This window comes from Pteronotus mesoamericanus, unplaced genomic scaffold, assembly GCF_021234165.1.
Source record: "Pteronotus mesoamericanus isolate MK-2021 breed Mesoamerican mustached bat unplaced genomic scaffold, CSHL_Meso_final contig_32, whole genome shotgun sequence".
NCBI classification, from domain to species: Eukaryota; Metazoa; Chordata; class Mammalia; order Chiroptera; family Mormoopidae; genus Pteronotus; species Pteronotus mesoamericanus.
In genome coordinates, this window is record NW_026555134.1 from 11,080,353 (window position 1) to 11,152,441 (window position 72,089).

The 72,089-nt window shown below is 36.1% G+C and overlaps 2 protein-coding genes across 2 annotated transcripts; both read left to right on the top strand.

Moving 5' to 3' along the window:
* Nucleotides 1-2,597: 2,597 nt before the first annotated feature.
* Nucleotides 2,598-30,504, top strand: TMEM144 (transmembrane protein 144). The gene is made up of 11 exons (XM_054575952.1): nt 2,598-2,706; nt 4,937-5,059; nt 6,989-7,088; nt 8,910-8,990; nt 12,625-12,706; nt 14,514-14,590; nt 16,476-16,594; nt 19,498-19,617; nt 20,891-20,988; nt 25,176-25,229; nt 30,421-30,504. The coding sequence occupies exons 1-11, from the start codon at nt 2,598-2,600 to the stop codon at nt 30,502-30,504; spliced, it is 1,047 nt and encodes a 348-aa protein (XP_054431927.1).
* A 5,538-nt stretch (nt 30,505-36,042) lies between these two features.
* Nucleotides 36,043-45,463, top strand: LOC129072509 (ADP-ribosylation factor-like protein 3). The gene is given in 3 exon segments (XM_054575979.1): nt 36,043-36,149; nt 44,853-45,308; nt 45,310-45,463. Coding segments are annotated over 3 exon segments (717 nt in total).
* Nucleotides 45,464-72,089: the final 26,626 nt, after the last annotated feature.

Genomic DNA, 72,089 nt, shown 5'->3' on the forward strand with positions numbered 1-72,089 from the left:
TGATCAGAACACAGTAAATTTAAAAAAACAAAACAAAACATTGCATAGAAGTTTAAATGCCTAGGAGAAATTTAGAGGAAAAATATTACTAATAAAAATGTTTTCAGTATTAGAAAAAAATAATATAGTTTAATAAAATACCAGTGGGCGCTTAAAAGTAAACTTTAAAAACTACTTTAATCTAAAGTATATTAAATTAAAGTTTATTTACAAAATGATACTGCTTTTCTTTCCCACAAAAATTTCATTCATTTAGAAAGAGGTAGACTCCTCTTTAAAGACAGTATTACCAACCCACGCTGAGATTACATCACATGCTTTCTGAAACATACCAGAGCTGTATCTACAAACTTCATTTATCTGCAGGAAGTAACTTTAAGTGAAGTAACACTGATTAATGTTCATTCAGCAGTCAAAATGCAGTTCATGACATCTGATGAGCACTCAAATTACTCTTTCAATGGGGTGAAATCTGGGAGGTTCAGGGCAGGCAATATTCCTTAGAGACATCTTTTCACTAAAATGACTTGCTACTTTTGAAGATTTGACATTCTCCTATCAGTGTGCTTATGAAGGTGTTGTTTCATTTTGCTTATTCTTATTAAAATTTAAAAAATTGGTTTCTTAGCTATCACCTATTTATGTGTCTTTAGTCCCATGACATTCTTCCCAGGCACCTCCTATCCCTGTGACCTAGTGCTACTGCTATATCTTAGCAAAATTTCACCTACCTGCTTAGGTAAGCCATTGCAGGACTAAAACTTTCTTTTTGCCTAACTTGTTTTTATTGAAAGAGTGTTACCGTGTCAGTGTTGGAATACGCTTTAGGGTCTGTTCCTCAACTCCATTCCCATGGTGGATGCTGTCTTACCAGCAGTGTTTTGTTGCTGTTGTTTTGTGTGTGTGTGTGTGTGTGTGTGTGTGTGTGTGTGTGTGTGTGTGTGTTTAAGAAAGTACACACAATTTCAAGTAGATTTTTTCTTACTAAAATTAATTCAGCACTTTTGAAGTTATCCTTGTTTTCAGTCAGATTATCTATAATAATGCCAGAGAACATGTATTGTAAGTAGTTTTATAGTTAACATTCTCTGTAAGAATACATTAGGAAAAATACCTGGAAAAATGAAACACCTTTAAAATAAATGTTTATCTCTGTAAAATAACGAGGAAATGTGATTTCAGATGTACTTTATTCAATACATACCCCCAAGAACTTATAACTATGGCATTAAATTTGAATGGCAAATTTAAAAAAGACTGGATTATCCTCAATTCCATTTCAAACAGTTTACATGGTGAAGCGAACCAAAAAGTCAATGTGCAAAATATAAATTCAAGATGGTATTGTGGGAAGACACTGGTTTCCTCCTGTGATTAAATGACTCTTTTGTGTTATTTTTTTCTCATGTAACCTACACAACTAAAGAAGTGAATTATGTTTAGTAGCCTTTTCCAAATGTTATCTTATGAAAAATGTCTGATTCCTGGCTATTTGTAGTTTTAGGTCTTTACTTCACAGGGGAACCAGAGCTTTTTAGTAAATTTAGCAATGTTGTCCAATAGAACTTTCTGCAGTGAGGAGAATGTTCTATATCTGCACAGTCCGTTATAGTAGCTGCTGGCTATATGTGGCTGTTAAACACCTGATTGAGGAACTGAATTTTTTTCTTTTACTTAATTTTAATTAATTTAAATGAAATTTAGTTACCCATATGTGGCTAGTGGCTACCAGATTACATAGAGAGCTGACTAGCTAGCTGCTTCTCACTGTTCTGCTGGCTGGCTGACAATATTTAGCAATACACCACCGCTAAACTTCCACTTGAGGATATTTCTGAAGAGATTTTTCAAGAATCTAAATTTTGAAGAGATTTAGGAGATTCTTGAAGAGATCTTAGGAGATTCTTCTATTTGTTCAGTTTTTTTTAAAGTCATAAAGATAGAGGGTTTTGTGAACTATTTAAAATAATAAACACTGTGGTACTACTAATGAAGAAAAATACATTTACTTCTAGGAGATCCTGAGCATGTAGCACCAATTCAGCCTAAATGTTCCTAGAAGCTCATGTCAGAAATACAATAAAAGGTTTTGCTTGTTAAGGCACTGATAGTTCTGAAAGTTTTCACACATGATCTCTCATTTGATTATGACAAGCAACTGAGGTAAACAGAGGTCTAATCCACAAATCTTTTCATTATAGCTATCTACATACACAGAATTTTTTTTATACTATAAGATAACTGCATCTAGGCCTTAGAAGAAGTGAGGCTTTCCTGCTCTAAAGACAAAGTTTTTTTTGTAATTATAGACTAGAGATCACAAAGTTTTTTTGGTTAAAAAAAAAAGAAAGAAAGAAAAAGAATAAAATGAACATGGAATATGAACATAATACCATTCTGTAATGGACTAACACTTTATCCAGAAGACAGACTCTTAGCATACTTCTGAAAAACTCACTAAATATGTCATGATCACAGTATATTCAGAGATTCACAACTGCTTCATTTTTTCATTTTTATTTCTTTTATTTCAGAAACTCTTGAAAATTACATCAAGTCTAAAGTGAACCAGCCCACTCTCAGGCATAGCTGGAACCATGAGCAGCAATGGGACAGACCTCACCATTGGCTTCATCTCCTCTTCCGTAGCCATCCTTTTGTTTGGCTCAAACTATGTACCACTTAAAAAATATAATACTGGTGATGGTGATTATCTTTTCTTCATTGTCTACCTTAAATTATTTTTAAATAGGAAGTTCTTTTTTGGGTCTTTTAAAAATGATGACCACAAAAGTAAATTTTGTTGAACCCAGTGCCAAATGGATAGGGCTTAAGAAAAATTATTGGATAATGCCAAGGCAGTTTATCTGAAAGTTAGTCATTATAGGACAACCTTAAGTCTCTGTTTCATGGTAAAGCTAGGATAGATAGTCAGGAGAGATTTTTAGCAATATCTGTTATGTTTACAAAAGAAGGAAGTTAGCCCATTCTACTAATAACATTTGTTTTGAAAACACAAATTTCTAAGACAATTGATAGATTGGAGAACAATTTGAATATAACATGAATTTTGTGTTTGCTATGTGCAATTTTAACTCTGACAAAACACTGAGTGAACACATAAGACTGCATCCAGATGGATAGAGATGCATAGTAATACATAAAATGCGCTCACACACCCTCCCTTAAACATCCCCAGCTCCCACAGCCCCGCAGCCATCCTCCATCCTCGTCTGGTGTTAGAACCCTCCTTCCACCCACTGCACATGAGCTTACAAGCTGCAACGCTTCCAACACCCAATTCCATGAGCAAACTTCGGGTTGTTTTCAAGTTAAAGAGCCATATTTATTGTAGCATTTGTGAATTTCTTAACCACTTAGCCAGAGTAATAAAACTGTACAATCATTTTTACTAGGTTCTTATCTTTTTTCTAATACGTCGTGGATGAAGTTTTTGTGTTGTACCTTAGTCCCAATTTCCCCATAAGCTCTGTGGTTTTTATTGCATGATTCTGCATAGTGTAGGGATTTTTAGGACTCTAATGTCACATTATAGTAGAACTGACTATAATGTGAATTTGAGGGAAGAAGCAACAGTTGTTTTTATCTAACTGCTTTTTATATTAAAGCCAGAAGGAGGAATTGGACATGTTACGGTGAACACCTGTTAGAAACAGATGCGTTACCTCCCCAATTCCTTAAGTCTTGATACAACTTAGACTGTTGAATTACAAATCTTTTTCCTCTAGGGCCTTTCTTTTCCTTTGGAGTTAGAACATGAATGGAAAATACTAAAATAGGAACATAAAGCATACTAAGGGAGAGAGAACCTGGCTTTTACGTGTTTTCCTCAACTGTGTGATCCTGGGCGAGACTCATCAGCTCTTTTGTTCTCAATTCCCATTTATAAAATGAAGAACTTGTAAAATGATGTTCCCTTTCATCTTTATGATCCTACACTATTTTTGTCTTAGAGGCTAACAGCCATTTTTTCTTTGCTCCACAGAAATAGGCAAACATCTTCCAAAGTTAGAGTCAGAAGTGCTACATTGAGTTATCACTGCCTTAGTATTTCTTTGAATGCTGACTTTTTCTTTATCCTTTTATTTTTGTGATTGTATTTTTTCCATTACCATTTAATCCCCTTATACCTCTCTCCCCCCCTGCAATCACCACACTGTTACCCACGTCCCCGAGTCCTTTTACCTTTTAACTAGATCCCTCCACCCCCAACCCTTGATGGTTCAAAAGCCTGAGAAAGATAACAGATATATCTCACATCACCATGTAATGTTCAGATAACTGGCAAATGGCAACCCAGAGCACAGGAAGGAGAGTAGCCCTGACTTAGAAGGCTAATTCTCAGGGTTGTAACGTCTGGCTCATCACAGGCATTCAACTCTTGACTGTATGAGGTCTCTGTGTGACCCTAAATGACTTCATTTTTATTCCAGAGGTGGCACAAATGATCCCCAAAGGTTTAAATCACTGTTGTGCTGCTCTGAAGTTCTTAATGCCATCCATGTTTTTTATGATAGACAGCACTAGGTGTAGCATATTAATAAAAATATAGAGACGTGGTTTTGCCAGTACGCTTTAGCAGAAAATCTTTGATTTGTCTACTATGCGAAAAGGTGGTAGGCAGGAATGCACTGCTTAGTAAGCTTTAGAGTCAAACAACCTAAGTTTAAATTCCAGTTCTATAAACTACTAGCTGTTTGGAGAAGTTGCTTCATCTCATTCATTTTCTGTATTTGAACTAGGGTTAATTATGATAGACAGTAATTGTCAGAATTATATTAAATGTGCAAAGTTCCTGGCATACAGGCATTCAATAAATTGTGGCCATTCCCATAATAATATCTCATTGATATTCTTAAGCATTAATCCACTCAAATCAGTTTGAACCACTGACACCAATTTCTTTCATTTCCAGGAATGTTTCTCCAGTGGGTACTTTGTGCTGCCATATGGTTGGTTGCCTTGGTGGCCAACTTGATATTACATTGCCCTAAGTTTTGGCCTTTTGCAATGGTTGGGGGCTGTATTTGGGCAACAGGTAAAGTGTGATATAATTTATCATTTAATATTTTAATCCATTTATATTATGATTAAAAAATAACTGGTTCGTAATAAAAGGAAATGACATGAATAACTATTAATTCTGAATAATCCTTAGTCATAGATACTAGAAATTGACAATTTAGCTTCTTTCATTTCAGTGTTCCATAATTATTTTTTTTGGTGTACTTTCTGACTCCTCTTAATGATACTTTCTTAGTCCCTGATAGAAAGTTATAACAAAAATATTACAATTGCTCTGTATTTCTTCAAGCATAACTCATATATAAGTTTAAGTGCTCTGGCCTTTCTCTAGCACTTACAGGGAATATTTATTAAATAGTACTCTTCACTAATATCATTTTTAAGGTGTGTCTTTTAAAGTGGGCAAGCACAGATACATTATTATTTCAAAAGCACTGGCAGACAAAATAAGAACTAACAGAAAACTTCCAACTTCCTCCCTCTGTTACATTTTCAATACCTGAAATTATATAACTAGAATTTATGCCTTTGCTTAGCCAGTTAAGAATTCATAAGCACATCTCTTGTTTCTCTTTAGCAAAGAGAAGTATCAAGGATCTTTAAAGGAAATGTGATTAAAAGCAAATAAATTTTAAAATGCCAAAAATTTATTGGGCACTCAATTTGAATAAATGATTTAGTGAAATTCATGAGTTGGAGAACAAAAAAGTTAACTTTTAAATTTCCACTGGAATTTAAATTATCCCTTGCTTATACCTTCGTGTGATTATACCACATCTAATCGGGATAGGGGAACAGAGAAAGCATTCATTCATCTTGCAGATCTTGATAACCACTCCAATAGTATTTATATTCACCCAGCAGGTTCCACTGGAAGTCAGTTGAGGAAGGGTCTAATTTTAAATATGTTGCAGATGTGGATGTTATAGGTCATAGTAACTGATTGGATGTGGGTAGTACACACAAAAGGAACCTATGATGATGTAGAGATTTCATTGTAGGTGATTAGGAGGTTGGTGGTAGCAATGATACGGATGAGGAAAATAGGGAAAAGAACCTGTGTGAAAGAGATAATGATGAGCTCGGCTTGGGACCACCTGAGCTTGAAATCCCTGATGCTTCCACAATGGGGAACATCTGGTTGGAGACCTCTTATTGACAATTTGAAGCATAAAACTGTGGAGAAGTTTCAGACCAGACCTATGTACCTAGGAGTGTGTCTCTCTAGTTGATAGCTGAAATCATAAAATAACCCAAGTATCCAATGTAGAATGTAGCAAGATGGGGAAATTGTTTTAGGGAAAATGTTTAGGAGGTACCTGAATCTGGAGAGAAAGAGCTAAAGAGAGGAACAGGAGGGAATCAGAAGATGAGGGCATCTTGGAAGTCAAGAGAGGAAAGCTTTCCAGAAAAGATTTCCTGTACTGAAGCCAGACTGCTAAAGGGCTAAAAATTATTTAAAAAGATCATGGTTTTGGCTCTGAGTCACCCCCAAGAGGACAATGCAATAAATGCAGAAATACAGAATACACGTCAGTGAGAATGGAAGAGCAGAGTCTGGGGTCATAGTGGGCTGAAGACTTCTACCAGTGTTTGGCCTTGGTTCAAGTCTAAGAGGATGATCACTATTAATTTAATCATTGATGGCTACTGCAAAAAGTCAGAGAACAGAGACATATGTTAAGGCTGAAGAATATTAGTTAGGCAAGGAGCCACTCAATGTTTTTTTGGTATGATTTTGCTCTGAGCCTAGTTCTTTTAGCAATCATAATTATGAGTTTAATGCAAAAGTGTGGTTATTATATCTAAAAAATGATGAATTGTGTTTACTAAATCAGGTCAAATCCCATTAGTTTCAGTTGAAGTTAAAATAAAAATTCACTTTACAAATTATTTTCTGCACTGAAAATAATATCTTTCTTCTGTTATGTTACATCTGCAGGGAACATTGCTGTTGTCCCAATTATCAAAACCATTGGTTTAGGCCTTGGACTCTTAATCTGGGGATCATTTAATTCCTTAACTGGTTGGTCAAGCTCAAGGTAACACAAAGCTAAATATTTCAGCTAAGATTCTCTGAGTTCATTCTGTATGTAAAGCTACCACTATTCATTGGTCTTGCTGAGAGGAATAACATATGGTTCTTATACTTTCAGAGATTGCAGCTAAGATATATGCATAAAATATGGTACCTTTAATTAGTATTTACCCTAAGTTCTAAAGAAGCAATCGAGACATTTGATCAAGATATAGTAAAGAATTATCTCTATTGAAAAAAAGCAGGGAGAGAGAAAGGGAACCGATGTTTATCTTTTCTTTCTATCGTGTGACAATTTCTTGGACATGTTGTATGCATCAATTTTATCTCATTTTCATGAATATATGAGGTAAGCACCATCTTAAAAGAGAACTGATACTCAAAGAGGTTGGCGTAACTTGCTGAAGGACACAGGGCTAAAAAGCCAGAATTCAAGCCCAGGTCTTCTAGTTCTGAAACATATCTTCTTTCCTCTAGAGTCTGGGCCAGGGAGAGCAGACCTGGACCCAGCTTCCCAAACAGTTTTGTAAATAAAGAGTTATTGGAAACAGCCATACTGATCCATATAAGTATTGTCTATGGCTGATGCTAGACTACAAAGGCAGGGCTGAGATGTTGCAAGACACCATCTGGCTCACAAAGCCTAAAATATTTACTCTCTGGTCCTTTGAGGAAGAGTTTGCCAACCCTAGTTCTAGAGCTTTGCTGTCTAATAGTCACCACAAGCCACATGTGGCCATATATATTTAATTTATAGCAGCAGGGCAGCTACCAGTGGGAAGGTGTTGGGAAGGTGTTGAGTCAAATCTATGTTGACAGAAGAAGATTTGACTTTGGGTGGTAAACACAGTGCAATATACAGATGGTGTATCATAGAACTGCACACTTCAAACCAGTATCATTTATGAACAGGTGTCACCCCAATCATTTAAATTTAAAAATAAATTAAAAAATTAAAAACCAAAAATAAATTTAAATTAATTACAGTGGGATAAAATTAAACATTCAGCTCCTCGGTTGTACTAACGACACTGCAAGTGCTCAGCAGCCACATCTGCCCTAAGGCTGGCTGCTGCCCAGTCCAGCTGTAGAACAGCCACTAGTCACGGGGAGTTCTGTTGGGCTGCTCTGCACGGGTCTTGGTCAGCATTAAGGTTAACATTCAAACAGAGTGTGGGAAAATGAGTGAAAGGGAGGGTATTACTCTTACCTTACGTTTTGATCTCGGCTTCCCACTTAAACACTACAACAACTTCAATGATAACCAAACAAACTAACCTCCAATGCATTCCGTCCTGCCATTTCCCCATTCCCCTCTCTGCTTTTTATGTTTACTATTTTCTTTTTTTTTCTTCTTGCCTCCTTTTCTCTCACTCCTGGGTGTTTCCCAGTGATTGTTGGTAATGATCACTACAATGTCAAGGTATGAAAAGAAAAGGAACTTCAGATGATGCCGAAGAATGGGAGTGTTTAACAAGCAGTTATTTACAAGTCTATTTCAAATACTATACAAAATTGCAACCAACAAGTTAGCATTCAATTACCCACTTAATCTATTTTTTTCTTCCTTCTTCTTCAGTCTTAATAAGAAAGGGACACTCACAGGTACTTCTACATGTACTAACTCATTTAATCTTCATAAGAAACCTATAAGGCAGGTATAAATATCCCCATTTAAAGATGGGAAATTGAGGCACAGTGAAGATAACTTACCCAAGTCCCAGTAAATGAGGAACCTAGGATTTGAGCTTGAATTCATGCCCTTAAATGCTATGATGAACACATTTCCAGCAATATCAACTGATGGGACTTTCTTAATTTCCAGGTTTGGCTGGTTTGGAATGGATGCAGAAGAAGTAGCAAAACCACTGCTAAATTACTTTGGAGCTGGGCTCTCAGTAGTAAGGTACACAGCCATTTCTAATGATTTAGCTATTCCTCTAAACATTTAGAGTATTTTTTAAGGCATCCTAATGTCTTTACATTGTTGTAAGTCTGTATTTCATAAATTGACATGATTTTCCTCAGATTCTTCACTTACACCGACAGACTTGGCCTGAGAGGACAAAAAGTGCTACCTCTGGGGTCAGGAGTCCAGGCTTTGGCTCTCACAAGCTCTGAGACCCTGGGACAATGCTCTTTTGAAACTCACTTTCATTATCTGTAATATTTAGGGAATCATAATACATGGATCAAAAACAATAGAATTAAATGGTACATTAAAGTATTTTGCACACATGTAAGTAGATGTTGTGCTGGCTTCCTGAGGCCCCCAGAACTGCCATGGGTTCTCTCTTGTTACTCTCACTCACTCTGTTCCAGCCAGTGTCCACTTCCCTGTCACCTGACTCAACTTCTTAACCAGTTAGGTAACCAGATCTGTTCCCTATGCAAACACACACCCATTTAAATATTTTAGGTGTATCTGTGTCTAGTTGTTGACTCTTTATGAATGAGGATGAAAATGACTCTGAATCTCCATAGGGCAGTGTTTAGTCACTAAAACTCTTAACAGAAATTAGGTCACCTTAAATTCAGTCCCCTTTCCTCTCTAGACTCCATTTATACTCCCTGTCAGTCCTTCACATCGTGAATAGCACTGCCTGGAAAGATTTTAGTACTTTTTTATTCTTCGGGGAAAGAGCGCTGTATTTCCCTTCCCCTGCAATGATAACGTTTCCCCAGCCGCATTCAGAAACAATATCTTTGTCATTGAAATGTTGCCTTAGAGAGTGTTTTCAGGCCAATTGGAGAAGAAATAACATAGATTATACTAAAAGAGTAGATTTCTGACATTTTTGGTTAGAGGCAATATTATGTATTTTGTATGATTCACAGCACTCTAGCTTTGAGTAACCCTCTCAAAAACAATTTATTTACACTTAAAAATTGTAATGCTAGCATGCTGTAGTTTTGACTTAATGGTAATTTAAGGCCAGTTTATCCACTCAGGCAAAGTTTTTCTCCGTATTCTTTTTCTTTAGAAAATGTACATTCTCTGAAATTACAAATTATTCATGTTCTACCTACCACCTCTCTACCTGTGTGACCTTGGGAACATCACTCAATTTCTCCAAGCTTTGCTTTCTTTATCAGAGGATAAATTTGGAATAATCATTGCATCAGCCTCATAAGATATTTTGCGGATGAAATGAAATAAAATGTTAAGTGCTTTGTATAGTGCTAGACACATTACTGTTGCTCTATATACTGGGTGATTTTTATCATGATAGTCATTATTTTTATTAATAACTATTTCATGTTCAATTACTGTTTCCCCTTTGGATGTGCACCGTCCAACTCTATGGTAAACTAACTGATGCACTCAGAACTCATGCAGCTTGGTTTAGAGCTTTGTCTATAGCAGGAAAATGCAAAGATCTCTTTATCTAGTGCGTCCTGGCTCCCTTCTATGCTTTTTTACTCCAAGAAGTTTCTGGCACCTTTCATTTCATTATTTTAATGCAGTTAAATCAGCATGTTCTGAAGAGCATTCATTGAATGAGCTTAGAGCTTCATGATCAGTATAGGGAAACTTGGAATATGATTATATTAGTTAGGATGCTGCTTTTCTTTTTAAAATTGAAATTATTGCTTCTATCCTCTGTACAATCCGGTTTTTAAAGGATTGGGTAGATCATTTTCAGCCTTACATTTTCCCTGTATGATATCGAAGAGTCAGTCTCTACAACCAAAACTGCTCTAGGTAGTTTCAACAATGGAGGCTTTAACACAGGGGATTGTTTACAGAAGAGTTATAAGGCCCCATGGAGCAGGGGAAGGAGGTACCACCATTCACCCTGGAACGCACACTCTGGCCAACACTGCTGAAAAAATTGCCTCTGCCCTAAGCGATGGCTACTGCAGAAATTTCTGGAGTCATTGCCAAAAAAAAAAAAAATGGTGTCTTCCACCTTTTAATCCCACACATATTCCCCCTGTTGGCAAAACCTAGCTGCCAATACAGCCAGAGAAAATGTAGTGCTCAGTCCCTCAGTCCTCTAGATCCCTTATTCAGGACAGAATATCCAAGGGTGAAGTGGAGCTGACACCAAGAAACAACGTCCAGGACACTCTGGACATGTTTTAATGAAGGCCCAGAAGTCGGAGTTCCTTAAAAGACAGATTTTTCAATTAAAAAAGAAATGCTCTGGATTATCCTTCAGTTTACTCTCCATTCTTTTCTCACTTAACTGGCTTTCCCAGGGGACTTGCATTGTGAGGAAATCCAGATCTTTGTGTCTAGCCATTACCTTTCTTCAGAGCCACAGTCCTTACATTTAACTACAGACCAAGCTAGCCATCTCTACATAGATGCCTCCCAGGCACCTCCTACTCAGTCTATGGAGAGATAACCTGTGGAAGGGGGCCCTGCTTGTTCAGGGATGGTCAGAAATAGAAGTCCATGTAGGGACTTATGTTGAAAAGAGTTGTATGAAATTCTGACAGCAATGAAAATCAAAAGGGAAAGTTAAATTTCCAATGGAAAGGATTATGGAGCCATTCAAGTTTGTAAAGCAAGTAAGAGACTGAACTAAGGAAGCAAACTAGAAAACCCTTAATTTTTATATGAAAAACAGCATATCACATGTGCTTTTTCACACTTAGCTACCTACGCCATTTCAGCCACATATGTACTTTTAAAACTTATTATATATTTTTGTAACTTTTGAACCATACAGAAGTACTAAAAATGAATGTCGAAGTATATCAAAGTTGTAAGTTTTCTTATATTGATTTAATATTTTAATACATTTGCATGTTTCAAAAGTCAGGCGTAAGTGAGGCATTTGTTGCAAAGATTTTGGACATGAATAGTGCGTTATGAGAAATGTTAAAGAGGAAAAAGTCATTAGGCTATGCATGTGCTTTTATCTTTTAAAATATACTCTGGAGATCTTTGCCTATCAAAGCATAGAAGGCGCCCTTTCTATATAGCTGAATAGTATTCCATTATGTGACCATGAAGGTCACCTTGCCTGAGTGTGGATGTACCTGCATTGTAGGTCCTGGAACAGTATTGGTAAGGTCAGGAGTGGACACACTGCAGCTTTGGTACATGACCCCAGAGTCTCCTCTATGGAAGTTGCTCAGTTCTACACGTCCATCACGGTTACTTGTGTCCTGTAGTTGTCCAACTGAAGATGGTATTAAACTTTGGGGGTTTTTCCAATGTAGTAAGTAAAAACTATTATTTCAAGGTACTTTTTATTTATATTATTTTACTATCTAATTCCAGGGTTAGGCAGGAATAAAAAGAAAGATGGAGCCATTGGCTGAAACAAGAAAACCAGGAGAAAGATCTGATTGAGGGGGAAAGCTTAAGAGCTTAGCTTTTAACCTGTTGCAGTTAAGGACAGTGAGAGACGCCAAAGAGAATGGCAGTTCTGGAGAGAGGGCAGAACCACTAGAGAGGCTGCTGGGAAGTCATCACCATGTCAGCAGCACTTGACTTAAGCTGCGTTTTTTCTTAAGATTCAAGCACCTTGACATGAACCAGGGTTCATGATAAATATAACTAACATTCATTTTCCTTACAGTGCTTTCGTATTTTTTTTCATCAAAAGTGAAATACCAAATAACACGTGTTCTGTGGATACCACACCATTAATGATAGAGCATGTGAGTATATGATGGGAGACGATTTGTTTTGAAACATAACATTAAAATAAAAGGAAAATGCATATATTTGAAACAGAAATGAGGTGGTTTTTTTGTGTTTTTTATTTTTTCCAGTCAGGGCTATCTAAAATATTTGTTGCAACTAGGTCTAGGCAATCAATATTTCCCCAGGAAAGCTTCTCAGCCAACACAGAAGTCTATTTATTTTTACTAACAGTAGAGTCCTACTAGAAGGTGTATATACAAGCCCATATTTTGGAATGATTTAATGATTTCTACAAGAAAACCCTGAATATTATAGAGAAGTATGAAAGTTACTTTAGATAGGAGGAGGAAGGAAGTTTTAAAGTAGGCCCAGGGAGGGCAGGGGAAAATAGATCAGAGGAAGCAAATGAAAATGGAAGTCAAGGTATAGAAAAGTAGGAATTGCATTTTATTTTCTTCCTATTTTTCTTTTCTGTCACATCCTGTTCCACTCAAAGGTAAAGATAGGAAATAGGTAACAAGTGACTGTATTGACTTTGATGAACCTAAATTAATCTCAAATAGCAAATCTAGATTAAGTAGGAATAACATTTAAAAGAGAGCTGAAGTGCCATGGTTTCTTATGCAAAAGTGATTTTAAGGCAGACCCCCATTGCCATGAGCCCAGGCTCTAGTCCTTCCTATTTCAAGTATCTTTTCCACCTGCAGAGGTGTGGTCCCTGGCTGCACTCTGAATCTGGCATTTCACACCTGCCCAGAAGTATTGCCTTCCTGGAAGATGTTGCCTCTACTCCTTGCTTCAGAATTAACCCTTTCTCCTAGCAAAACTAATATCAGCTAAGACGACTGAAACCTCAGTTAAGCTGACATTAAAGTTAAATAAAATGAGTTAAGTGTTAAAGAACAGAGATTTATGAATCCAGAAACATCTCTAACCAAGGGAGTGTTTTTGTTAGAATGGAGGAATTGGGGTTAAGAGAAGATATCTGGTGTTCCTTGCCTATTTTGGGCATTCAGATGTATCTCCTAACCAAACACCCTTCAAACAAAGGAACAAAAAAATAAAAACATAAATGCAACTTGGTAATAGGTACATAGTAGGCTAGATTGTTCTAGAAATGGAAGTACACAAGTAAACCAAGTTTAAAGATGCATAAACAGCATGATCAGTTAGTGTGCAACCATTCAGATTGACCTCCTCAGTTATTGCCAAAGAAAAACTTGACTTACCATGTCACAAAAAATTCAAATCAAATTTCTTATCTCTTACAAAAATAGGGGTATAAACTTCAGCTAAGAGAGTTGATTGCATACAATAGTAGAAATACTATAGATTTTCTCATAATTCTTCACAATTTAGAATATTAACCTAATCTTGAAACATGGCTAAAAATGTCTAATTAACTAATTTCAGTTAAAAAAAATTTCTGAATAAAAATATGCCTATTGCTCTAAGGCAGTCCATAATATAAGAGTCTGAGTTTTCCTTGGTTCTCATTTCAAGTTATCAAAAAATGCAAATGAAACAAGCATTAATAACTTTTGTTAATTTTGATAGGTGTATCAAAATAACCATATGTTAAAACTGTAAAAAACTTTACATAGACAACTTACCAACTACCAAACTGTTCTGAATTAGAGTATCGGAATTAGAAACATTTGGGTAGGAGATTCCATAGAATCAGAACACTTAGTATAAAACATTCATACTTTAAAGTATATTTGAGAGAGTAGAGAAGGACACTGAAAATATTTTTGTCACCAATGTGATCATCAACTGAATGCTGTTTTTTGTTTTAGTTTGTGCCAATTTTTTCAACAGGTGACCAACAAAACCCAAGATTCCTGTCCTGGCTATTCCTGGGTGGATAAACTTTCCACAGTGCAATCCCGCATAGTGTAAGAAGAGGTTCTAGTATCCTGTTTTATATCTGGCTAAAGCAAGGGTTACCAGAGTGAAGTGATAGTCATCTGAGTTCAAGAAGAAATTGGTAACACAAGCTCTGACTTTTTTAACTCTGTGGTGAAGAGACTTTCTTGTGCCCTGCTGAATTTTTAGATACAGAGGTCCTTTGTCTCAGAGCATCAAGGAATTCCTAAGCCACTGCAGTATCCCTAACCAATATGAAGCTGACAAAAACAATCTCATTTTGCAAGATTTTTGTACCTAAAGTAACAGAGGTAGTATAGGCCACAAAATATAATAACCAGTAAGCTCTCAGCAATCCTAGTTGAATTAGGCAACGCACTTCCCTAGTATTGCACTGCCCTGGGTGTCCGCCTTCCAGGAGAAACCTCTCCACTCAAATGGAGACAGTTTGTAATTCCAAGACATTCATTGTCCAATATAGTAGAATATTTTGATTCTGTGTAGGTTATACCCCCTCGTCCCCCAATGACATCATAAAGACTGAAAGACTAAGGATGCACACCAGCCCCTATATTTTAGGGTTTGGGGGGCTGGCAAAGAATTATGAAATTATGGAATAGTATATACCTTGCACTTTACAACCAATGGTTGTTTTGGACTTTATGTGGGGACTCTTTTGCTCAAGAATATAAAGCGTTTCTTCTGTGAGCATATATAATATCCTCACAGTGGGAAAGAGGTAGTGCCTGGTGCATGATAAATGCTCAATAAGCATTTGAATTAACAGAACAAATGGAAGACTAGTAAAACAAGCTTTGGAAGACATAAATATGTTGCTGTTTTTGTTTCAGAATAAAACAAATCTCTTGAACAAAATGTCTTTTTCACAAAACATCTCCTTTGTTAAGGAAATATTTGTTCAGAAAAATATTTTATGCTGTCTCACAGTTAGTCATTCCGGGCCTGTTAGCCAGGTCTGTGTTGGGGGTGCTGCTCCAGGACTGTGCAGTCCTGCCTTCCCTATGACGTAGGGTTTCCACTGTGAGTAGAGCTCATTGCCGAGTTGGCCCTGTGGGTTTCTACAACTTCATGTTCCTTAAAGCTCTATTAAAATAGACTTTAAGAATTTGTTTTTAAGTTTGGGAAGGAATGTTTTTTGCCTCAAACTCTTTCCTGTTTCACGCTATTGCCGCTTTGTATTCAGTTAAAGGGACTTTTCCAAAACACTAATCATCTTCCCTCAAAACCTTGGAAACGCTTGCTTCATTGCAGATAACAAGTCTGAGGAGTCCACATGACCCCAGTGCTTACAAAGAAACATTTCCTTCTTATAAAAAATAATGTTTTACCTTAAATATGTAGATTATTTTATTAAATCAGGACTTCTTGACCATGACATAGTCAAACAAGACACAGGCAAATCAGTGGATCTCCATAGTTCTTTTGAACAAACTTGTGTTTAGTACTTACTCTGCCCTATTCCTGTGCTAAATATTATTCAGGGTTTTTTTAAAAAGCACAGAGCATAGTGTCAGTCCACAAATACTTTGTAATTTAATTAGAGAGCCAAGTTTATTTATGGAGGTTGTATACTATGATAGCAATATTCGCACCTGCATAATGACAATTTATAATAATGATCTGCATATAACTTCCGTAAATCATGTGTTTCCAAAATTAGACAGGGGAAGACCTAAGCTGCACTCAGTCCCGATGCCTCTTTGACACTGTGGAGTGTTTCTTTGACTTCTGCCAGTCATAGAGCTCAAGATAGATGGGTGATTTCAACATCGTTGCTTGTGATTTACATTTTGAAGCAGGCTTTAGTTATGATTCCATTTGTGTGTTTGTCAGAAATTGTTTTTCACCAAGGTTAACAGTGATTTGTTAATAATGATTTATTTGTATTTGAAGGGGCTGCAGTCTTGCAGTAATATCTGGAATCCTCTATGGATCCTCATTTGTGCCAATCATTTATATCAAGGACCACAGCAAAAGGAATGAGAGTGTATATTCAGGGGCGAGCCAGTACGGTGAGAGTAAAAAGTTTATTTTACTTTATCAATAAACTCAATACCTGTTTTTCTACTTAAGGTGAAAGGATTAAGCAAAAAAGACATAAATAAAAGCTTAGACACAGACAACAGTATGGCGATTACCAGAGGGAAAGGGAGTGAAGAGAAGTAGAAGAGGACAAAGCGGGGTAAATGGTGACAGAAGGAGACTGGACTTGGGGTGGTGAGCACACCACATAGTATAGAGATGATGTATGATCGAATTCTATACCTGAAACCTATATAATTTTATTAACCAATGTCGCCTCAATAAAATCATCAAAAAAGACTGCGAGCATAGTAAATATTGGTACCCAGATTAGATCTTCCTTTCTCGTTATTAAGTGGTGAATAAGAAAGGCAGTGAAGACTAAAAGTAATAAAGGACTGAGTATTTTCATGTGATCTTTAACATACAAATATAATCAACTTTAGTCAGCATTCATTTCCTACTGGGTATAAACACATGGTTTTCAGGTTTACATTAAGATCTGGAGATTATTTTCTGGTTAGATTATCTCTGAGAAAATATGTATTCTTCTCCTCTTTAAAAAAAAAGCTAAACTTTGGTACATAGTACTTTAAAATCAAGTAAAAGTCAAAGTATAGGCATCTTAAAGGTCAAAATATAGCCTATGTAGTCAGAAGATACTATGTTTTAAGCACAGAGTGGTACTTTGAAAGGCCCACATAGTGTTCCTTAATAATCTGTTTCTAGTGATAGAATTAATTTCTTAGGCATAAATTCAGCTCTATGTGCAATAGCCTTGTGGAGGCTCAAAAGGAGGTGAAAAAGTATCTACTTCAGAGGTCCTGTACTTATGTGGAAACATGGTTTACATTCATGAAATGATAAAAGGATGAAATCATGGATAATAAAGTTCTAAATTGGATGGTACATAAAATTCATGTGATCTATGTTCAGAAAAGGGAAAAATTTGAAGGGTCAAAGTATAGGGGAAGGATTGATGAAAAGACTGGGATTTTAACTCAACTTTAAGTGCATAGATAGACTTTAAATAGATACCATTGTTGCTTTCTTCCTCTTTATATTCAGCTCCTTAAAAATATTCAAATCCTTTTATTAACTTCTCTCTTTTTTTAGATTTTATAAAAATTACTTTTGCATTTTTATTTATTTTTATTTTTAAAGGATAAAAACTAATAAAAATAGAATAACATAGAATAAATTAAAAGAGAAATAAAAATGGGTGAAAAAAATAAAACGGAACCAGAAATGAGTTTAAAAACTATACCACATTTGTACACTTGATAGAAATGAGCCATAAATTTGGCTCTAGAAGATTTCTAAGAAATCTTCTAGAAGATTTGGATCTATAAGATTTCTTATAGCCACAAGAGAAGTCAGACCAGTACCACAATTTAGTGAGCATAAGATAACAACTAACTGTGCAGGAGTACAGTTGTTCTTAATACTGGGACATAATAAACAAGGTCCTTAACAATTTCTTTACATAAATAGTACAGTCAGTTCTTGGGGATCTTTCTTATGACAACTCAAATATAGCATGAAAGGAACACACTTTATTAAAGAAATAATTCTAAAGGGGCATAATGTTTTTATTTCATTTATTTAACAAACACGTAAGTAGTGTGTGCTCTGATAGGCACTGTTCTAAGCACATTACAATAATAACTCATTTGTAGCAGTGTTAGTGGTTGAATTTCATTATTATTGTTATTTTATAATTGAAGGAATTTTAGACAGAAAGAGATAGATAATTTAACCATGTCTCAAAAATAACAAGTAGTGGATTGAGGATTGCTACCCAGGTGGTTTGTGCTTTTTAAAAATTTTTTTAATCTTCACCCCAGGGTATGTTCATTGATTTTAGAGAGAGGAAGGGAGAAAGAGAGAGAAACATCAATATGACAGAAACGTGGATCAGTTGCCTCCTGTAGGCACGCCAACCAAGGATCAACCCCTCAACCCAGGTACATGACCTGACTGGGAATCAAACCTGCAACCTTTTGGTGTACAGGGAGATGCCCCAACTAATTGAGCCACCCAGCCAGAGCTTTTAACTGTTTGTTATGCAGCCTTTTATGCTACAGTATAGAGGAGTGTGTTGTTCTTATATGATCCAGAAGTAGGACTTTATATTTTTGAAGAATAGACAAACTCTTTGATCTTTAAACTTTCCTCCCTAAATATGGCCATTTATCTTGGTCAAAATTTTAGTTGAGAGAAATATTGAGTTCAAAGTAGCCTTACCAACTGGAACCTACCCATCTTTATGACAAAGTACTATCTGCTTAAACACTGAGTGGAGTTGGAGTTTCTCAGGCATTGGCCACCATCATGTGTTATTAAATTCCACATGTAATTAGGTTTATAGTTAACAATTGAATAAAACTCACTTTGGTGCAACTTCCTAAATATTCTTCTATATAGATATCATCTGCAACAGAGATGCTGGTCACCAGCTTCATCAACAGACCATATAAAACTAGCAGTCCCCCCAATTTTTCACACCCCTCCCACTATACTCTACTAGAAATGTGCTACAATTGCTGTAGCCATTAGTGAAATTAGGTCTGGATACCTATTCTTAAAAAGAAGATATTAAGGTTATATTCACATGGCGCTTCTTGTTTGTTGATTAGCTTTCCAAGACAATCACAAAGATGAGTCTTTTAGATTTGATTACAGTAATTAATTTACTGCTTAATATTTCCAGGTTTTAAATGCGTTAATTAGAATTCTATATGAAGAGCATGTAGAAAACTAGAATGATAAAATATAATTAACAGTTTATGTTTAAGGTTAATTTTGGTGAGTTTGTTTTGTTTTAGAACTCTAATTATATTTGAAATGACTAAAATGATACACTTAAGAGTTTTATTATCTGTATTTTCAGATTTAGACTATGTTTTTGCACATGCTAGTGGCATCTTTCTTACAAGTACAGTCTACTTTCTGGCTTACTGTATAATCATGAAAAATAATCCTAAACTATATCCTGAAGCAGTCTTGCCAGGTAAGAATATTTACTACAGAAAATTTTACTCTGTAAAAGTATCATTCTTTATTTATTTAACTTAAATAATCATCTTCTGGGAACCAAGCCATCCTGTGTGTGTGTATATGTGTGTGGTGTGTGTATATTTTTATTCCCTTAATTGCTTTGGCCCAGTTCACCAACAAATATGAAGAATTTAAAAACCAGGAAACTAAATATAAATTGCTAGTCATTATTATAAAATAAAACTTGAACAATGAATCTAAGATCATTTCCTATGCCAAAACATACTGTATATTGACCATCACGCTTTATTATTTCTTCTTTACTATCTGAGGGTTTCTATTAAAAGTCAGAGTCCTGTGACTTTATTTTTTTTTAAGTAACAACAAGAACCCATAGACATAAGAGCCCAACACTAAAGCAATTAATTCCTGGATGTGTATGTCAGCCCTGTTACCATAATGAACCTGAAACAAACTCTAAATTGTACGCTATACTGATGGCAAAAGGAGCACTGTGCCCTGGAAACTCTGCACTTGGAATCTGCAGTCACTTGGGAAAGCAAACATTTTTTCCAAAAATTAAGGAGAAATTGTTTTAGAGCTCAAAAAGTATATGTTAAAAGCATATGCTTTTGGACTTAATCCATTAGCCATTGATGGTAAAATATATATAATTTCTCATTTATTATTTTGCTACAATTCAACTGACAGTGGAGGTCTGTAAGTAAAACCTTTTGTAGAACAAAATAAAGCATATGTCAGAGACTCATTTTTGAGTGCCTGATTGATTTAAGCCAAAATCTGCCACTATACCATTATAGAAAGTGGTAGAATATTTGTTGAAGTCTTAGTTAAATTATCATGAAATTTTAGTTGGCGTTTTCATTCAAATTGTAGGGCCATTTTTCCATAGCTCTAAAGCATCATTCTGAGTTTTGCATGTTTTTATGTTCATGGTTTAGAGTAAATGGTGTTTGCAGGGCATGTTCAGATCCAGTATCTTCACTAGTTCCCCCTCCACTACCCAATCTTTATTCACATATTACTTCGGGTACTTTATTTAATGTCAATAAAGTGAAAGGATTGATCATTATACCCACAGCAGTCAAGAGCAATCAGTTGGTTTCCAAAATGATCATAAAGCATATTTTGAAATCCATTTTGGCCAATAATGTGGATAGGAATGAATTGATATGTACACTTTACTGTTCCTGCTGAATCTACAGTGTGACTTTTTCAGGAGGGGAACATGGTTTGTAAATGTGTGATGTTTGTGTGTATTTCAGGGTTTCTGTCAGGAGCACTTTGGGCTACAGCTTCCTGCTGTTGGTTCATAGCTAACCACTCTCTCAGCGCTGTGGTCAGCTTTCCGATAATCACTGCTGTAAGTAGCTGGATTGTTTCTCTAAATTTTGGTTTTTTAAATGTAAATCTAATTTTTCTGAAACATTATTAGTGAATCAATGAAGACTGTTATGGAGTTTTATTTTTTAGAAGGACAATTAGTATAATAGATTCATGTGAATAAACTGATAGGTACCCTCTAATCTCATGTCTTTGATTGACAAGAAAACATTGCTAACTTCATTTTAGGTTTCTTCATCTTTGATATCCTTGCAATGTTTGTTTGGTCATTTTACCTAATGTCATTTTGGATGTATTATAACTTGCTATTTATAACAATATACATGGCTATATAACTGTTTATAAATATAAAAATGCTCATGTGTCTATTATCACACTTAAATGACCTGGCCACCTGTGAGACAGAAAGTACTTCCTACTTCTCTTCATAGGGAACTTCAGTATTTTTAAGGAAGGCTTTCAGAAAGTGCTAAAGCAAAGTATTGTCTCTGGGTAATGCCATTTATTGTGGCAAATGTAATACAATTTGCTTCATCTGGCTGTTTTTTTTTTAGGTTCCAATTATGGAGCACATAGGTAAAAGAAAAACAAAAATATTTCTTTTGACACAAGCAGGACAAGTATCAATAGGCTTGTCCCCATTTTGAAGATGAGAAAATTGAGGCTGTCGCTAAAAGCATTGTTGGAGGGAGAAAGCTAGTGGGAAGCTCAAGGCTTCCAAGTGCAGAGTTTCCAGGGCCCAGTGCTCCTTTTGCCATCAGTATAGCATCCAATTTAGAGTTTGTTTCAGGTTCATTATGGTAACAGGGCTGACATACACATCCAGGAATTAATTGCTTTCGTGTTGGACTCTTATGTCTACTCTAGGTATTTACAACTGCTGACCAGTTAGCTGTTCACCTTTATCCCTTGCTTCCTTAACCATCATCTAGTCTAAAACATATTGCATTAAAGTTTGAAACATCCTTAAATTGTAATAAAAATTGTGGGTTTCAAACAGTATATTTTTTGACAGTTTTACTGTGTTCATAAAATAGTTAGATTTAAAGTACAACTAAATCTGAATAAATTAGTTTTTTTTTAAATATAAAGAACTCACATTGTCACATGTTTGATCTTTGCTAGGGGAAAATATTATCAAAATCAAGCATGTTGTAGGAATTATTTTAGGTTTAAGTCCTCATCATTGGAATGGCAAAGGACCCAAATTTTTTCCACAAAGGGGTTTGTTTCTCATCATTTCAGGGATATTTAATGTAAGAAGTGACCACATAATACAGGGAAATATAATGGACAATGGGGCATAAAGCTTACCAGTTAAATGCTTAAAAGTAAATTTGCATAGAGAAGTATACAGTATGATATTCTCCTCAAGTAGGGATACAAGTGTTATATTCATGAACAACGGTGGGTTCTCCAAAAAGAATTGTTATGAAACAGTTTTATGTAAAATACACAGATGCAATCAACTCACACAAGGCAAATAGAAATATAAACATAGAACATCGAAACTATAATAAAAATGAGAAAGAAAGCAAATAGCACAAAGGGTAAATAGTTAAGTGACTAAAAATTGTTTTGCACTTGTAAAAGGGGGTAATACAATGTGGTAGCTAATTATTTTTAACTGATAATATATTATTTTCTCAGAAAAGACAACTTATTTTCTAGCATTACATTTTAAACAGAATTTAACCTAGGGGGCCTTTTACAAGGGACATTGAACAACAATAAATAAATATTTTTTACAAAAATATTTTACAGTAGACAGAGAGATGGTTTTCCAACTACTGTTTCTATGTCAAAATTATGGGAAAGTCTTACGGCAAAACATTAAAACCTAGTTCAGTGGAAATAAATTGCTGAGGTAGAAGGAGTGTGGGCAGAGGAGTCAATAAGAGTGGCTTTTGGAGATGTGCCCGTCAAAAGGATTATTTTTGAACCACTGTGATATAAGCACAGTCAGCCCACCCAGCAGGTATAGCTTCCTGGTGCTTGAGGATTATTATCTGGGAAGGACAGCTATTGCTGGGAGGTGAGGAATAGGTCCTTATTGCCATAGTTCTTACTTGGTTTTACTTTTGTTACTCCATTTAAGACAATCTTATTCATGTTCAGAGAAGACTTAGTCCCTACCCTCAAAGATCTTACTTTTTTTTAAATTTTATTTTCTTAGTAGATTTAATATTTTCTAATAGAAAATTTCAAATATACCCATCACCAGCTTCAATAATTATAAATATAGTCATTCTTATTTTATCAAAAAACACATTTTTTGAATCCCGGTAGCTCTGTGTTTCCCATTTATTCACAATGTTACTTATCTATCAGTGAGTGGACTATGAGTTCCTTGAAATCACATTTATATTGTTTATTGGCAAATAACATTCAATTAAAAGTGAAGGAAGGAAGGGAGGGAGGGAGGAAGAAAGAGAGGGAGGGAAGGGAGGGGAGGGAGGGAGGGGAGGGGAGGGAGGAAGAAGAAAGAAAGAGAGAGGAAGAAAGAAAGAAAAAAGAAAGGAGGGGGCTTGGAGAAGGAAAAACCCACAGAGCATGAGAAAGGTCTTGTTACCTCTTCCCCAGGTCTTCCCTGTAAATCTAAAAGCTGAATTCATCCTTAAAGATGGCTCAAGCTCACCTTTTCAAAGATTGATTTACAAGTGTGATTTGTATAAATTTACAAAAGGAAAATATACAATTCCGATTGTCAAAACAGTTGTATCTCCTACCTAGGATGCCCTTCCTATTTGGCTCTCCTTCTCCTGAACCAAAGAGGCTGCACACACTTGACTTATAATTGCATTTAGCAAAGTACCACTTCCTATAACCACATTACTCATCACAATAACCTTTAGCTGCTGTCTCAGCAAATATTTAGAAAATCATCAGCCAAAAAGCCTCCAAGGTCAATGATACCTTTTTGTATTATCTTTTACCAAGTGCTCTGAAGGGAAATGAATTTCCTGATTAAAGAGGATAAAATGTTTAAGCAAATGGCCTGATAACATTAATATTATAACCCCTAGTCTATTGTTTTCTTCCACCCTGTCCAAAGTCAGTATGGACCCCGATGCTTCTGGGCTGGTTTGGATTTTGATGCTTAGGACCTTATGTCATTGATAACAGACAGTTCCTTTGACCTGTTTCTCTGGCTCTTTTGATGTAGACTTTGCCAGATGCTGACAGAGAACAATGTTTTTTTATTACTTTGCCTACATGCTGGGAGTGGAGCCTGACTTTGCACATAGACAGTTGGAGAAGTGGAGGAAGAAGAAACATGTTGGAATTGTTTATTTAAAACTTCAGAGTTCGTGCAGGCTTCAAAAAGAATCATAAAAATGCTAATGCAATTTACCTTCTCTACAAAAACCATGATTATTTCAAATTCCTATTTTTTCCTTTCTCAACTAAAAAATAATGTCTTCAATAGCTTAAGATTTCAAATTGCACCATTGTCCTTTTTTCCCCATCTCCTTTCTTCTCATGTCCTTTATATTATTTTATTCCTGTCTTTGTTTCTGGTTCATGAACCCATTATTTATTTTTCCTCACATGGTATTTCTCTTCTCCCATAGTACTAGTTTTAACATTTATTAAGAGTTTAAAGTTAGATATAGTTGATCACTGTGAAGTAGTATCATTTTTTTAAAAAATTTTAAAATACATGCTGCTTCCATATGCACATTATTTCTCAGTTCCAAAAGAACATACTAAAATTTTTTCAGTTATGAGATTATCTCATCCCAAAAAAAGTTATAAATTTCTTCATTTGGTTTTTCCTATTAATCATATTTCTAGTACTGTAAATAACTAGTTCTCTAGAGAAAAATAAACTACTTGCTTATTAAAATTATTATAAATAGAACAAATTTAAAAAAGTATTCTGTAGCACAAAATATTATAGCATCATTGAAATAATAAAAATGAAAACCATAAAGAAAAAAATAAGTCTCCATATTTTACCTAATGTTACTTAGTTTAATTTAATGTTAAGTTAAATGTTAAGCATGTTGTAGGAATTATTTTAGGTTTAAGTCCTCATCATTGGAATAATTATTGAGATTATTTCCCTGACAGTATTGTTATATTACTATAGAAAGTTATGTGGTTAAAGTATCAGTTCAGCTCTCCAATTTACTATAGAGTACAGCCACAGAAAAATAAGTGATATAGTACAAGTTCTAGTTTTTTGTGTTTTTTTTTAAGGGCCCAGGATTTGTAGCTGCAATGTGGGGTGTCTTCATGTTTAAGGAAATACAGGTACGTACAAGAAAGGGCAGAGTTATAAAACATGTACTAAGGGGATTTAACACTATGTTTGTATTTTTTCTGAAAACTGCATGTAACTACTAAACCCAGTGCAGAAAACTCATGCATAGAGGTGACAGGTCAGATGTTCAAAATGTCTTTTCACCCCTAACTAGTAAAGAAAATAATAAAAATATAATTATTATAAAGCATGTTTCTTTCCACACTGCCCTCAGTGGAAAAGCACTTTAGTTGAATTTATAGTTCCATAAGAGATTTTGTTAAATACTCCAATAAATTATGATACAGGGAGATTTTATTTTGTGTAAAACATGGTAGATCAACAAAACAAAAAATGTTTATCCCCCAAAATAAAGTATCCCTGAGGCAAATAGAATTTGGGGATAGATATTTCTGTGGGTTCTTCTTCCTACCAAAGGCCTCCATATCAAACTGACAACTTTACAGGAAAACAAAATGACTCTTACCTCTTCTTCCTTCCGTAACTGATGGTGATTTAAACACTTTCTCAAGGCATCACCGACATAATATTTTCTGTCTTAATATGCAGCTGTAATAGCAAATAATTCTTGGTTCTCAGAAGATCTGATGTTGCTAATCTCTGGGAATCATGAAGTGAAATATATCCCCAGCTAATCCTTAAAGTGACCATTCAGTTTTAGATTTAAGAAATCATTTCATTCATTCTAAATGACATATTCTGATTTAGAAAGCCATACTTTGATAAAATGAGTAAGATTCTCAGATGAAATAAACATGTTTAGAAGATCCTTGGACCATGATCTTAATTTTTTTTTTAAATACACAGACAACTTTAAAAATTTATAGACTCATAAGTTACTTTTATGCACATGCTTCTCATTTATTTTAGTTAGGGTTACTTTCCACAAAAAATAATTCTATTCCCATAACATGCTGTAAATCTCTTTGCAAATATTTCATCTGCCTTCAAAGGATAATGATTTCTATTTAACAGTTATTCATCAGTATAACATTCTGAAGCCTTAGAAAATCACAAGTAGTGACCAGAGCTTGCTTTCAATTAAGGTGTAAGGAAGCACAAATTAAGAATAGATTTATTTTATGTTTTTGAAATTATTTTGCTTACTACTACAGTAATAATGATAGTGAATTAAAGAACCTTTTTTCTAGATGTAAGAACTGCCTAGAGAGAGGGAATATATAACCGTTAAGCCTAGTGCTACATCTTCAGAGTCCTCTAAAAAAATACTAAAATACATTCAAAGAGAGTTTTTTTCCCCCCAAAAAAAAGATATCCTTAAAAAGACAGACCAAGCAGAGGAGGAACTTTTAAGAATGATAAGCCATGACCAAGTAGGACTTAATTCAGGAATGCAAGAGTAGTTCATAATAGACAATTTAGTTCATTTAACTTTTTACAATATCAAACGGGAAAAAATATGTGATAATATATGTTCAAAAGACATTTACTAAAAATAAAAACCAGTTTTCAGTTAAGAAAATAACTTCTTAGTAAAGCTATAAATAGGAGGAAGCTTTAGATACAAGATGTCTATTAAAAACAATAGCAAATACATAACTGAGGTGAGACACAAGAGCTCTCTATCAATTATTCCTTGATAAAAGTGAAGAAAAGAGTTCTCATTAGTTGGAAATCAAAGATCTCTCCATTGTTGCCATTATTTGGTATTTTCTGAAGATCTTAGCCAGTGTGGTAAGATAAAATTAAGAATAAGAGAAATAGATATAAGAAAGAAATGGGATCTTTGTCATCTCAATGTAATATTATATTGTTTAAATTTTTAAGAAAGTCAGCTGAAAATCTTATGATCCAATAAGATCATTTACTAAGGTGCTTATAGCATAAATATAAAATCAATATCCTTCTAATGTGTCACTAATTATCAATTATAAAGTGGAAAATAGATACTATTAATACCTACAATAATTATAAAAATATATGAAAATCATTAACAAGAAGTATGCTAGATTTATAAATTCTAAATTATAAATTATAATTATAAATTATTTTACTACAAAAGTTTACAAAAGGACATAAAAGAAAATCAGAACAAATGGGAAGACTCACCATATTCCTGATAAGATTACATTCATTGAGAGTCCTATAAAATCCCAGCGGAATTCCTTCTGGAATTTAAGAACGAGTGTTAAAGTCTGGCCAAGTGTGGATGTAAAAACAGAGAGAAAAGGCCAAGCCTAGAGCAAGGAGTGAGTTTGTTGACCTTCCTCAAGTCAAAAAACCTTACAAATCCACCTACAAACTAAGCTGAAAGGATGTCCAGTGATGCTTACCATTCGGTGAAGAAGCCCACCTCTTGATAACTAAGTTAAAGGAAGTTTTAAATACAAAGTTATCAACTAAACACTCAACCCAGAATCCTATCAGAATTTTAAAAATTTCTTTTCCTTAGAAATAACATAAAACCCTAGAGAAAAACAGAAGCAAAACATTTATCTTTATGACTTTTAGGTCCCATTAGTTATATCTTAAAGCTGTCCTTAAAGACACATATTTAAAAGTCTACAACCTACAACAGGAAAAACTTAATCTGAGACCCAAGCACTTGTGAATGAAAGAGTTTAGTGATTTTATTTTATTTTAATGTCATCAGTGCTCCAGATGGATGCTTTGCACATCTGATATTCTTTTATAATTTTTGTGTCTGTTTCTGTTTGGGAAGTTTGTTTTAGAACTTAATATTGAGCTATTTTAAGCCAAATAGTCACTATATTTTTAGCAACACTTTTTTTTTTAGCCAGTGCGTCTACAGTAATCCCAATGCAAGGGATTATTACCCCAACAATTTATGGGTCAGGAGCTACCCCCATATAAAGAATAAAATGATTCTTTATCTCAATAGCTGTTTCAAACATCCAAGTTAAAAACTTTTTGCTTTGCGGAGAATGTTAGCGTGATTTTTCTAAGAGCTCACATTCACCTTTGACCAAGGAAAACCATTAACCCAAATAAAACCAATTTGTTTGTTTTTTCTCTAGAAGACTAGGCAATTTAGACAGATTCTTAACCTTAAAGGTAAAAAAAATGTATTTTATTCCCTGAGGAGATTATTCTTTTGTCTACATAGACAATGAAACAGAGAATTTACCAAAATAGTCACATAGCTAGATTGCAAAATGCTGCCAACAAAGGCCCCACACATTGCTTTTTCTTTTTTAAGTAATCACATCAGTTTTCTAATTTAAAGTACATTCAGCAATCACTTGAGTGTATTCATTCTCTGAACAATATTTGTTGAGTGCCTGTTCTGCTTCAGTACTGATGTTTAGGTAAAGGTGCTGTTTTAAAACTAAGAAAAAGACGTCAGAGGCCCTTAATGCCTTAATGCAGGATTCGAGTGTGCGTATGAGCCTGTGCTGATCTATACTTGGCAAGGCCTCCTGGTGCTTTCACGTGTAGAACTTGTCTCAGCGTGACCTCTGATAGTTTTCATGCTCACAGTGAATCAGAAGTACAACTGGCTCCAACCCAATTTACAAAGACCTCTCTCTGGTCATCAGAAAAACAAATAAATCTACTCTAACCCAATTCTTTATTAAGTTGAAAAAGGGAATATGCTTTGTATTGTGTGTGGCTTACTTATTAACCGACAGTGATCTTGATAAGAGCTAACAATAGCATTATATAATTTGACTCTCAGGAGATCTCAATGTAATTTTAGATCATATACCTAAAATTAAAGAGGCACTAATCCTGTTTTATGTTGTAGTGTTCAAAGCTTCCCTTTGGGGGCCTATATTTAAAGAGGGATATGGACAACTGGGCAATCAATGATTCAGAGGGAAACAGCCAGGAGAGGAGGGAGCTTGAAACAGTTCCATACAGAAAATGATCAAAGGAGCTGAAATATTGACCAGGAAAAAAGATACTTCAGGTATATAAGGCAGTTAACAGCCAGGAGAGTGAGGAAGCCAGGAGAGGGAAACAGCCAGGAGAGTGAGGGAGCTTGAAACAGTTCCACATAGAAAAGGAGCTAAAATATTGACCAGGAAAAAAGATACTTCAGGTATATAAGGCAGTTATTTTTCAGTGTTTGAGCGTTTTTCTTGTGGGAGAGAGATTAGAAATTGAGTCATCCGTACCCCTAGAGATAGAACTTCCAGGGAATAAAATATTTTTAGTAAATATAGGATAAATAACATATATAGTTATATATTATATATAAATAATACATATTCTTTGTTTATTTAAAGATGGACTGTCTCCATGCGAAAGTGATTCTCAGAGTTTCCCGTCTTTTGTGCCAGTGCACCCATACATAGCTGGACAAGCCAAACTTAGTCTCTCTGTTTCTTCCTCACCATTTAGATTGATCTCTATTTATTCATCTGAACTTTATCATCTCTCCCCAGGAGGACCGTTGTCACCTCCTTATGGGTCTCCTTCCATACATCTGGTCCCTTCCAATCTGTTCACCATTGTCAAAAAAGTGTGGGCTTTTTCAAATGTGGATCCAATCTTTTCACATCTAGCCATCTCTGTTTCCATTGCTTGGAAAATTAAAACCCCAAAGTGGAACATGACTATTAGATCCCTATAAGCTCGGTCAGTAGCCTCCCCACCTCATCTTGCTCTCCCTAACTCTCATTGCTCTAGTCATGCTGACCTTTCAGCACCTGGCAAGTATCCTGTTTTCTGTTATAACAGAGCTTTGCACATTAACAGTCTTTGTACCTGGAATTTCTACCTGCTGCCCTCTTTCCCTGCCCGTTTCATTGATACTTATAATTAGAGCTCAACTTCCCATCCTCCAAATCACCTTGTTAAGATTCTTATAACACACTCAGAATCGCTTGTTTATTAATGCTGCCTCACTTTGTAACATTCTTTTCTGTGATTATTTTATCAATTACTATCTCCCATATTCTATGATTAGCTGAATAATTCTACCCTTACTTTTGCATATTTTAACCCCAGCACATATTGATGCACAGTAGGAGCCCACCTGTGTTTCCTGAAGGCGTGAATTGGTAAAGCTCTTATAAGTTTTCAGAGGAATCTGGATGATTACTTAGAGAAATAGCTATATATATAGCCATATATGTATATAGTGGCTAAAGAAGATGATTAATAAGGTCCCCAGTAATTTTGAGAGTATGTGCTTTTCGCATGTTTGATTTAGAAGTTTTTAATTGCAGTTACTCTTTTTCTATTATTCAGGGTCAACAAAACTACCTATTAATGATATTTGCATTTTGCATCATCTTGACTGGAGCATTATGCACTGCTTTTTCTAAAATCTAAGAATCACAAGACCAGCAGGTGGCAGCAGTGGTTAAAACAACGCCTCTTCTAGACTCCAGACAGATTATTATGAGAACAGAGCTTATTTTCATACAGCAAATGGATCTCAACTCATCTTGGAGTGGTTAAATGATTATTTTCACAAATGTGAGAATGAAGGAAAACTGATTTTCATTCAAGTATGGGGTGACTAAAATGTCTCCATGTTTACAGCATTACATCTCAGGATGCTTTTTTCCACCACAGTATGTCTTTATAGTGCTGCATAATCTAGGAAACAGTGTGGAGTTCATACAGAAAGAATTCTGTGTATGTCTAGATTTCCAGTACATTATACTCATTAATGAAGGGAGGCAGAAAAGAGGCAGAGAAAGTTGGGGGTAGGGAGAATGATGGAGAAAGAAAAGTTAGCTCATAACGGAATTAGATTCCAAAGATACCTGGATCCTTTGCTAGAAAAAGTAAATGTCAGCATTGGTAGCTGAATGTTAAAAAGGCCATTTCATTATTTTTAGGCCAAACTTATTTTTACTTCAAATTAACATTGCCCCACCTCTACATCACCCACCCATCTTGCTTAGCTCAAAATGCTTTTCATTATCTCCAAATCAAAATCCATCTTCACCGAACAAAAATTTCCTGTCATTGAGAGTATGAGTACAATGCCTATATATGATATGCAAGTACATACAAATACACACACATATGTATGTACTATTCCAAATTTGGGAGAAATTCTAGAGTTGCTAAAATGAGGTTCTAGTTTATCAGAGCGTTTAAAGAGACCAAACACTCCTTTGGAGGGTGGGTGGGTGGGTGGGTGGGTGTGTGTGTGTGTGTGTGTGTGTGTTTCCTTAAAAAAAAAAATCTTTTCTAAAATCTTTCTTTCATCCAGAGGTTTTCTTCCTGTTTTCACGGGTTGTTTCTACTAAGCAGCAGAGAATGACAGACATGCTGGTTTTATTTCTTTAAGAAAACTGAAATGGAACTGCTAGTGCCAAGTTCATCATGACGGTTCCTAAACTTTCAAAATAATACAGTACCCAGTGAAGTGTACATTTCACCCATCCCACCTGAGAGCACATCCCTCCGTGGTGCGGAGGAGCGAGAATAGCATTCTGCTCCGGTGCAGGCACTGTGGCGGTAACCTGCGTGCCTGTAAATCCCACCTCTGCTTCGTGGTGCTCAGTTGGCTTTGACTAAGTTTCTGAGCCCCCTGCATCAGAATCCTCATCTGTAAACTGGGGAGTTTGTCTAAACAGGCAATTGCCAAACCTCTCCTTTTTGTTCACCTTAGGAAGTTAATGTCCATCTCTCTTGAAGTGTTGAGGTGTTACTTTCCCTTGTCTCATGTGGTTAAATTCTTGTGTTTATTTTAACTTTCTCCAGCGTGGCTTTCTGTGTCTGTGCACAGAGATGGCAAAGCCTTAGGACGGGAAATAGTAATCCAGTGAGGCTCACATCCTCATTGTGGGAATTTCCTACTATCAGAACAAAAATCTCTAATTCCTAATGAATTTTAAGAAATTAATACAGCATTTCCCTTGAGCTACCAAATTTACTTTTATTTCTGTATCTATTTAATTTTATGAAGAATTTTTAAGAGAAAAACTGAAATACTTAAAACCGATCTTTTAAATGGAATTTTTGAAGGAAAGAAATAATAACTGTGTATCATACTCTCTTTTGGCTCAAACCACTTAACTTGCATGTGTTGAATCATCGCCAAGAGATCAGTGACCAAGGCTGCCTTTACTTCAGATCCTGCAGAATAATTACTCCTCCAGGAATAAAATCTCTAACACAATTTATCTTGAAAAGATCCCATGAAAACAAACAAACATCCCAATTTCTAAATGGAGATTTTCCAACAAGACCTAATGAAATAAAATAAATCACTGGAAATGAACTGGATAGAAAGGCAAGATGGTGGGCTGGACATCAGAACCTAATTTCCTAAAACATTCCTCATGATTTTCTGAAGTATTGCTACCTAATAGGTCCTCCTGAGACACTGATTGTGTGGTTTGTTGGGTTTTTTTTTAGTTCTCTTCACCAACAAGGTACTTAAAAGCACTTGTTTCTAACTCGTTCATACCTCACATAATTAAAAAGTTTATAAATCTGTCTTTCACATTTTCCATAAATATTGAGTTATAAAACTCACCTCAAATAATTTTTTTTCCAACAGAAAAGACTCTATTGCTTTTCTTTCTTCCAGACGTTTAAGAATTATATTGACTTTATATGCTTGTGACAATTAAATTTGTTGTGAGCTCCTTAAGAGTAGCAGTTGTTTAATTCATCTTTATATCTCAAGGACCTAGCACAGTGCATGGCATGCAATTAAAAAAAAAAAAAGGACTTTTGTTTCATGTACCCTGAAGAATATCTTAAAGTAACAGTCCAAAATTTATTAGCTAATGATTCTTTAAAAACTGGTCCTTAGATGTAATGCTGTAATGATTCTTTAAAAACTGTGAATTCACTGAGTCACACATAAAATATTAAGTGGTTTTTCCCACTTGGTGATGATGTATTATTAGCCTTTCTGTGTGTTGGATTTGATTTCCTAAAATTTGACTAAAAATGTTTGCTTTTGAGTTCGTAAGTGATATTGGATTGTAATATCAGGGTAGTACTAGTTCCAAAAAGTTTCTTCAGCCTTGGTATTTTTCTTCCTTAAATGTTTGGTAGAATTCAAAACCGAAGCCTTTTAGGCCTCATTTTTTTTTTTAAACAAAATGATTCAGGTTATCTGTTTCTTTTTGAATGGGCTTTCCTAATTTATGTTGTTCTAGGAATTTGCTAAATTTGTGTGCATTGTAGAAATTATTGGCATTATAGTGTTTATAATATTTCTTTATTCTCCTTTTCATATCTGCAGAATTTGTAGTGATGTCCACTTTCTCATTTCTGCCATTGGTAATTTGTCTCTTCTCTTTCTTTTTCTGAACATTATCGCTAAAAATTTATCAGTTTTGCTTATCTGTTCAACAAATTAGCTCTAGGTTTCCTTGTTTTCTCTACTGTGTTTTTCTACTGTGTTTATCTACTGATTCGTGCTCTTCTACATTATTTGTTTCATTTAGTCCCTAACATGCTCTTATTTCCCACCCCCTCCTTCTTCCAGAACTCATTATACATATATTAGACTGCTTTAATTTTTCCTACATCTCATGGATTCTCTGTTCATTTTTATTCAGTTCTATTCTGTTTTATTTTCAATAGTGTCTAACATTTTCTCTTCATGTTCACTTTCCTTCTTCAGTGTCCAAACTATTATTACTATTCTGTATACTTTTTATCTTAGGCATGTTCATCACTGAAAGTTTTATTTGGGTCATTTTTTATACTTTAATGTCTCTTCTTAATATGCCTATGCTTCCTTCTACATTCTAGAATATACGGAGTATAGTTACGATTACTGTTTTAATGTCATTGTCTGTCCTGTCATCTATGTCATTTCTGGGTGAGTTTCCATAAACTGATTTTTCTCATTATAAGTTGATTTCCTTGTCTCTTTGTATACCAAATTATTTTTGTTTGGATGCCCAATATAGTGAATTTTATGCTGTTGAATACTAGGTTTTTTTCTTTATGTATGTCTGAGCTTTGTTCTAGGAGCCAGTATAGTTACTTGGGAAGTGTTTGATCCTTTCAAGTCTTCTCTTAAGCTTTCTTAGGTAGAGTCATAGCAATATTCAGTCTCATACATGGTCATACCATGGATTCAAGCAGTCTAATATATGTATCATTAGTACCCTTCTGAATACTATCCAGATGTCTTTATAATATGAGGCGTTTGTTGTTCTTTAACTGGCTGTGATCAACATGAAATCCTTCAAGCCCTAGGTCATTTGGGGGATTTTTTTTCCCACCTGCTCCTTTTCTTTCCCGAGGTTCTTTGCCCAGCCTCTATATATTTCTCTCACACATGTGCTGATAGTTAGTCAGCTAAACATTTCCGAAACCCTTTCTAGCTCTCCCTCTTCCTCCAGTCTGGTATTTTATCCTATATATTCTGCCTGCCTTGACCTTCCTAAATATATTGTATCTATCTATTCAACTAAGGAAAACTGGGTTCTGTTTATATTCTCCTGCACTGCAGCCCCGCAAACTGTATCCAGGCAATAAAATTGAAAATCATACTGCTCAACTTACTTGTTTTCACTTCAGCAGGGATCACAGTGCTGTCTTGCCTGTGGGCTAATGTTTCATATATTTTACCCATTTTTAATTTCTCTAATGTGGCAGAATTAACTGTTTCTAGTACTCCATCTTTGCCAAAAGCAGAAGTCCTCTAATTAGCATTCTGTTGATTTTAATTCCAACTTTTGGCACATTTTCATGAATTGCAACCTCAAAAAATAATTAGGTATTAAAATCAATTGAATATAGCCCCCTAAGAAATATGTCCAAGGCCTCATTTCCAATACCTGTGAATGTGCCCTTCTTTGGGTCCTTACGGATGCAATTAAATTAAGGATTTCAAGATGAGATCATCCTGGATGTAAGATGATCTCTAAATCCAATGACCAGTGTCCTTAGAAGAGAAAGGAGAGGGACAGTTGACATACTCAGAGATGCAGAGAAGAGGGCCACGAGAAAACAGAGGCAGAGATTTGAGCAATGTAACTACAGTCAAGGAATGCCAAGGGTTGCTGTAAGCCACTACAGTCTGGGAGACAAGCCTGGAAAGGAATTTTCCCTCCAATCCTCCAGAAAGAACCAACCCTGCTAATTTCAGACTTTTAGCTGCTGAAACTGTGATAAAAGTAACTTTCTGTCATAAGCCATCAAATTTATGTAGTTATTGTGCCATCCCTAGGAAATGAATACAGGCATTTCTAACTTCATGAGCATTTCAGACACAGAACATAATAAGATACACAAATGCACCCCATGACCGATAGTACTGGCAGTACTGCTGTTAAGATGAAGATGTGGCTAAACTGCAAAGCCAATACAAGCAGAAAATATGTGCTGTGAAGGTTTCAAAAAATGGCTTTTGGCCTCAATGGAATTGAGCATTTCACCTTTAGATAAGATAGGATGGGGCATACTTCTCTTCCTCCATGAATAAAATACAGTGTGCCTTCTGATTTTGTTTATGAAGGAAAAGAACCAGCTACCTAGAATGTTGTATAAAGCACTCCAGGAAGGCATCTCTGTATAGAAAAAGGTCTGACGGAAATTAGATAAGAAAAATTATAGTATTTTTTTAAGTGTCTTGCAATTGGCAATAAGATTCTTCTAGCAAACAGAGGATATCAGAATGAATTCGATTGTTTTTTAGCTGCTGAAGCCCTCATAGGGCAACTCATGTCATTTTTTTTTTTTTAATATTAAGGACAAACTGTCTCTGGAAAACAACTATACTTCTCTCTTTTTAAAGATCCTGAGAAAAGTGAAAAATAAAACCCAGAATTTTAGTATGTGTGCTGTGACTTCCTTGTCATTTGTTTATATTGATGCTGGAGTAACCTTTATATTTCTATATTTATAGAGAGAGATATTATAAAATAATTGACTCACATGATTGCGAAGGCCAGAAAGCCCCAAGGTCAGCAGCTGGCGAGCAGGAGACGAAGAGCTCGATGGTGTAGTTGCAGCCTGAATCCAAAAGCCCGAGAAGCCGAAAAGTTGATGGTATAAATTGCAGCCTGAGTTTTAAGGCCCAAGAACCAGGAGAGCCAGCGTTCCAAGTTTTAGTCCAAGTCCAGGTCCTCCAGGGGCAGGAAAAGACCCATGTCCAGCTCACGGAAGGGCAGAGAGGGAGTGAAGTCTCTTACTCAGCTTTTTTGTTCTCTTCAGGCCTTCAGGGGATCAGAGGAGGCCCACCCACACTGGGGAGGGCTATCTGTTTAACTCAGTCTACCTATTCAAATGTTAATCTCATCCTGAAACACCCTCACAGACACACCCAGACAAATGTGTAACCAGGTATCTGGGCACCATGGCCCAGGTAAGGTGACACATGAATTAACCATCCCACATAGAGTCAGTACATCTTATGATATTTAGCTCTTCAACCATAAAACGATTTTGAGTCTAAACTCTTGAATACACAATTTGGTAATACAGTGACCCTTAAACAATGCAGGGGTTTGGCGCCATACACAGTAGAAAATCCGATTCCCCAAAACTTAACCACATAGTTACCTGTCATTCTGTATCAGCTGGGGGTGGGGGTGATTGATTGATTCTAGGTTCCCCTGTGGATACCAAAATCTATGAATGCTCAAGTCTCCTATGTGAAATGGTGGGGCGCCCGACCTTTTGGTGTCTCTAGGCCACACTGGGAGAAGAAGAGTTGTCTTGGGCTGCGCAATAAATACACGAACACTGACGAAAACTGATGAGGAAAAAAAACAGTTTTATGTAAATTTAGGATTTTGTGGTGGGCCTTCACTCATCCTGGGCTACAGGTTGGACGCCCCTGGATGGATGCACACAGTCAGCCCTCTGCATTTGTGCAGTCCCAACCTCAGATCAAAAACAGTACAAGCATTTACTGAAAAAGCAGTTGCGTATAAGTGGACGCATGTTGTTCAAGGGTCAACTATACTATTTTAGGAATTGTTTCATAATGTGTCTGAGGCTATAGTAAAAATGTTTTTTATAAACAGAAAAAGGAATTGGGGAAGTTTTCAACTTTGTTCATAGAAAAGCATGCCCACTTAGCCCCACCCCTGGATCATTTTGTAACAAATCCTCAGTATGTACCTAAAAGGAATGACTGCATGTAACCATAGGAAGTCTCATACAAAAATGTCTGTAGTAGCTGAAAACTGGAAATAATCTCATGTTCATTAATGGAGGAATAGATAGATAAATTGTGGTGCATTCATAAAATGCAGTGAAATACTACTCAATATTCACAAAAAGTGAGACATCTGGTTGCCTTACCTTTATTTATTAGTGTATATTGAATAATCATTCTTTAATTTGGCTGTATAAATACATTTCTAAATTTGACCACCAGAGGTCAGTATAGGATTAAATGTGATTGTCTTCTTTAAAAAATGTAATTTTTTTTTAAATTTAGGGTTCTTTTTTCCCCCTCTTTGCATTCTCCTCTAAAATGACTATACTTTGCCATCTATGGATTTTTTTAAATCTTAAATAGGAAAGAAAATTACTGTTTACCTTGTGTTTCTTAGGTACCAATTGAATTCTCAGTGTGATGTTTGCTTTTCAGTTATTGGTTTTTCATTACCTTTTTTATTGTTTGGACCTCATCATTTAATTTTCTAAAAGTTGAACACATCACAAAATAAATCTGTTTTTGGAGTTATTTAAACTTAGAATATTAAATGCCTTATTCTAAGGACATAGAAGAATTCTCACAGCCAGCACTACCAACATCAGTGAATGTTACTGAATAAATACTAAGCTAGAAGCCACATGTTTCTCTCAGGCAGTGACAGAGACATCATTACTAAATCATTAGGCTGAATGCCTTAGGTTTCTCTAAGATGCTCTAATAATTCTTCGACTTCATTAGACATTTTAGGTCACAGAGACCTAGAACTATTTGCCCTGTTATTTTTGAAGAACTTTTTGCAACCAAGAGGCTAAAATGTTTCTCAATAAGCTATTAAGTAATCATTTGCAGGACTTGGATGGATTCTGAATGTGGATTCTTACGGGTTTTGCCATCCCTGGTAGACCGGGCTGAGAAAGGTGGGCCCTTGGTTCTGTTTCCTAAGGTAAATGTTTGGCATAAAGTGGGGTAGCCAATGAGCCTGATTCAGCTCCGAAACACCTAGTGGAAAATCACCACGAGACATTCCATGGAGCTAGGAAAACTGGACCTGTCCAAAATGCTCAAATTGTAAGCTGAGACATTGTCTAAAATCTTCCTTTCTCTTTCTTTACACAACAAAAGTCCTCTGGAACTGTCTCTTCACTTGTACCATCTTGTGATGCTTCCTATTGAGGACCTCAGATCTGAAATTCAAGATCACATATGCATGTTGTCTTGATAATAAGAACATCAGCTTTATTATGGGAATGTACTATATTTCTTAAACATGTGGGAAGAAAATGTATATAAAACTAAATCTCACAAAATGTTCTAATAAATTTTTGTACATTTTATTTTGGGGGAAGATTGAAGGTGCCTTGGTGTTCGACACTTTTATACAGAGGGGATTTTTTTTCAGCCTCCCTCTACACACTGTACCATTTTATATAAATATGCATGTCTTTTCTGTGGTTGTTGGCAAAAATTCTAAAGCCTAATCACTGCTTCACTTCAATGCTTTGTAGAATGGATTTCTCCTCCTAAAAAAGATGTTTCAAGATCATAAATCAAAGGAAGAAAACATAACTTTCCTCAGCTTTTTTGGGACTTGCCTGGATTCTGCAGCCCCAGCTGTATGACTGACTGACTATTCACTGAAGTAAACTCAGAAAATCCTCTGAGCAATTCAGCAAGGCCAAAATGGTTCATTCTGATGCAGTTTACGTGTTCAAAAGACAGAGTAGCAAATTATATAACAGTTCTGTGGCTCATTCATTCTCTTGTTCTTTCCCAATCTTAATTTCTCTCTGTCTTACACATACACGCACACACACAAGGTCTTGGGGATTTCTGGTATTTGTTACTAAAAGAAAATGCTGTCAATATCTTTACACATAATTTTATGAACTTATATGTATATGTTTCCCAGGCATATCCATAGTAAAATTATCATATCATGAGATAGATAAACATTTTAAATTTTGAAAGATACTTCCATAATGCTCTGCAAAAAGTTGTAACTAAATTTTAACCTGCTATCAAATTTTCCATACACTTCCCAAAATGATTTTTATCAGTTTCTTAATTATTTCCTAATGTGATGTGATTAAAATGATGTCTAAGCATCTAAGTGCATCTAAATTTGCATTAATTTTTGGGCAGAATTGATAGATTATTTCTATATATATTGACTCCTTGTACTGCCTTTTTTGTGACCTTCTTGTTCACTCTTCACAATTTTTCTAGGAATTTTGAAATTTAAAATTATAAATTATAAGATTCCTTTGGATATTAAAGGAATTAAGCCTTTTGCCTGTGTGTAATTACTGGTAAATATTTTTCCTGGTTTATTTTTCATTTTGATTTTATTGATGGTTACCATACATTTAATTCTTATACTATACTAGGTATTAAACACTCCATTTTAATAGATTTTGGTCACATTCTTGAGATAATTATTTTTTTATGATTTTTTTTCTAACACTTTTGTTTTTATATTTTATATTTAAATTTTTAATCCACATGGAGTCAATTTTAGAGTAAGGGATGAAGACTTAGCTACCTTATTGTTCCAAACATCTCATAAGTTATTTCAGCACCATTTGTTGAATAATTCTGCTTTTCCTCAGTGTTCTGAAATGTTTTTAATGTATGACAAATTTCAATAGGTACTTAATCTCTGAATCATGTAATTATATTTTTGTGCTAGGACCATAGAGTTGTAATTACTATGTCATATATCATAAAATTGTTTGGCTTGTTCACTATTATTACTCTTCTACTTTAGGTTATTCAAAGCTATTCTTATGTTTGCATTTCAGGATGACTTTAGAATAAATCTATCAAGTTCCAAGCAAATAAACAACAACGACAACAACACATCTGTTAGTATTTTCATTGGACAGCATCTGAATTTGTACATTTAATTCAGGGGCATTGATATCTTTCAAATATTGAATTTCCTATTCAATAACTTTGCACATGGTTTTAGTAGTTTGGTCATGCTGCTGTGTGGTTTTCTATTTTATTGTTATTTTAAAATATCAGTTCTTGGTTTTATTTATCAATTTTCTTATTTATCTTTAACATTTGTTTCAATCAATTTAATCCTCTTAATTTTAAATCTAATTTAAGTGCTTAATAAATATTTTACTCTGTCTTTTAGTAGGTATAAGTGATTAGGCCTATTAATTTTTCTATGAATACAGTTTTATATCAGTCACATAAGTTTTGATATCTAGAATTTTTATTTTCATTATCTAGATATTTGGTAGTGTCAGTTTAAATATCATATTTTACACAAAAATAATTTAAGATACATTTTAAAATTTCCAGGTGTTTAAATTTTTAAAATCTTATTTTTATAATTTCTGTTTTTCATATAATTAATGTACTCTGTCTTCTTTTTATTTATTGAAACAGTTTTGTGCATAAGGATAGGAAGCTTGAAAATAAGATGTCGTAGCTGTTCTCGAGCCTTTAAATTCAGCATAATTGTCCTTCATAGCTGCAAACGTTCGCCAAGATTTTAAAATATCACTAAAAGTCCATAGGCTGCACACTGGGTACCACACTGTAGCCCATGAAAAGTAACTGGACGCTTCGAAACGCAAGAAAGAGATGGTCAGAATTGCCTGGTAGAGCAAGACCCTGGCCGAGGGGAGCAGGAGGAAGGTGGAATCATTCTTTATTTGCAGGGTCCTGCAAGAGGGGAGGAAAAAGGTGCAATGCTCAGAGTTCATTGATTGGGTGGGAATGGTGAAAGAAAGGAGGGACTGTAGGCTAAATACAGGAATGACTGATGAATGACAGTGACATTAACAAATGGGGAGAAATTAAGAATGGAAGGTGGTAAATCCATTTTGGCCACACTGACTTAGGCCGGCGTAAGTAAGAAGACAGCACGCAGTTAGGTAAACACTTCTAAAGTTGGAGGAGGCCTGAAGCTTAAGAGACACAAAGGAAGCGTATATAGCGAGTGAAAGAGAAGTATAACCGCATGAATTGTGGGAAATAGCAAGGTTTAGAGGGCAGAGGGGGAAAAGAATGTGCAAACGAGATAGAGGAGGAATAGAGGCATCAAGGAAAACCAGGGAAGTTTGGGACCGTGGAGTTTATGTGGAAGAAAGAATTTGAAGTAGAAAGGAATGTGGTCCATGCAGACTCCTGCATTACAGTGGGCTGCCTCTATGAAGGAAGAAGGTGAGGCTGACAGAGCGAGAAGCAACTTTGGGGATAATCTGGTCTAGTCTGAACCTCTCATTCTGCAGTTAGGAAATTGAAGTTCAAAGAGATTTGGTGTCCAACTCGTAATTAACTCTTATTAGCAGAGCTGGGGTTAGAGCCAAATGTCCTAGTAGCAAGACCAGGACTCGCAAAACTGCTATTGAAGGCTAATACCTAAAACTACCTGAGGCCGTTACTACAGTCACTGTAAATGTACACCTTTCATAGCTTTGACAGATGTTACGGAAATTAAATATTTTCATTTAAAAAGTTTGAGTGTCACAAATTTCAGAAAGTAGAAACATTTCAAGGTCTTCCTTTTGATACGGTGTTCGTGGCCTGTTTTTAAGGGAAGGATAGTTTTGTTTTTAATCCAGAGTAGAATTAAAAGAAATAATATTGCAGAGTGAAGATTGCATGTGAAAGAACCCTCCGGTGGACTGGAACAGATGCCTGGCCTGTGAACACAGCCAACACCGTGGCGAAGGCCGCAGCGTGGGGAGGCGGAGGGGGCCAGGGGCGGGCTGCGGGGCGGCACCGGGAGGAAGTGGGGGCCCCTGTAACAGTGGCAGCAGTAAAAAATAAAATAAAATAAGAAAGAAAGTCAGCTCTTGTTCCACAGATCCTGAAGATTATGAAACACAATCTACAAAAAGTAGCAATCTGGTATTTACAGGAAAAAGGAACCTAAGCAAGGTAGCATAAAGTATATTTTGCTTTCAGGTTTTACTGGGGCAGCGGAAGCAGCAGGAGAAGGGGGTCGGATTTCCCTGTTTTGGCCGCGGCGGTGGTGGGGGCGGGGGGGGGGGCGGGGTTTCCCAGGGGAAGAAGGGCTCTTGTTGATAATCAATGTAGTGTTTACTTTGAGTAGTAGTAATAGCAAACATAAGTATTTTGTTGAAATCTTTTATATTTATCATATAACCCAGATTTCTTTACTATTATATTTTAAGATAACTTTTCAATGATAAACCACTTTATAATCTAGACTTATATAGCCATTGTACAAATTATTTCCATTCTCCTGGGGGTTTTTTAGGTTTATTTTTTTTAAATAGTTTTAATTTAATCAAGGAGGAGAAAGATGTCAAAACACTGTACTAATTTAGACATGGATTTAATTAGGTTTCATAAATATATTAGAGATACCTAATTTATTTCCATATGTTACAATTTTCAAGGTCTAAGACAATGTTCAGCTTTTAGAGGAATCTGTGTGCACAGCAAACTCTACAACCGTAGCCACACAGAAAAAAAAAAAAGGCAATGGCTTTAAAAATTGATTAAAATATAAAAATGAAACCAGATATCACAAATAATACTTCTTTTATTTTCACAATGTTACTGCATTCTTGGCATAAAATGAAATAAAATCCCAAACATAAATGGTCAACCACATTGACCTAGAGATTAATGTTGCTCCTGAACACTTCTCTGCATTAGATAGAAAGCACAAGTGTTGCCTACTCACTCTATGGAAGGCACTGTATCAGCTATTACAAGACACAGCTACACCTTGTACCTACAAGAGAAGCAACAGTGTGTCTCAGGAGCTAAGTGGTCATCTGAGCCAAGCAGCATCTCACTGCTGCCCTGATACTTGTTATGTACCAGGTCAAATCACTTTTTCGCTTACTCATTTCATTACCTTTAAAAAGAAAAAAGAAAGTAGTAGTACATTACTACACCAAGTGCCCCAAATACAACTCCCGAGAATTTCCTGAGAAAGGTACAAGTTTTCCTAGAATTGGTCCGCTAATAGAATTCTCCTAACATAGTATTATGAAAGGTATTTTCCTTATGGATCATTAAAAAGATGCCTTGGAAGGATTAGGGATTTATGTGTTTGAAACTTGGGGGAAGTTTTTCTTTCCAAAGATGACACTTCATTGATACTTATGAAAACAAGGACAAGATAAATTTGGCCAAACTGGGGTAATGTCTTAAGTTTGAAACCATCTATTAAATTTCGTTAAGAATTGAGCAATTTGTTTCACTTGAGATATAAAGTCAAATATCTAAGCTAAAGTCCATTCAGTTACATTTTTGTAATGCAATGAATTGGAATAAACAATAGCAATTAATTATCAGCGTGATTTCCTAAGATGATAAAAGTACAACAATTTTTGAGAAAAATTTTAATTTCTCTGAAACAAGTTTAAGTAGTACCAGAAAATAGAAAGTATTGCTAATCTCAACAGTCTTATCAGGAAATAGTATAGTTAAGTCCTGTACCTAAGTCATTGTTTACCTGGCCCTCTGGTTGCAAAAAAAATTAAAGTCTCTTGCAATATTGTCAAAAAGTTTATTTGAATGTCACACTAAACTTGAAGTTGTTAATTACTGTATATAACTGCCATTTTTAATTGGCAAAACAAAACTTATTAGCAGTTAGCAGCAAACATCCAACCCCACAGTCCTTAGAGCTACTATTTCCCCTAACCCTTTCAAATGCTTAAGAAATTACATTATCTAGCGTATCCTCTTTCATCTATATCCCATCCCAACCTACCACAGGTAAAAGTCTTTGAAAATCTTACTGATACAGCATGCTAGGGACTGTCAATATTTCACCCACCACCAATAATGGGATCCTTTTTGGAATCCGGTCAAGAGTAAGTGAGTCCCACCCTGATATTCTGTCATAGGTCCACTTCTGGCACCAACTGTCCTAGACATGGTTCTCTAGAAGCAGAGCTTGATAAGAGGATCCTTGTTCGAGGTTTACTGACTGAGTATTCTCAAGCGGAGAGGAGAAGAATAAGGGGAGGGCAGATGGAAAAAAGCTAAGACAAAACATAGTTTCAGCCTGATTTCACAGGAAATCTCTAGAGCACACATTACCCTATAGAGCTGGTCACCCTTGAGGGAGGAAGACTGGCCTTCTCTTCTCTCTTGTCATTCAGACATTAGCCGAGAACTGCCCCAGAGCATGATGCATAGCTCTCCAGTCTAGGTGGCCTAGAAGCCACCATCTTGGGGCATGACTTTAGAGAAAAGGGAAAGCTATGAGCTGTTAGTAGCCAGCAGCTGGGGAATGGATATGTTAGTCCAATAAAGAGGCTCTGGTAAAGTACAGCATAGGAAATAGAATCAATAATATTATAATAATTACGTATCATGCCAGTTGGGTACTGGAAATATCAGAGGGAACATTTTGTAAAGTATATGACTGTCTAACCACGATGCTGTACTCCTGAAACTAATACAAAATAACATTGAATGTAAACTGTAACTGAAATAGTTCTAAAAATTAGAAAAAAATTCTGGGGATCTTTGCATGGGAAACTGGGAACATTCTCTTATATTCAAATTACCTCATATTTGGTGGGTCGCATCAATACTAAATTTATTCTGCTTTTAAAAACAGGCATGTAAAATATTTTAGAGTAACTGAGGAGCAGGATCTCAGCGAAAGGACGGGCTTACTCTCAACCTTGTGTGAACTGAAAAGTGCACCAAACCAGGAGGTTTGGCTCCTTCTCCTGGGCTTAGGTAACGCTGGCTATCTTACTCTTCTGAAGCAACCCACATCAGAAGACATCAGCTACGTCACACCTACACAGGGTTTTAACATCAAAAGTGTACCATCCCAAGGTTTTAACCTGAATGCATGGGACATTGGTGGACAAAGGAAAATCAGACCACCCTGGAGGAATTATTTTGAAAACACTGGTATTCTTATATATGTCACTGACAGCACAGACAGAAAAGAATTTGAAGATATGGGTCAGGAACTAGCCGAATTATTGGAGGAAGAAAAGCTAGGTTGTGTTCCAGTGCTCATGCATCTTTGCTCATAAGCTGCCCCCACCTCTGAAATTGCCAGGACTGAACCTGCACACCCACCGTGGGAGCGCCTGGTGGATCCAGCCCTGCTCAGCTCTCCCAGGAGACAGGGCTCAGGATGGCAGGAACCAGGTCATTGCACAAAACAAACAAAATCTAGACCGATGGAGGCACAGGAGCTTCAGGAGCTGAATTCTGTCCTGAAAAAACACTAATTTGCTGCTCTCTGACCAAATGTTTTCCCAGCTGTGTACAGCCACAGCTGTTTGAAGAGCAGCAATAACACATTTTAAAAAGAACCCTCATTCTAGCAGTAGATTTCACTGATCTCTGAGGTTCAGCATCATTTTTCAAATAAAGGAAACATACTATTTCTGCCAATTAAAAAGGTTGAAATCATGTTTTTTAAAAAAAGAAGACCTGGCCAAGGATCTGGATCTGGGTTATGCCGTGCAGCACACGTATGGCCTCACTTCAGAACCGGGTTGCTAAGAGTTGCTGCCTCTTCTACACTCAAGGAGTCACTTGCTTCAGAGCTATGTTTTCACTGCTATCATCTGTCACCACACACAAGAAGGCACCACAAGCAGAAAATCCCTGTAATCCTGCTACTACTGTTTTCTCAACATCCAAATCAAGTGTTCCAATTCGCATCCAAAACACAGATGCTCTCCACACCACTTCTCAATATGGACAGAAAGGCAGCTCCTGGTCCCTGGGGTCTCTGCTAAGACTTCAGGGAGAGGAAGAATGCCCAGCACTCTTGCTTGCCAGTGGAAGCAGCAAAAACAACAAGTCCAGATCCCATGGGCGTGCACCTGATTGACTGAGCCTAAATCACTGCTGGGATCTAACTGTAAGGAGCCTAAGAAATACACCATCATGGTTCTTCAGCTGCTTCATTCTGGGAGGCACACCAAAAGGAGTGAGCAATAGACGGTCAGCATCAGCCCACCAGATCCATCTCTGTCCGCTCTTGGTATTCAGAATCTACCTCTCAGTGCTTCAACTTCCAAATAAGAATGTCAGTACCAAAAACAGGCTGATACCTAAAATAATCCAGTTTAACCCTAGGAAACGTTTTGATTTTGCCTTCATTCTCAAGTCATTGTTTGGCTATATAGAATCCTAGGTTGACAATGATTTACATTAGAACATTGAAACTATTATTTCACTGTTTTGTGGCCTTGATTGCAGCTGCCAAGAAATCTGTAGCCAGTCTAATCATCCCTCCTTTATAACTTCTCTGGCGTTTCTCTCTGATGAGCTAAGTTTTTCTCTTCTTATTTGATATCCTGCAATTTTGCTGTGGTTTTTCTGGGTGTAATTTATTTTTCTCTTTCTTGAGGGATCTTGGTGTGCTCCTTCAACCTAAGAACTGCCTGCAATTCTAGAAAGTTCTGACCCTTTTTTTTTAATACTACCTTTTGCCCTATTGTCTTACTCCTTTTTTTCCCTAGAATTTTATCAACATATGTTGAGAGAGTTTTAAATTTATCCTTTAGAGATCTTAGCATCTTTTTTATATTTTTCATATCTTTATCTCCTGTTCAATTTTATTGCTTTTTCATCAAACTTTCAAATCACTGTTTTTCAATTCAATGATTTCATTGTGTACTCTTTTAGTTGCATTTTTAAAACCTCAGTTTCTACACATTTTATTATTATTAAATACTCTTTTTTGGTTAGTTCTCGAAGTTGCCTCTTCCTTTTTATACAATATGAATGCAAACTCTCCTATGTGTTGCATTCTCTTACTCTTGTTCAGTTCACTTGTTTCTGCTCATCAGTCATTTTTAGCTCTGTATGGGGGAGAAGTTTATTTTCCAAGGGAATCCAATGTCCTCTGGGTTGTCAGACAATCCTACAGAGAAATTTTGAGTTTTTGTCTTCCAAGAGCCCAGTGGCTTCACAAATCTAGCACCAAGTGGGTGTGAATTTTTGTCTTGGTGCCCTGAGTCCATGGGGGCATCCAGCTCCAGCCTCCCAGACACGGAGTCCTTGTCAGGCCTTCATGTCGCATCCAATTCACTGACCTGAGTTTATATTAATGTACCTGATGGTTCCACTTTCTTTGGAGCTCAGGTACATGCTTTAGGGTTTGGGGGGTTGTTATAGTTGTAGCGTTTATATATTGAAACTCAAAAAGGATTCCCCATGTCTGCTTAGGCTGTCAGAGCAATCAAGACTGTTATGTCAACGACGCCGGCCTCCTATTGACATACTGAGGAAGAAGGAAAAGGCAGTGTCAGCATCCCTCTGGGACTTGACAAACCAGAATTGTTAGTAGTAAGACTGTTTCTTTAGGTGATTTAATTTGTCAGTTCATAGATAGGAGATGGATGCTCCATGGAGAAATAGGAGAAAGATCACCCTTACACCTTATTTCTTCTGAGTACACTCTCAGTTGTTACTGGAAAAATCTCATATTGGAAGAAGAATAAAATACCTGTCTACATCAAACACATTTGCAAGTAGAAGGCAGATGTCATCCTATCTTGTGGTCAGAAAAAGTATTTCTTTTCATTACATAACCAAGGTCTTCGATAAACAAAAAGTTAATGAGTATAAGGCCAGTTGTTGAAATTCCTAATAGTGTGAAAATATATTTGTCACCTTGTCCTGCTTCAAAACTTCACCTTATAGCCTCCCTTCCTCGCTCCACAGTCAACATAAAAGTGACCTCATGCAAAAGTGCTTCATGAAGAGCCTTGTCCGCCCAGCCCCAAAATGACAACTGAGCAAGATGAAGCAGGCAGCCACATTGTACAACGAATAAGGCAGCTCTTTGCAGAAGCCACTGGCCTGCCTCACGCACTGTACTCTGACTCTCCCTGGCATTCTCCAAGCTGCGCAGGGCCTTCTCTGTGGTGCAGAAAACTAAGCACAGGGACCCAACGGAGCTCTTCTTCCACATGACATCAAATGGGCATTTCTAGTTCCCCTTTAAAAAGAGGGAAGAGTCAATAAGTTTGAACCTTCATGGACCCAAAAGTCCCTTCCAGCAGTCAGTCATATATGTGCAGCAAGTTACATATTAAGATTTTTCTCCGTCATTTTCTGTTCTAATTTGATGTTGATACTGTTGCTTTCATTTGTAGAAGTTAGCTCACTCTCTCTCTTTCAGTCTTCTAAAAATACAATGCTAGGATCAAGTAAAACAGTAAGAGTAAAAGAGAGAACTGAAGATTACTCTTCCAAAATTATTTTCTTTGTTTTGATTTCAGTAAGTTACAGGCCAATGCAGATGTGCTGACATTCCAGAAAAATGTTAGCAAATGTAGTTTAGCTTCTTTTACATAATGTTAAGGAAACCACTGCTAACACATGCCTTTGTAATGGAAATGCGACATTGTTTTGTTGGTGTTCCTTTTAATATCAATCATTACAGAAAGAATGGAGTAATTTGTCAGAGGAAATACTTTGTCATAATTTGTCCTAAAAATTCCTGGACAGGAATTTTTAACAAAATAGCATCCTGTATTTTAAGATTAAGTTTTGAAATCACTCCTTTCACTATTCTGGGAATAACACACTAGAACTTGAAAATAGGCCATTGGCAGGTGCTTTAGAGTGAAAATACGTGTTCTCTTTGAAAAAACTGAATTTGAATATATGTCTCAACCAAGGTATGACGCTGTTTATTATTTTGGAGATTTTGTCCCCTAAGTGGATTTAACTGTCTTGTGATTCTACACTTAATTTTTATCTTCTTGAAATGTGTGTATGTGATTGGCCAAGAAATTCACAATAGATCAATCAGAGCTGAATCTCCTACCTGGTTATTGATTCAGGCTGGATGGTAAACATCAAGAAAGCCCTGGATTGCGTTTGGTTGCACTTGGCATGCTGACTCTGCGACGGTTCTAGACAGATGTACAAAGACTTTCACACGCCAAACATTTTTCTGGGTTCTGGGGTCAGTGTCATGGTCTCACACTTGGTCTCATGCAGCCTCCCTGCCAGTGAGAGAGACAGAAGATCAGCACGTAAATGAAGGCACGCACACATCATACCCAGGAATATCAAATAGCTCTAAGATCAATGAAGAAGATCAGACAGGTACTGTAATGGTGAAAAGATGGGTGGAAGTGAGGGGCTGTTTAAATTGGATATTCTGGGAAAGACTTTCTGAAGAGGTTCTGTTTTTCTGAGGTCTGACTACCAAGAAGCAGGTCATGAGAAAATCGGGGAGGAGTACTCCACGCCGAGAAGCCGAGAGCGTGGGCCCTGAGGCAGAAGCCAGCTCGGAAAAGCGAGCGAGAGCAAGAAGGCCGTGTGAGTGAAGTCCGGGAGTGAGGGAGAAAGGGGTTGCGCATGGAGTCTGGACAGGCAGGCTACAGAATCACGCAGGGCTTGTACATGTCAGGAAGCACTGTGAACTTGATTTTAAATGTGTCAGAAGGTCACTTGGGGGTTTTAAGTGAAGGTTTCCTTGATTGTATTTATATGATCCCAATACAAATTAGAAACAACTATAATCTTTTCACTTTTTATCTTCTTCGTAGCATTTGCCATAACGTGTTTATTTATTTGGGGGCCTGTGTTTTTCTTTTTCTCACATCTCTCTGCCTTCTCCCTGTATGCTCCAAAAGAGTATGAAATGGACTATTTTGTTTCCTGCTGAATATCCAGAAGCTACTGAAAGTCGAGCACATACATCATGGGTGCTCAATATATGTGTGTGCTGGTAAATAAATGACTGAATTAAATGCTGATTTTCAGTTCTTTTTAAGGTCACAGGATACTAAATGATCCTCTCTATGTAATGACTATTAAGGTAGTTGCACCAGCTGATTCAAGGCACATTTTTATGTCCTTTTCAATATTTGAAATCGGTGTACTTGTTTCTAATAAGACATAGAGAACCCAAAGAATAAAAAAATATATATTTCTAACACAGAGAGAAAATAAAGCTGTACCAGAAACTCCACAGGTAGGATTTTAATAGCTTTTGTTTTATGTGGTAGGAGCACTATAATGGTTTTGGTCATAAGTTGCAGTTCAGTGGATTGAATAGACTGAAACTACATTAGGAAAGAAAAGAACTGAGAGGATTTTATGACCATTTCCTTCGAGTGATTCTGCCCTGAATAGACCCATTACAGTCTAAACTTTAGAGACAATAAAACCTACAGTACTTTTGTGCAAGGAGAGACTTTTTCTGCTCTGAAGGTATTTAGAATCATTTCAGCAAATCAAACTTGTGTATGTCTTCCTGGCGAGAGAGCACTGCAGCAACCATATTCACCACCAGTGCCCAGCCTCTCTCTCAAGGGGCTGGATGCAGACTCCATCCAAACCTCCAATCTGTGTGTCTGTGTGTCTGTGTGTTTCTGAGTTGGGAAGGATTTTTCGGTGCCTTATTTGTAGGTACCACCAGCCACCAGCTCATGTTTGAATTTGCCAAGGGTGACCACTAAAAACAAATAGAAGAATATACACATAAGCATTTATCATTTATGGTCCCAGGGAGCTAAGGAGAATTCTAATTATCAAAAATATATCTCATTTCTTACAATTCTCTTAGAACCCCAGCTTTTCATTTGTCCACTGGAATCAACATAAATTCAGTGGAAAAAGTAATATGCTTTCATATATTCATATACTCTCACTCAGATGTAATTAATCATCTGATATCATAATGTCAGAGCCTTCCCTCTCAATTTTACCAGGACCGTCTCTCCTTAGAAGTTACATTTCTTCCTAGAAATAGCATCATGATACCTGAATGACTCAGGAGAAGAGATAAAAATAACATAAATGCAGAGAAAAAAGATCATGCCCAGATCGCTTCAGGGTGCAAGGTCTTTGGATTATTTCATTATCTTCATGTTCAAAGGAAAACTTGAAACAATTTTGAAAAGGAATCTGTCCCTTGACATTGACTACATTTCTCCTTTATTCAACTTACCATTTGGAAACTAGTATAAGGTTATTAGTCATCAATAGTTGTTCAGTCCCTGCTATAAGCCAGACACTGTGCTTGGGGCAGAAAATACAAAGATAACTAAGACCAAGGCTCCACTCCCATTTTATACTGACAACTGGGGAGACAGAGGGTGAATTGAAAATTGCAGTATAATTCATCTTCTTATGAGCAGAAACTTTGGATATTTTGATGTAATTCTCTATTCCTAATATCTAAAAAACTGTGAGGCATGCAGTATGCTCAAGAAGCATGTATCGAGTGTTGGATATAAATGATAATTGTATAAAGGAAATAACACTAACAGCTAACTACACACAGAAGATGGTATTTGGATTGAGATGTGAAGCATTTATAGGACGCTGCCAGGTAGGCAGGATGCACACAGACAGAGGGCATTCTTGGCAGAGAAGAGAATACCTACAGGCACAGAAGTGAGACAGCACCTGGTGAATTCGGAAATACAGGTATGTTTGTAGAGATGAGCATTGAATTCAACAGAGAAAGTGGCAGGAGATGAAACTAGAAAGTTCAGCAGGAGCCATAGTGATACGGGCCAATAGATTTCTAAAAATATATTTAAAATTGAATCCGCAAATGACAAAATTAAAAATAAACACTGAGAAACTTGGAGTATTATATTATGGTTTATGTATTGAACATGGCAGTTAGGGAAGAGGGATGGGGGAATTAAAGAGTGTCAACCCTTGAGTCCAGTAGACCAACTAGGAGCCACTGTAAGTGCTTGTGAGGGACCACAGGGCCTGCCCTTGGGAAGTGAGGGTGGGGATGAAGTTCAGAAGAGGAATACAGTGTCTTTTGAGACCAAAGGACTTAGAAATTTGGTCTGGAAGTGAAGAACAGAAGAGAAATCTGGGTTTTTCTCTCAGGAGATCTAGGCAAAAGCAGTAGATATAGAGGCATCCTTGGACTAACCTGACTTCTGTTTACTGTTCTAAGAGACCACACAGATGCATGTGACTGGGCTGGCCATAGTGTCACTAACAGACCCCAACCCAGAATGAGCTACCTTAGTGGTTAAATCAAGAAAGTCAGGATAATTCTTTTACCTAAAAATGTATAAACTTTGATGGTGCATATTACTGTCAATGCCAGTCCAATCTAAAAGTTACAGATCTTCACGTTCTGGTAAATTTTACAAAATCACAAAACTTAATACAAAAAAAGAATCCAAAAGACCTAAACTTTCACACACAAAGAAATGCCAGGATCCATATAGCATGTGATGGATGAAGCTTTGCTGCCAATTTTTAAAATATCCTGTCCTAATTTATCATGACGCCACAGCGCCGCCTGGGTCCTGAACACTGTACTGTTATGTAAAAGAAGTTAGTTTTCTCTTTTAGCGTAGAAGCCCCTCAGGGGAACTGAAGCGTTCTTGAGGAGACCCTTGCAGAGACCCCCAGCGTCTCCATTACCTCCATCCTGAATCAGGTCGTGCCCCTCAGAGTATGTATTACGTAGCTAATAATCTGCTTTCCTGGTGGCAGAATTCTAAACTGAAGCTATCTATACTCCATGCTTGAGCTGAAATAGCTAACGGCTTAGCATCCTAATTATATACTATGTCTTTCTTCTTAAAGAAGACTATATCCCTTTTATAGGTAAAAGCTAAAAGTAACATCTTCAATAAAGTTTTAAAGTGACTACAACAGTGTGGTGACTGCAGAGGTGGGAGGCATTATACAAGCAGCGGAAAAAATACAATTAAAAAAATAAAGTGACTGCAACTTTTAGCAATGATCCATGCGGCAGATTTTGTCATCTGCAATATTGTACAGTATTTATCATTGGGGTAAAGCCAGGTGAGGTTAAAATATTTTGCCCAGTTAAGAGTACAGTTTATTTTCATTACCGTTTGTCTAGAAGCTTGAGGTTTTTAATCCTAAAATTTTAATTCTCTCCAGGACATTTTTAACCCCTATGTGACTTTTTGTTTATTTTTAATTACAATAGTTAGAATGCACAGTCTCTCAGAAACAAATAAAGATTTGTTTACTTGAGCCGCCAACGTTTTCCTTGGCTAGCTAAGATGCTTTTACTAACCTGCAAACCCTAGAATATTCAGTACATATAAAAAGGATGAAATTAAAATATAGAAAAATAAATTCTTATTTTCTTTATTAGTTTTGAGGGTATGTTCTCTAGCCAATGCAAAATCAGTAGCTAAATAATTTGCTGAGCAAAAGCAACACCAAATGATTTTCCTAAATTGCCTTTCCTACAAAAAGTAAGTTCTGTTAAAATTTAAATAAATTACTGTTGGGATTCAAGCTTATGTAGTCACATGTGAGCAAACTTATCCTAAAGACAAACTAGAATTTTGACTAAGGCAAGTTACCAGTTGCAGCTGTGGATTAAACTATCCACAGTGGTCTAAGGAAAAAATAAAACAAATATTACATCAGCAAACACTAGCTTTCAAGATACTATAAAATTTTAAGGCCAGAAAATTTTTGTATTTATAAGAAATGTTTTCAAAGTGAGTGGTAGCTCTAAAATGCAAGAAACATTATGTTGAGATTCAAATTGCCCTCTGGTGAAAGGGCAGTCTGTTTAGAACTTTGTGCCTTAATATTTTTTCTAGCTGAGATCATTCCGTGAACTGGGTAAACCAAACAAGCTGCTAGCCAATCGTATTCTCTCTTCCAGTAACACCACAGAATGCCTGCCACATCCACAGGCTTCCTCGGCTCGGTATCTGGGAGAGAATCACAGCTGACTGGAGCAGGGATGAATGTCTGATGTATAGAAAGTCCATCCATAGGGTGTTCAATAGTCCATGACATATAATCTGATCATAGAGGCCTGCCAAGAACCCAACAAGTCTTGTGTAAATATTTTGTTTTTTTGGATGTGTACTATCAGCCAAAAGAAGAAGCAACAGCTGGCAGGTTTAAAGCATTTAGATGATGCTCACCTGTTAGATAAAATAAGACAAAGCACCTGATTAGCCATGTAAATAAAGAAGGTGCTTCTGTACTCCACAGAGAAGGAATCATCACTCACCACCGCAAAATTTTTATCCTCTTTTTATTATCATTTGTGATAAAAAAAAAAAACTTGGTAATTTTGTGTGTCTATAAAGAATATACAGGGTGAGGCAAGAGAAGGCTTACAGTTTGTATGGAAAATAAAAAAATAATAAATCATAACTCAAGAATAAACTGTGTTTCATGTACTCACAACTATAAAGCTACTGTTGTTCCACCCTGTATATGTATAATGTATAGATATTATAAAATAATAATATAATGAACACCCATGAAACTATCACCCAACCAAGAAATAAAATGTTTGCTTCTATTACGTATTTCCTCCTCATCTCATTTTCCTGCCCTAAATTTGTGTTTATCTTTCTGTTAAGTTTTAAAACTGTCGTAAATATATGTATGCATTCATCATCAAACATACACAATTTATCTAGGCAGTCAAGTATTATTTTATTTTCACAATTATGTGCTTTGTTGTATTAATCCTCCACAATTTACTAATAAATTCTATTAAGAAAACTACTTTTTAAAATGGAAATAAATGCCATGATCTGTGCTGCCATGAGCTTTCTTCTAATTACTCCTGGAACATAGGTCCAAAGTTTTCTCCATGGCATATTTGGGGGTGGGATTGCTGGGTGGTATTGAGTGAAAATGTCCTGCCTTTCAACACCCAATGGTTTTCTCATGTGATGGCGTGAATCTTCTTTTCAATGGAGTTTGTAAAATACATGAAGAGTGAGTTAATGGTAGTACAGATGGACTGACATGAAGTAGAAAATCAAACAGAAGACATATGGCAATAAAAGATACAGGCCAACGTCTGTGTAAGCCAAGCCCTGCAGTGGAGAAGAGTTCTGTTCCTGGTAGAGGCAGGAATCATACCGGAGATCTAGAGCCATTTCTAGGTACTAAAATATTCCAACTTCCGAGAGCAGGCAGGGTGGCCCTGGGTAACGCCTCCAGTAAAGTGCTGAACAGAAATGGTGGCAGTAAGCATTGTTCTCCCCTTCTCAATGTAGAAGGAAAGCTTTTGTCATTTACTATAAAGTATGTTGTTCTTTGTAGGTTAATGAGGTCCCCAGTAAACCCTAGTTTCCTAAGGGATTTTTTAAATTGAAAAATAGGTATTGTATTACATCAAATGCTTTTCCTTCACCTATCAATATTATTGTATTTTTCTCTCTTCTTTGCTACTAATGTGAATTTTTTTATGTTAAAGCAACATTGCTTTCTTTCCCAGAATAAACCTAAATTTGTTGGGTTATTTTCTTGACGATTTCTCTATCTATGCATATGAGATAAATTGGACTTCAAATTTTCTTTTTTGAAATATCCTGAATAGGGTTTGGTGTCAGTGTTACACTGACCATAAAATTAGATGGGTTTTCCTCCTGCCCCCTTTAATCTTGGGAAGACTTCAGTTAAGATGTTAATGAGTCTTACTTCAATGACTGGAAGATTTTATTAATGGGTCTTTCTGGACCTGGAATTTTTTTGTGTGGAAAGTTTTTGTTGTTTCTGTTTTATTATAGTTTAAATGTCTTTAACAGAAAATAGACTATTTAGATTTCCTATTTTCTCTTATACAGTTTATTTATTTCACCTAAGTTTTCAAATGTATTGGCATAAATGCATTCATATCTTTTTTTAAATACCTGTGGGACTTAGATGTTTATCTTCTCTAGTGTTCTTCTTAATCAGTTTTGCTACATATTTCTCAATATTCGTAGTACTGATTTTCTCTGATATATGTTTGTTTACTGTTTCACTAATTTCTGTTCTTAATATATTTCCTTCCTTCTACATTCTTTGAGTTTAATTTGCTGGGGTATTTTCCCTAATCTTTGCAATGGCTTCCCACATAATGCAGTTTGAGACTTTTTTTTCCTTCTAATATATGCATTTAACATAAATTTCCCTCTGACCACTGCATTGGCTGAATTTCACAAGTTTTGGTATCACATTTTTATTACCCTTTATTTTAAAATATTTTTCATTTTTGTTGTGATTCCACCTTTGACACATGGGATATTTAGAGATGTATTATTTCTTTTTCTCCTCTACCCAGAGAGTAGTTCATATGACATTGTTCTGGGTTTCCTTCATAAGTTAAAGGGTAACTCACAATTCCAAAGTCCTTGATGTTCTGCAATAGAAGGAAAAGGATGTCCACTAATTCCTTGGAGCAAAAACCCACTTCGGTGGCGGCGACCTTGACTGTCAAATGGAGCAGTACATTTACAAAAGGAAAAGTGATAGCATCTATCTCATAAGTCCAAAGAGAACCTGGGAGCAACTTCTGCTGGCAGTTCGTGCCATCACTGACATCTGGCTGACGTCGGTGCCAGATCCTCCAGAAACGCTAGCGAGCGAGCTGTGTGAAGTTGGCTGCTACCATGGGAGCCACTGCGATTGCTGGTCACTTCACTCCTGGAACTTCCACTCACCAGATCCCCACAGCCTGCTAGGAACTGGGCCTTCCTGGTTACTGATCGCAGGGCTGACCACCAGCCTCTCATAGAGGCGTCTTGTGTTAACCTGCCCACCATTGCTCTGTGTAACACGGCCTCTCTTCTGTGCAACGCGGACATGGCCAGGCCTTGCAACAACAAGGGAGCTCACTCAGTGGGGCTGAGCTGTGGGTGCGCCCCCGGAAGTTCCGCTCATGCACGCCACGATCTCACACGAACACGCACGGAAAGAGACGCCTCCTCTCTACTTCTACAGAGGTTCTGGAGAAACTGAAAAGGAAGGATAGGCCCATGCTGAAAGGCTGTGACCTAGGAGAAATTTTTTCCGGTTTGCGAACTTACTGCTGTTCAACATGAGATTGCAGACTGCTCTGCAGGTGCACAGGTGCCCTGGCGCCTGGTCCCCAGATCCCTTCTGGACACTGGAGCACGCAGCCTGCCGCTGAAGACTGGTCCACAGCTCCTGGGTAGAACAGCCACTGAGTGGTCTTAAGCTCTTCTTCCTGAACAGAAAATAGAAGTAAGTGTGATGGGGAAAAACAGTTGTTGAGGGGGTGGGAGCGGGGTGAGGGGGAAGAAATGCATTACTTATTTTCTAATTATTTAGGAATTTCTCATTATATTTTTGTTATTCATTTCTAACTTAATTCCACTGTGATCAGAGAATTACTTTGCTTTAACACTTGGAAAAGTTGTGACTTCTTTTACAGCCCAGATAGATACATGATTGTTTTAAGTGTTCCATGTGAACTTAAATAGAGAGGACATATAATACAGGTGGTGAGTGCTATGTCCTAGAAGTGTGTTTTACCCACACATAGTACAGTTCATCAGTCGTCCTAGATTTCTACATGTCTATCGGTTATTTTTTCTGTTGTATCAGTTACTGAGGTAGGTCAGTTTTGTTTTACATCTTTGGAGACGATGCACACAAATTGAGGAGTGTTATTCATCCTAGTGAACTGTGCTTTTCATCATTTGAAATGCCCTTCATTTGTAGTAATAAATTTGGCCTTAAAGCCTACATGGTCTGTTAATAGTATAGTTATGCAAGCTTTCTTTGTATTGGTCTTTGCATGGAATAGTTTTACATCCTTTTGCTTTCAAATTTTCTGGGCCTTATATTTAAAGTATATTACTTGTTTGTTTCTTTTTAATACAATTTGACAACCCATGTTCTAGTGTGTTTTCCCTAGAAGGATAAAGAATTTTAACTGGAACAGGTGGTCCATGCATAGTTAATGTATATTGAAATATTTGAGTATTTTCTACCCTTTTATTCTTCTTTTTTCTCTGCCTTGCCTTATTTTATTGACTAAATCTGTCCAGCTGGAGCCACACATATTTGTTTACATATTGTTTGTTTATGGATGCTATTGTATTGCAATGTCAGAGCTGAACTAATAGCTGTTAATTAATGAGCTGTTTAACCATAGAGTGGTATTCTAACACATGAGAAATAAAGTTTTCTAAAAACTCTTTGATACATAAAATGCCATGAAACGAATATTTTAGTACATATATACAATGAAGGATCCTATACAGAACTCCTAAAATCAATATGTTAGAGAAAGAAGATAAGGAAATCAACCCTGAAATAAAATGAACAAAAATTTTGGACTTGTATTTCATGCATAAGGATATCCAAATGACCAATTAGGATATAAAATATGTACTCAAATTCATTAGAAATCTGAAAAATACACATTAAAGCCACAATTCAATAAAGCTCATCTACTAGAATGTCTAAATTTTTTGAGGCAGAAATAACAATTAGTAAGGCTATGGAACAACCAGAATTCTTATACACTGTTGGTATGGATGTATATTGATACAATCACTTTGAGAACTCTTTGGTGGTATTTACTGAAACTGAACACATACCTACCTTATGACATAGCAATTCTCCACTTATCCAACAGAACTTCATGTACATTTTCACTGAAAGACATAGAAAAGAATGTTCTTAGTGATGCTATTTATTATTGTACAAAACTAAAAACTGCTCAGAACTACTCAAATGACCATCAACAGCAGAATGAATAAATAAATTGTGCTCTTTTTCCATAGCGGACTATAAACACAATAAAAAGAAGCAAACTACAGCCACACACAAGAATGAATATTAAAAACATAATTCTGAATGAAAGAAGCTGCATACAAAAGAATGCACATCAGGTGATCCCTTTTGCATAAAGTTCAAAACCAGGCAAAACTAACCTGTGCCGCAAGAAGTCAGGAAGGCGACTCCGGAGGGGGCAGGCGGTGGCGATTGCAGGGGCTTGGAGGAGCCTCCGGGTACCAGTACTGTGGTGTTTCTTGATCTTGGTGCTGGTTACAAGTACAGTTAGTTTCTGAAAATCCATCCATCTGTGCACCTGATTGGTGTATTTTTCTCTATTACGGTTGTCTTCAATAATTTTAAAAATTTGTATGGAGTTTAAATTGATTAAGAATACATTTCAAGATTTAGTAATTTCAAAGTAGGTGATTATTTAGACAAAAGTTTAAAACATGCTTTACTCTGCATCTAATTTTACTTTTCTCTGAGGCAAGCTAACGTATTTAGTATATAGAGTACAGAGTAGTTATCAGTGCCAATGCTTATGCCTATCGGAGCCTCCCCCATTTTGGTTACCCTTCTTTTACTATATTATGACACTGCAAATATTTGAGTATAAGTAAGAAAACAACATGCTCAAGATGGAAAGAATAAAACTTTTTATTGCATCTCCTTTCTGAGAAACCAGATGTCAGGCAGAATAAATTAAATACAAGTAAAACAAAATTTATGAATGGGGAAAATCTTAATTCCACTGTGACTGTTGAATGCATATTTGGATGCCTCCCTTTCTAAATTATGTATCATTAGATTACAATTACTTATATACCTTTAGGACAAACAAATGACAAACTGTACTCAGAAACATTTAAAAATTAAGGGGAATTATATGAGAGTATATTTCTTACTTAATAATGCATAGGGAAAAATGAGGGTTCCCTCTTTGAAGTAATTAGGCTATCTTTTGATCTTCAGAAAACTGAAAAGCAAATAATCCGGATTCTGTTCCTTTACACCATACAAAAGTCCCTATCTTTAATGAATGAAAATTAGCCGAACAGTAAACAGTGAAAACAATTATTGGATAAAACTATTCATTATAGCAAAATTCCTATGACCAGAATGTTAAAGAATTTATATAAAGTTTACTACAGTTTACTTTATAATATTATTTGAGACACAAGTTTTAACCTACCAAGGAAACATGCATTTTTATCACCTTTTCCCCCATACTTTCTTAGAGTCTGCTTTATTGTGGTAAAGGAATAGATGGTGGATTTCTATCACTGTAAAGAGTTCCCTGGAGCCTCTTCATACCCATCCCCTCCCAGCACCCCAGAACCCTGCTAGCCATTAATCTGCTTTCCAATCCATCATTACAATGGTGCCTGTCACAAAGTGTCATAAAAATGGAATCGTAGAGTATGTAGTCTTATGTTGTCTGGCCTCTTTCACTTAGCATAATATTTTTGAGATTGTTGCAGGTTGTTAAATGCCATCCATGGTTCATTTCTTTTTATTGCTGAATAATATTACATTATATGGATTTATCACATTGGTTTATTCAGTCACCAGTAGATAGACATTTGGATAGTTTTTAGTTTGAAGCTATTAAGAATATTATATATAAAGCTGCTATGACAATTTGCACATAAGTGTTTGTATAGACAAACATTTTCATATCACTTAAGTAAATACTAGGAGTAAGCTGATCAGGTCATATGGTAAATGTATCCTCAATTTATTAGAAACTTCCAAAAATATGTTGCGAAGCGCATTCCTGTCAGCCATGTATGAGTGCTCTAGTTTCTTCACATAGTAGTTGATAAAATTTGGAATTATCTGTCTTTTCAAATGTTGTTATTTTAATGAGTATGTGCAGTTATCTCATTGTGGTTCAAATTTGCATGGCTGATAATCGTTTTATGTGCTTATTTGTCACTTGTATATCTGCTTTTGTTAAGTATTTGTTCAAATCTGTTACTGACTTTTTAAACTTTTTTTTTTTGACTCCTCATTATTGAGTTGTAGAAGTTGTTTATATATTCCAGACGTAAGTCCTTTCTTGGGTATATGTTTTGCAAATTTTTTTTCATGTTGCAGTTTGATTTTTAATTTTATTAACCATGTCCTGAAGTGTTTTCCTCTGGTATCATGTCCATTAATTCATTGACTCATTTATTCATTTGTTCATTCAGCAAATGCATATTGGGTACCTATTATGCATCATAGTATTTAACATTTTTTAAATAAACCTTTCTCCCTTTCCATGGGAAAATCACCTTGGGTTAACCATCTGACACTGTTAACCTGATAATGTGAAATGCCAGGTATGTTACTGGTCAACATTTTGACAAAAATGGTGCCTCGGAGGACAGCAGCAAACTGTAAATATCGAGTGGGAAGCCACAGCCCTCTGGCTTCCTTGAGGGCATTGGTCTTGTAATGGGCACAGTTTTTCTTGAGGCCTTCTTGTGGGACAACTACAACAAATATTATGGGACAGGACCTTCTAAGCGAGGATGGCACCTGCACCTATCAATGGGGCCTCTTTCCCTAAACCCGCGCTGTCGCTGGGAGGGCTGGAGAAGAGGTTCCTGGACGGCTGCAGGAACTTCCGCTGACGGCACACTTGATGCTGTCCTCCCACTGTCTCCCACATACGTCTGGCAAACCCAGATGAAGCTGGTGGCACAATAGCTTATGGAGTTCCACAGGTATCTGTGGCTAGTTGAACCCAAGACCACTGCTGCTGGTCAAGCAGAGTGCGTGATTTAGCCTCTAACACATGTGGAAAAGGAAAGAGGAGTGACTAAAATAAAGACCCTGCTTTGGTCTCGGTTATCTTTCGTCCTAGAGGAGGGAGACAGACAACAAATAGGTTTAAAATCATGTCAGGTGGTAATGCTCTGTTGAAAATTGAGCAGCGTGTTTGTGGGAAATAAAGGAGGACAATGAGGAAAAGTTGACACTTTATATGGAGTGTTCAGGGGGAGCCCTGTGACAAAATAACATTGGAGCAGAGATTTCAAAGATGTGAGGCAGCAATCCATGTAGTTATATCTGGGAGAACTTTCCAAGCAGAGGAAGTAGCAAGGGCAATGGACCTTAGCAGAAACGTGCTTAGCATGTTCAGGAAGCAGCTGGTGCAGAGGAGCAAAGGGAAGGAGAACGAAGACCAGAGAGCTGTTGGAGGACAGATGCCACAGCACCCTGTGGGCCACCTGAGGTGAATGGGAGGCCTTGGAGGCTTTAAGCAGCAAGCATGATGGAGGCTGCTGGATGAAGAGGCTGGGAGATCCGAGGTGGAAGTAGGGAAGCCAGTTAAGTTATTGCAATAAATCAAATCGGGGGCACAACTGGAACGCTGCACTGCAAGCGGTGAAAAGTGGTCAGACTTGAGATATGTTTCCAAGGCTCGGTTTTGTCATGACTTTGACATGAGAAGAAAGAAAATGGAGTCAAAGTTGATGTCAAGGCTTGCAATTTGAGCATCCAGGTGGATAGGTTGGCACAAATTTAAATGGAAAAAATTGGAAGAGAAATTTGGGGGGTGATATTAATAGATTCTTTTGGATATGTTAGTTTTAAAGTGTCCATTAGGCATCTAAGTACAGATGTAGTGCTGGATATGGATGGAATTTGGAGCCAAGGACTGGGCCCAGATACTTAGTAATAGCTTGATTTAATTGAGTATAAAAATTTAAAGGGACTTACAAATCTTAGATTTAAATTCTTCTGAAGAGTTTCATGATGCGCTCTAAAGTATATGGCATAAGGGACTCTGTTAAAAATATGTGTGAAGAACATAAACAATCTTCACTTTGCATGTGTGCTTTTTGTTAGTAAACAAAAGACAGCTTCAAATACGCAGGGTTTCAAGCTGGACATAGATCTTGGAAAATATTTTTTCTCAATTTGCCTCACAGGAAAAAAATAACCCTCATTCTAGAATGCTTACATTCATGGCAGGACATAGTCCACATAAAAACGGACTGCTAATTCAACACAAAAATGTACTACCCTACTCAATTTTTATCGTCTCTACCCCCTGTTTTTACGAAACAGAAAATAAGGTGTACATAATTGTCACATGTGCGGGGTCACCATGACCAGTGACTTGATTTACATTCATTATGGAAACAATCAAAGGAAAATCTGCTTTTACCAAAGTATTTAGATTCAAGCATGAAAGGTGAAACTTCCCGGCTATACAAAGAGCCTCCAGAGTTTGCCTGAGGAGCGGGAGACTGAGTGTCTAGAAATAGCCGAGTCTTACTCTTAACTGTATTCCCTCTATACTCATTGGGAACATATTCTCTTTTAAAGAAAATATGCTGTTTGATAAAATAAAAATCAGGTTCAATTAACTAAATTAAAATCAAGCATAAGATCTTAATAGGGCTGAAAATATTGAGATCATCAGCTACCATTGAGCCAAAAAATCCCAATAATTTCTACCACCATTAAATTTATTGCTTTAGGCTCTAGCAACCATATTAACTTTTTCTTTCCCTCCTTCCCATCGCGCCTGTGAGACAACTTTAACTTTATTGCTTTATGTTCAATCACTTTTTTTCACTTCTCCCTGCTTCTGTTAGGCCCTGCAAGACCAGTTTCTAACTAGGTTAAGAATATTACAGAACATAAATGTTTGAAGTATTATGATTTCTTACCACAAGTAGCTCAAAATAAAAATGACAATGAGCAAATAAAAGCATTTTTTTTAATAAAACTGAAACATACATGTACAGGGGAATTTATGTATTTTCTTTCTAGATTACCAGATTATTTGCCGGGGGAACCCTTTGCAAAATGCTTTAAGTACCAACATAGTCAGTCAGTTACCCAGACCAGCAGTTTTAACTGAGTTGTTATCTGTGTATTACTAATTTCTCTCTCTTCTTTTTCTCTGTGATTCATCTCTAGTATTCTGTACGTACTCTCATGCACCTCACCCTAGATTATAATATGTCCAAAAGCTAAGGGAGAGTTGATATCACCCCACTGTATGACGTCAGCAATCTGCCAATCAAAAAGTATGGCATACTCCAGCAGGGGCGGGGGGGGGTGGTGCGGCAGGACAGGGGGCAGCAACAGGGAAAAAGATGGACAACTGTAACTGAACGAAAATAACATTTTTTAAAAGTACGGCATAGGACATTAAAAGTAAAGAAACTATTTCACCATGGGCATAAGATAAGATAAACCAGCTTATCTCCACAACAGATTAGTTCAAACATTGAGTGGTGCTACATTTGTATTCATTTGGGGATCCTGCTAATATTTAAGGATGTTACTCATCTATAAATTTAAGTCTTGGGCAGCCCTGCTCCTTCTCCCTTTGGCTAGAATGCCATGGATCTCCACATTGGATTTGGTTTTTCAATTTTTCAAGCTAATTATTTTAGAGCATCCTTACTGATGTTCCATATCTCTTTTTTGCTTTTTAATGTTTACATTAGAGAATATTGGATCTACAGATTGAGATCCCACAGCAAACCTGATTATGACACTGTGACTTAGCTTTGCTGTTCTAAGAGCATGTTTGGTGGGAAAGGAGTGAACTATAAATACTTAATGGGAAACCATGGCTTTGGGGCTTCCCTGGAAGTATTGCTCCTGCAACAGGTATACTTTTTTCTTGTGGGACAAATACAGCAAATATTTCAATGAGATTTTAATTTACATGATATGAAGCATCTTCTCATATGCTTACTTGCCATCTATAAATCATCAGTGATGTGTCTGTTAAATCTTTTTACTATTTCTATTCAAGTGCTTGTATTCTGGGTAAGCATTTTTATATATTCTTGGTAGAAGTACTTTATTAGATATGTGTGTTACAAATATTTTTCTAGCCTATGGCTCATTTTTTATTCTCCTAACTGTTTTTTTGAATAGCAAAACTCTTACTTTTGATTAAATCCGATTTATCAATTTGTTCTTTTATGGATGGTGCTTTTGGTGTGTATCTAAAAGAAAAATATGTAGTCACCCTCTTTGATGTCCTATTTAGCAAATCTAAGATCACAAAATTTTCTCCAAAAAATTTCAAAGGTTTAGGTTTTGTATTTAGGTCTGCAATCCATTTTCTGTTCATTTCTGTATATTGTATTTATGAATAAAAGTTTATTCATTTGCACATAAATATCCAATTGTTCCAACACCATTTGTTGAGAAGACTTTTCTCCAGTGAAATTTCTTAGCACCTTTGTCAAAACTTGAATAGATAGTCTTTATTATGTTCCACTGATATTTTTCTTCATCTATTTTTATACCATTGCTACTGTGTCTTGATAACCATAGATTTATAACAAGACTTGAAGTCAGTTAGTGTATGACTTCCCACTTTATTATTCTTTCCAACATGGTATGACCTATTCTAGTCCTTTGCATTTCAATACAAATTTTAGAATTAGCTCATCGATTTCTACAAAATGTCCTTGAGATTTTTATTGAAATTGCCAAGAATAAATAGATCACTTGAGGTAGGGGAGGGGTACTGATATCTTAATAATGTTGTCTCTCTGACCCATGAATATGGTATATCTTTCCATTTATTCAGGACTTCCTTAATTTTCCTCAGCAATATTTTGTATTTATAATGTCAATGCAATACCTGGAACCCAACATTAACTCTGTCATCCTTTGTTGAACTAAACTGATATAAACCTATAAGGAGAGAAATCAAGGCTTATCTTCAACTTTAAATAAAAGAATACAGTGTACATTAGCCCTACAAAAGTCATGTTAAGGATAATACCATTTAGAATTTTACACAGCTTCATAATGATTAGATAGCATCTACTTAGACAATATTGGTAAATTCCAAATCAATATTCCTTTGATCTTTGGCAAAGTTGCTCAATAAGTTTACATTTTTAATTCCATTTTGATCTTGTTTCATTTTCCATCTTAATTTTTCTTTCTCTGGAGGGGTTGGTATAAAGTTCACCTTCCTTTATATAAATTTTATTGTTAATTCTCCTTTTATATATTCTGACAATCAACAGTCATATTCTCACCCATTCCTTTTCCTCTATGCCCCCACCCCAATATATTTTCTACTTCATGAATAAATGACTCAATAAGGATATATTATCAGACTGTTCTTCTTGGCATATCCCAATATTCATGATTCATAGAAGTGAACTTATTTCTGCAGTGCAATATGCATTCAATACCTTGAACAAATAGTATTAATTCTTGTTTCTTTTCCCTCATTCCAAAATTATACACATAGCAGGTTTATGCATATTTTAAGTGATTTAGACCATAGTGTTTTTCTTTCCTGAAAAAAATTCTGCCTTGAAATGGATCCTGATTCCTTCCTCTCATCTATATGGAAATAATATATCTTTAAAAGTTAATTTTTAAATAGCATAGTTAGGAATAACCGTCTAATAAGTGAAATAGAAAAAAACAAAACTTAAACATTAAACTATGGAATTACTTTTTACTAGTAGAGAAGAGAGGATGGTTGGAAATTTTTATATCAAAATATTTTAAAATTTACTACAAAAACTTAATCTGTGAATTCTGAATTAAGAACCAAATAGAAGAAAAAAATACTACAGGGTGGTCGTATTCTTCTTATCACTTGCTGACAGGAAGGATTAAAGTTAGGATTAAAGTATATGCCTGAAGAACAAATTATCTGAAATAATTATTTTAAAGAAATATGCTGTAGTATATTTTAACCAAGATTTCATAATAAAAAGCAGAACAAACAGACAAGAATAAGCTGTTAAGCAAATTTGAAAAATAAGCCTAATTTTATAAAGAATTTTATTCTATCTTCCTGTTTTTGGAATTTTAAAGGTTTTACTCTTAAATTTTATTGATTTCCTTCAACTAGTTTTAGCTATCTTACTGGAGGGCTGTTTTTATGAAATGGAATCTTGGCCAACAAGATGGGTACCATCTTGCCTCAGAACAATTTACTCTTGGCTAGAACTGGACAATTTAATTGTCCTCTAGAAACAGTGGCAGCATTGCAGGAGAGAAAGGAACAAATCTGTTGAAAACTATTTAACATGGATACACTCTAAAGTGCCCTTTTAATTTACCTGGTAACTTTAGCATTTTTCATTTCTTATCAATGTCTAAAACTACCTCAGTTTCAAGGCTTAATAGTCAAGACAGGTCTTTATCAATAAATCAGCCAACTCAGGGAGGATGGGAAGATAATGTAATATTTTATGTAGACTGAAAAAATGAGTTAAATTATAGTTGTACAAGTAGGAAAAAAAAAACACTATTTCTTAGGCTGTGATCCATGACTGCCTTAATCAGAAAAGCCTCTAGAATCTGCATTTTTAATCAACTTCCCAAGTAATTGTCATGCACATTATCATTTGAGATCATTGTTCTGAAGTTTTTGACATAAACCATTAGCAAATAAATAAAGTACAAGGTACTTCTTTTAGGATATACACAATACACGGGCAAGGAGTTAAAGGAGGAGAAATCTATGAGGCTGGCTATCAGAAGATGTCAATGAAAATACAAAGCTAAGCTGAAACTTAAGGAAAAAGAAGAACATGCTCTCTCTAGATTTTAGAAGGAGAATGATGGAAGGCAAAGAAAAAAAAGGATAAACCTGTTCTGTGAAAAGACTGAAAAGAGAGTGGCCAGAATGTTATATAGGACATAGGTGGGGGATAGTGGTGATTAATATTGGATAGGTGAGATAAAATCATATAGATCAAGTAGAGGTTGGCAAGCGTTTAGTTTTTATGTAGCATTCATCTTCCTGAACTTGATGATAATGTGTTAAAAACCAGTTTAATGAATTTAATCTGGCAATTGTACAGATAAGAGTACATATATATTTATGAATTAGCCATAAAAAAAACAGGCAAGAACTTTGGCCAAATAACAGCAATATCAATATCAGCAATAATGCACTGTGGGGAAGAAATAGATCTAGGTTTGGTGTTACAAGTTGTTTTCGTGCCCTGCTATAGAGGATGAAACGTGAAAGAAAATCTTTTGACTCACTTCACTAATTATTCCTTGTACCAGAGTCGATAGTTAAGAATGCACTTTTATTTTCATTTCAATGGAAAGGAAAAGAAAAATATGTAAACAGTCAATTTCTGTTGTTATCCAAAATAAATAACTCCAGATATTTAGTAACCAAATGATTTCACGAAGGTTACTCTCCCCTTAAACAACTCAGACTCAAGAAAAATCTTTTCTGTATAAAGATGGTATCACATTAAGATAATAAAGATAACAATTTCTATTTATGGCCATATTCTGCTCCTTCCCTAACAAAACACATTTTGATTTGTCAAATTGTCACATAATACATAAAATAAAAACTTAGTCAATCTTTAGTAATCCAGATGTTAAAAATAAACATTCTGAAAGATTTCGTTTTACATATTACTCAAATGTTAAAGGAGCTGTTGGTTTCATAAATTTGCCTTTGTCACCCATCTTTACCTTTAAAGAGTCTTTACAAATTCGCCCTGTTGTCATTGTAGTGATAACTCCTGCTGTTCTTTATCTTTGGGACCTGACGTTGCATATATTTTGGAAATGCTTCTCTCAGAGAGGAATTCTAAGACTAAAACTCTTAGAGAACATGAGATAATTGCCTTGGGAAATCATTACATGCACTTGAGGCAAAGCTGACAGGGGAAGCAATCCATCTAACACAAAATCTGTGCATGGAAAGTAGATGAGACTCTTTCTGGCAATGTGTATGCGAACAAACTCCATTTATCATCAAAGTTTTAACATTTTTTGTTTACTCAGTATTAGCCGATGACTCCCCCTTCCCTCAGCTCACCTGAAGGAACCTGAAACTAAGGTACAGAGTACGAGGGAAGTTAACTTCCCGCCTGAAGGGTCTGTCTCTCCTCTGTGCTTGAAGGTTTTTGTTTTTTGACACTGCGGGACTGGGAAACACTGGTGCTGAAAAGTTAAGACAACAAGGGCCATCTCCAAACAAATAGAGGCTGAGAGTTGGTGGGTAAATGCCCCAACCTTCCTGTCCTCTAGAGAGATTGGCGCCCAGGGGTGTCTAATTTAGTTTCTTTTTTCTTTTTTAGATTCTATTAATTTACTTCTAGAGAGAGGAGAAGAGAGGGAGAAATGTTGATGTGTGAGAGATACATTGATCAGTTGCCTCTCACACCCCCCCAACCAGGGACAACCCCCCCCCCGCCGCAACCCAGGCATGTGCCCCCACAGGGAATCAAACCAGCGACCTTGCGGTTCACAGTCTGGCGCTCAATCCACTGAGCCACACCACCCAGGGCATCATTTAGTTTCTCAATGTGTCCCCACAAGGTTGAACCCTAGTTGCACACAGCAATAGCCCACACATTAACACATTTTTTGGCTTTTCTTTCTTCCTTTTTTTTCTTTCCCACTTCATTAGTTTGGGTTTCCCCTAACAGTTTATCTCTTGGGGGAAATCCAAACTAAGCAATGTAATAATATAAAATGAGAGATGTTTGTAGAAAATGTCTCCAAGAAACCCTGCTGCCACACAGAATTAAATTCAATCAGCTCTCCAAGGTATGTAACATGTGAGTGATCATTTATTTCAATACTTCTTTACCATTCATAGAGTATATTATTATCTAGGAAATAAAATCATCGTGTTTATTAATCACCTCCAGAAATTTATTATTAGTGGTCTTATGCATGTTTTGCAAGTACGATAGATGTCAGACAGGACCTGGATGTTAGTCCCTAATGAATATGGTCTAGAATACATTGAGAGAAAATGCTTGCCATCATATATTTAAAGTATCTGTGAATAAATTTGCCAATAAAAATGTATTCAGGGGGCTTGACATTTAAAATCTTGCTAGATGTGAATTTAGGTGGTAAAAGAGGTATACTAATAAGATAGGGCTCAGAGTGGAAAAGTTAAAAAAATGAAAAGCATGTAGGGGGGTCTATCTTACTAGTTTCTTTAAGATTCTATATCTGTCTCTCCAATGCAAAAGCACTCTGGGTTGGTAGTTTTCTTATTTATTGTCTTCAGTTGCTCTCTCTTACTCTTATCCACTGACCTATTATTCCATAAATCAACTTTTTTAATCAGAATGGATGTTAGAAATGGAAAAATAAAAACTAAGAATAGCCATGAAGGCAGAAGGATATGATACTAATTTACTCAAACCATCATCTTTTCCTCCTCACTTTCCTATCCCCAAATCTCCACATTTAAAGAACTTCCTTAGGTTTAACTAAAAATAAAACTCTTTTGGTATTGAGGAAGTAGCATTTTATACAAGCACCAAGATGCTTAAGACTTGGCATATTTCAAAACTTTGATAACTCAAGCCTCATTTCCCAGTTTGAGAATATGGTGGGAAATGCCTACTTAGAATGAGTAATTTACAGCCAACATGTGCTTTTTTTTTTGGCTTTAATATTGCATTTTAATTTTTGCAATATTATATCTGATATTCTGCAGAGTTCTCCAAAAGCATGAATAGGATATAATGGCAATTATGAGAAGTTCTTCATAGCATTTCATCATCGCTTTTATCTTCCCTTCCAAAATTACTGATTTTTTTAACTTTTTTTTTATTGTTGACACTATTACAGTTGTCCCCATTTCTCCCCTTTGCCCACCCCCACCCAGCCCCTGCGCGCCCCCCCCCCCCCCCCGGCCACCACCACAGTGTTGTCTGTGTCTGTGAGTTATGCATGTATGTTCCCGGGCTAATCCTTTCACTTTCTTTCATCTGGTCCTCCCCTCTCCTCTGACACCTGTCAGACTGATTTTAGGACTTGTTTTCAGCAATAAGAGTAATACCACTTAAATATTTGTTTGCCTTTTTTATATAATGTAAGCATATTTTAAATTATAATAACAGCAAAACAGCAAATGGTAAATAAGTGCACTGCAGTCCCCACATCCCCAGAAAAAAGTCCCGTTCCCATAAACAAGCCGTGTTCCCAGAATGCTAATGTAATGATGGGCATTTGTATCTAGCAACTGAAGTGGCGCCATCATGTGGCAGTAGTGTAAACACAATTTGCACGTCACTTGCTAGACCAGCCTGGAAAATTCTTTGGTTTTTATATGCTGTAGATAACACACATTATTTTATATTTTCATAAAGAAATATTTCATTAATATTTTGTTACTTGGTCAATTTATGTGACTCAAATTCCCATAAAATAAGACAAGATATAATGTACTTACATTAACTTTTGAGAAAAATTCTAAATCACAATGTGTCTAGATTCGAGACTGGTAGTAAATAAAAAATAGGATCTCTAGTCATAAGGCATTACAAATATTTTATAATTGTATTGACAAGCATGAGTTCTTATCTATTATACTAACATCTTGAGAATATGTAAAATAAAGATGATTCAAAAGGAAAAAAAGGACATCTGGATCTGCACAAAGGTAGAGTTGGAACCAAAAAAGAAAAACAATTGTCTAATCTGTGCTGGGAGTCTGGCAATAAGTATAATGGGATACAAAAATATGTGAGCACTCTGCTATACTCTCAGCTTTACCTGAACAAAAAACATATTTTTCTTGTACTAAAATGTTGTCCAATTTAATAAATTTATGTTTATTTTAGAAATAAGCTATATTATGTTAACAAGAAACTGAGTTCATTTTCACATTTCTTTAGCCCAACATGGTCTGTGAAATTTCGATAAAAAATTCAGCAAAAGTAAATTTGACTTACTTTGTAGTTGTTGCCTATTTTCTGAACAAAAAAAAAAAATTATGCCAGGAACGTGTAGACTCTAACAAGGATACATTTCTCTATAATTATAGTCCCTTTTCTTGCTTGGCTGAGCAAGTGTGAAAAAGAAACCACTCTACATGTATGAAAATAAACTAAGTGTATAGACTAATGGGAAGGTATAGTGGATATTAATAGAACAGATGAATATAAAAAATTATGCTCCATTTAGCTGAATATGCTGTGAAATAATGAATGATTACAAAATGAAGAAATTGACTTTGCAGGTATCTTTGGTGATGTGAGTTTAAAAAGCATCACCTGCTCTTTTCCCATTTAGTTTTTAAGTGAAATGAATTAACATTAGAAATCCTTGAACTTCAAAAACCAACTGGTATTAAGGCACCAAGTTACCTGAAATGCCCATCATGAAACCAGATGCTGACTGACTCACTGGGCCACAAAACTGGGTATTCCCAGCAGCCATCCATCACCAAGTGGAACACGCATGCATATTAGATGGGACTCAAAAAGATACTGAAGTCACAAGTAAGTGGTATGAGCCCTACCCTAATTCCTTTGGCAAAAACCTTCTCACCAAGGCCCCAGGATGCTCTTGACATAAGCCCAACTACATAGAAAGGGAGAAG

Bases quoted from the DNA above. Each gene is read 5' to 3' on its own strand.
- TMEM144 (XM_054575952.1), top strand. From the start codon at position 2,598: ATGAGCAGCAATGGGACAGACCTCACCATTGGCTTCATCTCCTCTTCC. The intron at 16,595-19,497 runs GTGAGAGTAAAA...CTGTATTTTCAG, and splicing joins TTCAGGGGCGAGCCAGTACG to ATTTAGACTATGTTTTTGCA. The intron at 20,989-25,175 runs GTAAGTAGCTGG...TTTTTTTTTAAG, and splicing joins GCTTTCCGATAATCACTGCT to GGCCCAGGATTTGTAGCTGC.